Source organism: Homalodisca vitripennis, chromosome 4, assembly GCF_021130785.1.
Source record: "Homalodisca vitripennis isolate AUS2020 chromosome 4, UT_GWSS_2.1, whole genome shotgun sequence".
NCBI lineage: Eukaryota > Metazoa > Arthropoda > Insecta > Hemiptera > Cicadellidae > Homalodisca > Homalodisca vitripennis.
The window spans coordinates 108600449-108661396 of NC_060210.1; the positions used below are offsets into that span (position 1 = coordinate 108600449).

The 60948-nt window shown below is 33.0% G+C and overlaps 2 protein-coding genes across 14 annotated transcripts in view; one reads left to right on the top strand and one right to left on the bottom strand.

Annotated features, from left to right (window-relative positions):
* The window catches only part of LOC124359939 (pumilio homolog 2), a 395716-nt gene extending 374277 nt beyond the window's left edge, over positions 1-21439 (top strand). For 4 of the 6 annotated variants that reach the window (XM_046813107.1, XM_046813109.1, XM_046813112.1 and 1 more), the window contains 7 exons: positions 882-1292; positions 3960-4046; positions 7003-7673; positions 9097-9324; positions 10409-10571; positions 13855-14023; positions 17142-21439. In XM_046813107.1, the coding sequence (XP_046669063.1) occupies positions 882-1292; positions 3960-4046; positions 7003-7673; positions 9097-9324; positions 10409-10571; positions 13855-14023; positions 17142-17382 (1970 nt within the window). In that variant the 3' untranslated portion in view covers positions 17383-21439. The remainder of the gene's footprint in view (positions 1-881; positions 1293-3959; positions 4047-7002; positions 7674-9096; positions 9325-10408; positions 10572-13854; positions 14024-17141) is intronic. The other 2 variants (XM_046813108.1, XM_046813111.1) reach the window with 2 other exon arrangements.
* Positions 21440-27851: 6412 nt separating this feature from the next.
* On the bottom strand, positions 27852-60453 carry LOC124359940 (peptide deformylase, mitochondrial-like). Of its 8 annotated transcripts, none has more exons than XM_046813119.1 (5): positions 60329-60453; positions 53991-54164; positions 43386-43556; positions 36006-36126; positions 27852-28126 (listed from the first exon to the last, which is right to left on the bottom strand). In XM_046813119.1, exons 2-5 carry the CDS (start codon positions 54150-54152, stop codon positions 27918-27920), a joined length of 663 nt encoding a protein of 220 aa, XP_046669075.1. In that variant the 5' UTR covers positions 54153-54164; positions 60329-60453; the 3' UTR covers positions 27852-27917. The 8 variants fall into 8 exon arrangements, with proteins under 8 accessions (XP_046669075.1, XP_046669070.1, XP_046669077.1 ...); XM_046813114.1 differs by having other exon boundaries at positions 60312-60434; XM_046813121.1 differs by having other exon boundaries at positions 60234-60373.
* Positions 60454-60948: the final 495 nt, after the last annotated feature.

A 60948-nucleotide genomic window follows, 5' to 3' on the forward strand; every position in this document is an offset into this window, starting at 1 on the left:
TGTTATTTGTGAATTATTGAAGTGCCACTTCTGGACATATATAGATTTGCCTAGTGTAGATTCAACTGGAAGAATAAACCAGCTAGAAGTAAACCTTTCTTTGACGGCTAGTGAACCAGTTACAACATGCAGGCCTAGTTTATCTTAACAATGGAATTAGGTTGTTGTAAAAACACAGCTCTCTGATTAAAATCTAAGGTAACTCTACATTTTCAACCCTTGGTTTGTTTAGATTCTAATGGTCTAGGAGACGAGCTCAAATAGTATACTTCTTCATTAAATGTTGAAGGATCTCAATTACAAGTACAAACATTTTGCAAGTACAATGCAAGATAACTTTTATATTTGAATTTATTGAACATTTTTTCTCAAAAATTTAAATAATTAATTTGAATGGTTTTCAGTATGTTTGTAATACTGGTTTATTTATTTTTTAAATGAAAGTGTATGCTTCTGTTATTTTTTTTAAGATATGTACAATTATATCACTATATGACATTACATTTTTTTATCAAAATAATGCTAATGCTGTTAGAGTTATAATATAAAATTTGTGAATGGGAAGTGAAAAATATATAATGATGAATAAAAATAACAAAAATGGGTGGTGAAGGATTCTTAGAGAAATTTATATTGAAATCTGTGTGCTTATAGTTACATTAAAAATGTGTAGTGTCTGCCAGTATAAATCAACATAACAAAGTAGTTTATATCTGATAGTTTGAGCTCTAAGATTCACTTTAGGTTCCAAATTTAGTTTTCATTCATTATGAATTCAGAAACTAGAAATAATATTCAGTGCCACAAAAATAAAACTATCGTCATAAATATCAGTTTAAATGTTATTGTTTTATTGACTGAACAATATGTTTTGTTGACAGCAGGACCAACAGTTATGCCTCAGTATTATAGCATGCCATGGGGTGTGTATCCTGCCAACATAATCCAACAAGGGACGACGACACAGCAGAGGCGTCCTCTGACACCATCATCAGCGTCAGAGAACCCATCAAACCTGCCACAAGTACAGCCCAGCCAGTATCAGGTGATTCCAGCCTACTACGATCAGAACGGTAGCATGGTGATCCGCAGCATCTCTGCTGGTGCTCCTCAGACGATGCGGCTCGTATCCCCTGCTCCGGTACTGGTTAATGCAGGTACACCAGGCAGCTCCATGCGACTGTTGGGCTCTCAGACCCAACAGATCACCACTCCTCCCTCTTCAATCTACAGCGGTACACAGCCTGCTTCATTGTACAGCACTCCAACTGCCAATGGAACTACAATATCAGGTTAGTTAGCATAAAATAGATTGTTCTTAGATTGCTAATAAGAAATGGTTTCCAAAAATGGGCCTAATGGTGCTTGTGTTGGTTGTTGATAACAAATGTTGATGATAAAACTTGTGGAACTGTGTATGTATAAATGTACAAGATAAAGACATTGTTTTTTAACACTGAACTATACTTGAACTAACCACAAATTTATTTTGAATTGGAAACAAACCATCTTAATTATTAATTACTGCTACGTTTATCCTTCTTGTTTACATATTTGTAAAATGTAACAACTTGATGTGGTATTGTTATTATGTCTTTGTTTAAATTCATTTATGTTATCTCATCGAAAACATTCCAGTGTGCTTTTTTGTTCTGTATTGGAATTAACAGGTTCTATTGCCTTGTTAACTTATTGTGGCTGAAAGAAATGTAAACTTTATTAAGTAGATTGTAAATATTTGTTCTGCTTCTGAACATAGGCATGTCTATTAAAAACAATAATTATTACATTCAAGAATATGAAACAAAACGAAATGCAAATATACACACAAAATATTAGATTGAGAGCACTGTATATGTTTTAAAATTTAAAAAAATGTATTAAGATGTTACTTTCTGCTGAAAGAAAAATCTATAGTTTATAGTTTCAAAATGGTGGTCTTTTGAAAATTGCAAACCAGAATTTCACAATAACTGAGAGAAGAGAAAAAAAAGTCAGACACACAAAATAAAGGATTTAAAAATCCAACAATTTTACCACTTATTTTGTTATGAAACGGTGATAAATAATATGTGTACTACTCTCATACAATTCATTGCAGTCTATTTTTAAACTTAATTAGAACAAACCACAATATGATCATGTGGTTATTTTATTTTTACTATAGCATTTCTAGTGTTTTTGTCGAAATATATAAATACTTGACTGCAAGATATAACTAAATGGCCTGATAACCTACAAACCACATAATGAGGTTGTAGTAAACTCAAAAATACTACACTAAGAGGTAGTATCAGAAAGTTCCTGGATTAGTTCTGCTAATATTTGTTTTCTTACCTGGGCTATTATTGGGTCCACTTTGAAATAATCTCCATTTGAGTTGATACGATGAACCCAGCTTTGCTTCCATGACTGGAAAGTGTTAAAAACCAACTTCTCCAGAAAGAGAACTTCCTGGATTTTTTTTTTCTCAAGTGGTGGACAGTGATCTTTTATATGCATTTCATTTTTGGGAAAAGAGAATAGTAACAAGGGGCTAAATATGGTGAATAGCCAGGATCTGGAATGTTAGCCATGTTGTTTTTTGGACAAAAACTATTGTTTTCTTGTAAGCGTGAGCTGGAGCGTAGTCTCGTGATCCAACAACCAGTTTTTGTCTTTCCACAAGTGAGGCCTTCTTTGATGCACATATTCCCTCAAGCGCCTCAAAACGACACAATAAAAATGAGAGTTCATTGTAATAATCAGGTTGCAAGAACTCACGATGGACTATGCTTTTAATGTAAAAAAACCACGAGCATTGTTTTTGTTGTACTTCCCACTTATCTTGCTTTTTTTTGTTTTAGTGACTGTGGACTTTTCCACACTGATGACTGCTGTTTTGTTTCTAGATCATAACCATAAAACTAACATTTATCACCAGTTATGATCCTGGATGTGAATGTGGGGTCACTTTCAGTTGTTTCTTTGAGTTCACTGCTCATATTAACACATTGCTGTTCCTGATCAACAGTCAAAAGCCAAGGCCAAATTTTGCGGCAATCTGATACATGACTAGATTTTCAGTTAACATTTCTTGACAACTTCCATAGCTAATAAGGACTATACTACATAAGTTATTTATTGTCTGATGACGGTCTTCATGAATGAGGTGCTGAATTTGTTGAACAATTTCATCTGTTGTGCTCATGGAAGGCCATCCTGAACGATCATCATCTTTAATTGAAGTTCTGCTAGCCTTGAAACAAGTGTACCACTCAAAAATCTGTGTTCTGCTCAAAAGCTTCTTCAAGCATTGAACAAGTTTCCTTTGATGATTTGTTTAAAGCAAAACTTGGTGCGAACCCATTGCTCAAATTTATCAGCCATCACAAAAATCGCTACATAATGATAACACACAACAACAAAGCACAACTTTAAGACATAATCTAACAACTCACAAAAAATGATATATGGCACAATGACTCAGCGTCTATCATGGCAGAGGCTACTGTAGGGCTGGTGGCTTTTACAGTTACGTAAAAAAAACTGTAAAAGTACTGTACCGGGAACTTTCTGATTATTGGGGTTGACAGGGAATTTAAGTGAATTAGCTACATTTAAAAAACTGTCATATCCTATAGCTTTTTATTGTAGTAACTTGATGCTGAATAAACAATTATTTGTAAAAGTAAATTAACTAAATAAATTCAATTAGTGTTTTCTTTGATTTGCTGTAAATATTCAATAAAAATATGTTAAGGAATAAATTTAAATTACTTGTATTGTGAAACTAATATCATCTGTAATTTCAAAGCTTTTGGTTGTGAATATTGTTATTAGTTAGTAACAATTTCAACATAAATAAAAACTCCTGTGGGGGCTTGCTTTTGTAATAAATCTATCAAAAACTAAATAAATGATTTGGTTGGTACCAGAATGACTGAAAGTGTGAGAGACTAACTTGTGTGCATGTGTAGGACTTCCCCCACAATCTGGGTCTGCTGCTCCTGGCTACTCGACTAACCTCGCTTCTCTCACTTCTAGCCTCTCGTCTCTGGGCGCAGGTTAGCACAGCTTGCATGTCTCTGTGCCTGCCAAAGCCCCTCTAGATTAAGTTTTGAATACAATCCATCAATTTTTTTTTTTTTTTTTTAATGACAAACTTGAATCTGTTATTGTTGTTGAATAAATTTGTTTACTGTATTTGGCTTAATAAATAACGATAGAGAAACTCAAAAGAGTTTTTTCTTAGATGCTGAGTTAGAAAGTGTACTTATTTAAAAACAGAAATCATGGTATGTGTGTACTGTATTTTTAATTATATTTTTAGAGCAACAATATGGATTGTATGGTTTATAAAAGTGTGCATTATCTGCCTTAGTATGGAATGTTGAAGTAGTTTCAAACCTGAGTGCTAATCATACTTCACCTGCTCACCAATTAAACCTCTTTCTTTCCTTCACTAAGTTTCAGATTTGTTGTTTTTGTTTCTAGTTGCATGTGATTATTTATGCGTTTGGATTTTAGTTTGGTATTTTTTTGTATTTTATTTTATACTATATAAGGTGTAAAAAAAAAAAATATATGGCATGTTTATTTACTACATTGAAAAGATTGGGTCCTTATTTGACCCATGTGGATTACACTTTTAGCCATGAAATGCAATTTTGAATCATTTAAATTGACCCATAATATATACTAGTGCAGTAGGTTTATATGAACACAACCATCAGTAGCACAACTCTCCCAACACATGCATTTTTCTAAACTCTTTGAAATAGCCATAAAATCTAATTTTAAAAGTACCTTTATACTATATGGCTTATTTTTAAACCTCTTTAACACAAATTCTTTTCCAAATTGAGGTCAAACCTTATATAGTAAGTCTTTATGAAAAACCTAACCTTAATATAATATATCATTAGTATTGCATATTTTCCATAATCATTGACGTTTTTTGTGGCAAATGACATCTCGGGTACAGTTCTAGATATGAAACTCCTCTCCTCTCTGAAGGGGTAGCATCGTGGCTGCATGTCTATTGTAAAATCTTGCCGCAATTATTGACATTTTTTGTGGAAAATGACATCTCGGGCACAGTTCTAGATATGAAACTCCTCTCCTCTCTGAAGGTGTAGTATCGTGGCTGCATGTCTATTGTAAAATCTTGCCGTAATTATTGACATGTTTTGTGGAAAATGACATCTCGGGTACAGTTCTAGATATGAAACTCCTCTCCTCTCTGAAGGGGTAGCATCGTGGCTGCATGTCTATTGTAAAATCTTGCCGCAATTATTGACATTTTTTGTGGAAAATGACATCTCGGGCACAGTTCTAGATATGAAACTCCTCTCCTCTCTGAAGGTGTAGTATCGTGGCTGCATGTCTATTGTAAAATCTTGCCGTAATTATTGACATGTTTTGTGGAAAATGACATCTCGGGCACAGTTCTAGATATGAAACTCCTCTCCTCTCTGAAGGGGTAGCATCGTGGCTGCATGTCTATTGTAAAATCTTGCCGCAATTATTGACATTTTTTGTGGAAAATGACATCTCGGGCACAGTTCTAGATATGAAACTCCTCTCCTCTCTGAAGGTGTAGTATCGTGGCTGCATGTCTATTGTAAAATCTTGCCGCAATTATTGACATTTTTTGTGGAAAATGACATCTCGGGCACAGTTCTAGATATGAAACTCCTCTCCTCTCTGAAGGTGTAGTATCGTGGCTGCATGTCTATTGTAAAAGCTTGCCGTAATTATTGACATGTTTTGTGGAAAATGACATCTCGGGTACAGTTCTAGATATGAAACTCCTCTCCTCTCTGAAGGGGTAGCATCGTGGCTGCATGTCTATTGTAAAATCTTGCCGCAATTATTGACATTTTTTGTGGAAAATGACATCTCGGGCACAGTTCTAGATATGAAACTCCTCTCCTCTCTGAAGGTGTAGCATCGTGGCTGCATGTCTATTGTAAAATCTTGCCGCAATTATTGACATTTTTTGTGGAAAATGACATCTCGGGCACAGTTCTAGATATGAAACTCCTCTCCTCTCTGAAGGTGTAGTATCGTGGCTGCATGTCTATTGTAAAATCTTGCCGTAATTATTGACATGTTTTGTGGAAAATGACATCTCGGGTACAGTTCTAGATATGAAACTCCTCTCCTCTCTGAAGGTGTAGCATCGTGGCTCCATGTCTATTTTAAAATTTGGCAGTTTTTAAGTGCTGTATTTTTATGAGAAAATAGGTGGTGTGAGTTTAATGAATTTGATAGTACATTATATAATTGATATTATATCTGTGTAAAAGTACCTAATGCAAAGGAAAACAAATTATATATCAGTGCATTAACATTTTTTAATACAGTTAAATTGTTTGTAACTGTAGTACTGAACAATAACAAACAAACTGGTTTTTGTTAAAATACGAGTTTTAAGTTACTAAGTTCGTTACAATATTAAATGTACTGTACTCTACTGTATTATAAATGTACGTTTTAGAACTAAAGTTGTTAGCGAGAGTCTATTCAAAATAAACGTGATCTCGATAGCATAACTTTTAAGATCACAGAACCTTGATAGTATGTTTCCTCTCAACTGCAAGAGAAATAACAAGCATTTTTCAAAAATTCCGTTGCGAAAGTTGCTACCGAGGTTTTACTGTTACATTATGGAATTTAAATTGTGATTGTAAAAATATATGTATTTATAGTAAACAAATTTTAAGGTTATCAGATATATTTCTTTTTTTTTTCTGGCCACTAGCTAAACTGGTGCAATTTTGGGAAAATTATAGTGCATAGAAAAAAAACATGTATAAATATTTTACTTTTGTTGAATTAAAACAAAACTATAAGAATTTGCTGATTACAATTCTTTTAAATCTATTAAACTGACTAGAGGTCTCCCACTTATACAATAATTTTATTCGACTTCAGAATGTGTATTATTCACCGCATTAAACTACAGTATTGTAGGTTTATGTAATAATGGTGTATCTAACTAAGAAAACTTTGCAGGGCTAGGGTTGAGCACAGGGAGCACTGGCCGAAGAGACTCATTTGATCGAAACACATCAGCATTCTCACCGTCATTGGAATATGGACGACAAAAGTGGCCTCAGAACTATGGAGCCTTAGGCACAGTGACTGCATCTCCCAGTCCATTAGGTTTAGCATCGGGCTCAGTCTCCCCACCTCCCACTTTGGGCTCCTCTGCTGGCCTGCAGCTGGGGGCTCTCACGACATCGGCCAACCGCACACTCCTGTCTGCGGCACCCGGTGCTGAAGCTATGACCAAGTTCAGAGCTGCTGGCACCATGCTTGGTACCAACTCTCTGTTCGCCAAGCTCGGTACAGTTCCACGCACTCTGGGTGGGGGAGGCACATCTCCTCTGGAAACCAAACCCACGGGCCGTAGTCGATTACTTGAGGATTTCCGCAACAACCGCTACCCCAGTCTGCAGCTCAGGGACCTGGCCAACCACATTGTAGAATTTTCCCAAGACCAGCATGGCTCACGCTTCATCCAGCAAAAACTGGAACGTGCTACTGTTCCTGAGAAACAGCTTGTGTTTTCTGAGATCATCGCAGCTGCTTATAATCTCATGACCGATGTCTTTGGAAACTATGTTATCCAGAAATTTTTTGAATTTGGAACTGCTGATCAGAAAACTACTCTTGCTCAGAAAGTAAGTTAGGCTTGGTTTATGTAAAATAGAATAATAGAACTGATAAACTGTAACAACTAACACTAGTGACATTGAATAATATTTTACTAGTTCAGTTTTTCACATTGACTAGCATTGTTAATAAAGGAATACTGGTAAATAACTTAAGGTATGCTTATTATCACTTCTCAGATACTCTCACACTTTTACAGGTTTGTATTTTTTCTATGATTTTCTAATTTAAATATTAATATTCATACTATCATTTAAGTCAAAGTTCTAAGCAGTATTCTTCATGTCATTCATTATAAGTACAATAATGTCTGCTTTCTATAATGAGGATTAAATTATTCTTTACCAAGAGAGTTCTCATCACAGTGAAATTTCATTATAAAATACTGATGAATCCAAATATTTCTTATTACAGCTAAAAGTGTTGTTTTTCTCACAGTATAGGGCTACAACTTCAGAGATACATCAGAATAATAATAACTGGACAAACATAAACCTCTTATTCAACCAGGAAGAAATATGCTTCAAATACATTGTTGTGCATAAATTGTGTCCCCTATATAGTTACATTGGTGCTAAAATGTACCTAGTATACTTTTATAGTATTGCAAATTTTTCAAATGCTCTTGATGAGGTTAGCCATCATTTAGTACAGATTAGGTATATAGTATTGGTACTTAAGTTATAAGTCTCGTTTATAACTTTCACTTCATTGAAACTGTTAGCCCTCTTAATGTTCATTGATTTTGTATCGACATCAGTCATGCTAATGAAAAAATGTATTGCTGATATATCGGCAATTCTACATTTTTGTAAATAGCAATATGTAGCTGTGACCTTACTTCGTTGAATGTGTTATACTCTGTACTGCATATTTGTCTTCTTTCAGCAAACCAGTTATACTAAATATCATTTGTAGAAACGAATTAAAACTGTTCTGCATAAGATCATTTTTGTACAGTAACTGTTGTTCTAAAGTATATAGACGTTGGTTCAAAAACCATTTGAAAATATGGCTGTTTCGTAATATTTCTGGAGTATGAAATTTATATATAGTGACCTAGAGTGATTAAACATCATTTTCATTTATATATCAAACATGAAGTGAAATGAAATGTCACATTTAACATTTAGTATAGAAAAAAGAGGTTGTTTGTAATTTTTTAGATGTAATTTGAATTGTATAGGATTTTTGGACTGAAATAATGTATTTATTTTCTTTCCAATATAGTATTTTTAGCATAAAAAATAATCCTGCAAACTTAGCAGAATTCCTTCAAAATTAGCTTAACTATGTAAACAGTAATAGATAGCATTTGAGATTTATTATAGTTAGTCCTAACAGCATCAGGACACTTATGAACAGTTACTACATAGGCCTCGTATTGTGACATGAGAGAGTAGTTGTCAGTAACAACCATTTTCTTTGCAGGTAAGAGGACATGTACTGCCCCTGGCATTGCAAATGTATGGCTGCCGAGTGATCCAGAAAGCACTAGAGTCCATCTCTGGTGAGCAGCAAGTAGAAATTGTCAGAGAACTGGATGGTCATGTGTTGAAGTGTGTGAAAGATCAGAATGGCAACCACGTTGTACAGAAATGTATCGAATGTGTTGATCCTCATGCTCTTCAATTTATTATAAATGCCTTCCAAGGACAGGTAAGTTAACATGTCATGGTAATTATTTGTTATATTAGTATGTAAAATTAAATTATGAACATATTGTGAAGTTATTACCTTTATTTCAGCCAAAACTTTCCCCAAGGCTGACAACTTTAGTTGAAGTTACTAGCAAAGTAAAGACTAGTATGACAAGTTGTTTTATTTTTAAAACGTTTGTCAAGCCAGTCACTTTTTCCAAATATTTAAAATATCAATTCCTGTTGTTATAACATTGATGAAAGAATTAAGCTTCTGTCGAAGGTTGCAGAAGCTGGAATCATGGAGTTCTCAAATATAGACCAAAATAAAGAGATGTGCATATCTGGACATTTGCTTACAAAATAAAACCCAAAATTAGCCACAGTGAATAATCCCTTTAACGGCTTATTAAAAAATAAGGAAAATGAATTTTTTTATACTTATTTTAATTTATTGTTCTTTTTTCATTACAAACAATCCAAAATAATTATTTCAAAATTGATGAATTAAACTACTTATCAAATCCACACCATTTAGGGTACGCTTGTACATGGAGGCCATCTTAGACTGCTGACACATTGCCTCACAATTCACCATATTAATTCACACCCTAAGATAAGGACTTGAAAGAACTGTTACTCCTTCTTTTATTCCTTTAAAATCATACCCAAATTCTCTTTAATTTATTTTTATGAAACTATAGAAAAGAAATTATTTCCCCTTGGTTTCAATACTGTGCAGAAATTATAACTATCATTTCTGTTTTCAGGCTTCACTTTGCTCCCTTTAAGCAAATCTTAGAATCTATTAAAGTTATTATTAAAATATATTCCACAATATAATAAATAAATAGTTTCTGTTGTTAGTATTATCACTTGAACTTGAAAACAACATTAAGTTAAAATTTCATCCTGACAGCTGAAACATTATTTATTACCTTAAACAAAAGATACTTTTATCTTCCTCTCCTCTCTGTTGGATCTCATCATGCTGTTTTCCACAGAAGGTGTGAAACTTGATGAATACTTTATGAAATGTTTTACATTCTTATATAAAATGTTTTCAATGTTTAAATTAATTATATCATGTTATTTCATGACAGGTGTTTGCTCTGTCAACTCATCCGTACGGCTGCCGAGTGATCCAACGTATCTTGGAACATTGTACCCAAGAACAAACTGCTCCTATTCTGGAGGAGCTTCATCAGCACACAGATCAGCTGATTCAGGACCAATACGGAAATTACGTCATTCAACATGTTCTTGGTAATTACCTACCTTGCACATTCCGTAAATATAAATAATCCTCCTAAAAAAAAATTTTAAATGTCTTTTCATGAATATTATCACATAAGAGGTCACATCTGGGACAGTTTGACGTTTGTTTTGGAATTTGTTAACACTTTGGTGATATTAACAGCATGAGAGCTGGTCTTATCTCTTCTCATATATTTTTTCACAAGATCTGTATGTTTGTCAGTTTTTTCACTTTGCTTTTAAAGTAATTAACATTTTACTATTCTCTGCACCCAGCTCTGCAATATTTCCCGATAAAAATATTTGCACTTATGAATAACATCACTCAAGTTCCACTTTGGATTATGGTCATTTATGAGACAATTTGAGTTTTATATGACAATTATTTAAACAGTATATTCTGGAAAACTATTATTCAATCACAGGATTCTTTCGAGAAGATTTTACACTCAAGAAAAATCACAAACTGTGTGGAAAAATAAGCTTGAGCAAATTGCCTTTGTATGGTTTTTCACATGTTAAGTATATTTTATGTTAATAATTATGTACATGATATGACAAAGTAGATTGTGTGTATATAAGGACTGTTATTTTTTAATTAATTAATTTCTTTTACTGCTTGAGGGAAGCATACAAACTTGTTATGAAATTGAGTTGAAGAAATGTTTATCCCATGTTTGCTGTAACAAAATACATCATTTTCTGAAGTGCCTAATGTGAAATAATAAATAGCCTTTTACTTTAAATTGATATTACTTTTTTGAAATTTTTATCAAAACCTAAAAATGTGTTGAAGATTAAAAATTATACAATTAAAATAAGACCAATCAGGTATGTTACTGGACCAACGTACTCTTTCAACTTAATTTTAAATTTATCTCCATATTACAAATTACAACTGTTTAAATATAGATGGGAATTGTTAAGTTCTAAGGCATACATAGCAGGTTTCATGAATATCATTGAGTTTTTCGGTTAACACAATATATTTTGACCTCGCTATTGAGTGCCATCAAGATAAAATTTAGATTAACCACTTTTATTGACAGTTGATTATTCATAATTATTGTGTAACAACAAAGTATTTTTGAAAAGTTATTAAACTCTACTGCAAAATCAAAATGCTTTCTAACATTTTACAAAAATTCAATGTATTTATTCCAGTAAAACATAGAATACTGAAAATTATAGGGTCTGAACACATGTAGGATTTAACAAAAATTTCCAAAGGTTGTATTATTTTATAATGTACAGAACTTTTGCAATCAAGTCAGAATAAAGTTAGTTGTCCTTTAAAAAAAAATTAACCCTTCCCACGCCGTGCACAGATATATTAGAATGGCAGACTTAACCAAAACCCCACATACAGTTATATATTTACAGATATATGTCTCTTGGAGAGGTTTTTAGTTCTCAAAAGGCCTTTGAAATGCCCAGTGCATGCGATGTGCCTATCGCAGTTGCCGAACAAGTAATTATAAACGACCTTCACTCAGTGGCAGGGGGACAGGAGTGCCCTTTATCTAACCCCAAGCGCTTCTCGTCAGTTCTGCGTCTCCTACAGAGCCATAACCAAACATATCCGTGGCTTGTATTATTGCTTTATCGGTTGTCACAAGTGCACGCAAGCGTGCGCGTCTACTACATATCTCGTTAATATTCTTCATCGCATGGTAGTGTTGTAATTAGTTTTAAATATTTATCTTGTTAAATAGTAAAATGTAATTAAACTTTTAATTTTACAATGAAATTGAAATTTATTTGAAATAAACAGTTTTATAAATAGTTCTTTTTTATTTTTATCAATAAATATGCAAGCTTTAAGTAAAACTCCCTGTTCTATACTGTTTTTTGCTTTTACCTTTTATAATTTAGTTATAATAAAAATTAGATGAACTTAAAGAAACAAAGATTTTTTACTTGTCTTGCCATTATAGGAAAGTTAATGGATTTATTATTAGTGGTGTGCAAAGGGTTAAAAATGATCAATCCTCTGTACTTTTGTATGTCGCTTTTTGGTGGTAATATCATGTCATGATTTTTTAGCATGAGTAGGTGGTTGTTGCTTCTGGAAGTAGCTCAACAAATAGCAATGAAAAAGAAATGCTTTGCATCTTGTAAGAAGGATGTTAACTCTTATGCTGAAAGTAGAGGTATGTCTGAGCACATGGCTCATGAAAGCTGAGATGGTGGTGAGGATGAGGATTTTATTGCTTTTTTTCTGTGAACAACTTTTAGGTGTTGTTCTCCATTGATAGTCCTAGCAATAAGTATTTTGAGTGTTGTCACTATATATTGGGGTCTGTAGTTACTCGATTTGAGGCTACTTGAGCTGTTTTTACTACTATTCAAGTAACTTCCTGTAACCTAGGTTTCTGATAATTGTGGATTTAACGTGCTTACAGAAACATTCTAAATATGTCATTCTGCTCATAATTTTTTTTTTTACAAAATCTTTACAGTGGAACATGAACAGAACATTATTTGTAATTGTTGCTTGGTCTTACATAAATTTGTGTTTGCAGTAGTTCTAACTCACCAGTGTGCTCTTGCTAAGCTTGTTTTTTCATCTTGTGCATTTTGTTTATCATAATGGAACAATTGCTTGAACTAATATTTAAAAATTAATTATCAATATTTGTGTTATTCATTACTTTTCTTTACCCTCATCCCAGCCTAATCAATTTTTGGAGCATTTCTTTTGTTCATTGATAATTTAAAATGCCTGTAAACATCTCTTAACTTTGACCTTGTACCCTAAATTCTTGGGTAGCCAAAAAATATAAAATGTGAGTATTTAGTATATTTTCACGCTTAATCCAACAAAACGTGACTAGAGCAGCCCGCACCAAAATAGTTCAATAACATTTGAGGCTATAGTCACACACTGCCTGCTTGATTGCCATGCTGTATGTAACACAGATGAATGAGACAAATGAATGTACATTTGTTTATGGTAACACCTGAGATAAGTGGGAACTCAAACGCACCAACCATCATTGGATTATTATTGTGTAGGCTCTATTTTATTAACTTTTATTAGTTTATTGAGGTTTGCAGAGTGCAAAATCTATTGCTTTGGGTCAGTAATAAGAGCTAACACATCCCCAAAATACAAATAGTCATTAAATTAAATATATGTATATAGAAGTGGAAAAGAAACCCCCCATTTATCATTATAGTCTGTTGTTGTCACGACTTAGTCAGTGTTATACAAAATTTAGCTAGATCTTAATCAAAACCTAGTTATTATAGTATGAAACAGATAATTTATGAGATCCAATTGTTTCAGAACATGGGAAGCCTGAGGACAAATCTCTCCTAATTGGAGCAGTGAGAGGAAAGGTACTTGCCTTATCTCAGCATAAGTTCGCATCCAATGTGGTGGAAAAATGTGTCACCCATGCCACTCGAGCAGAGCGAGCTATCCTCATTGAGGAAGTCTGTGGCTTCAATGACAAGTAAGAAATACTTTGTGTGACCCTTAGTTGCTGTTTCTGTGTTGTTTCACATCTGTCTGTTCATTATTGGTCTACTGGAGACAATGATTTATACTAATCAAATTTCTTATCAAAACTTCAAAGAAAGTTCTATAACACTTAAAGATATTCGGCACCCACACAGTGATGTATTTATATATATATATATATATATATATATATATATATATATGTATTTTACTTTTCATATTATTTTTAAGTATAACATAAAAAGTCCTTTTTAGTTAGATCATAACGAAAAAGAATTTTTTGATGTGTCAGATTTAACAATAGACAGGGTGGTGTTTAACTGGAAGCCATACTAGCAAAGCCATGATTTACATAAAATGCTACTTCGTTAGAACACATTAGTGAGGATGTCAATGCACCCAGTTTCACTACCAGGGCCATAATTGAAACGTGATGTCGCCTTTGCTGGAACTGGCAGTTACTATTTCATCTCACTCTAAACATTGCCTTTTATAATTGTCTTGTATTTGAGGGCCATCCGGAATACTGGAAATGAGCTTATTGCTTGCAACCTAACTATTCTCCCTTTAAGTTCTTTGCATTGGACATGATGCACTTGTTCAAATGATCCTCCCACTTTGAAAAATAAGTTGCAAAGCCTTCCTTCAGCATTCCGCTGTTCATTTGTTTGAAATCTGGTTCTTTTGTGCAAAGATTAGTTTCAGGAACAGCCGAAAGCTGGGGTCATGGTTTTCTTACTACTCATGTGCAACTTTAAAATGCCACTCTTTTTGATTTTCGGTAAGAATTTTGGGACAATTTTAGTAGCCATTTGTTTCTAAACGAAGTCCTCAGCAACATTTTTAATGGTGGTTTTTGGTATATCAAAATCTTTCTGTAACTCAAGCACCGATAAGGGTTTGTCTCCTTTGATCACAAACCTCACTCATTCAGTTTTTTTTAGAACATACATCACTTCCACTAATTCACAACCTTATTTAAATCTGCTAGTTGAACCACAAATTTTCGAAAGTCGGAGATATGGCTTCCCCCCTAAAAGGCTAGCTGGATTATTTGAGTCATATCTGCACACGTGTTCCCAAGTTTAAAACATAACTTGATGCAAATTTGTTGATATTCATCCTCTATCATTATTGAGGGAACCAATCCGAAGAAGCCTTGAGAAATGCACCCACTGAACACTGAATGACAGCTTTCTTATTTGTGTGAATGAGAGCTATTTTTGGTTAACCAGTAGATGACAGAGACCATGCTCGCTAAATTTAATGACAACACCTTCAGTAGATAAGGAATAATTGTGAATATCAGATACTTTCCGACACCTCTAGTATTCTGCTGTTCTCCAGCAGCTCAGTATACTGATGGTTAGTACATTTTGTAAAATTTGCAAGCTTTTATCTTTGAGTATATTAGTTACTCAAGAGGTAAATCATCTAATGCAAAGTTGAGGCATGGAAAAGTGAGCACTCGGCCTGCCATCTGTAGAGCAAAAGGCTTAAGTAGTTCAGGTAACAAATATTTTAACAGTAAAAAATCAAATTTACCTGGCGAAGCCCTAGTGTCTAACCTCGGAACTAACTGAAATAATCCCCCGGACCTACAACACCTTGGCCATATGAATGATTTATCTCCTGTCTAAGTAATATAATCTAAACTTTTATTCAAAACTGCCTACAAAAATATATACTTTACATACAAAATGCATTGTTATAAATCAATTTAATCAGAAAATGTCAAAAAATAAATGTAAGGTTAAAAAAATTATTAACCAATTAGGTGAAATTTTTTTTTAATTTATAACGAATATTTTACTGCTCAATTCTCAAATTCAGCCTCAAAATAAAAACTTGACACTGTACAACACTGTAAAATAGCCACTTTGTTCAAAGAATTTGTTATAAAAAACACTTATAAAAACTCAGCACAATTTGAAGTACATAATTTTTTTAAATCTGTGTACAAAAAATTTGCCATATCTTAATGGACTATCTCTCGGATCCGAGTTCCTAACTCTAAACGTAGGTCCTACATTGGTTTCAGGTTCAAGAGTATTTACTTTAATCAACATAATTTGAACATTAACTTAAAGTATTTCTTTGAGCTACAATTAGTACTATTTGAACACTAGTCATATTGATTTCATCAGATGTTTCAGTTTCGTCAACATCAGAAACAGTCCTCATTATTACCTGATGAAAAATGTAACAATTCTTTTCTGACATGTCTTCTGCTCCAATGTCACTTACCTCACTCTCACTAATTATCGCCTCTTCATATATTTCTCTATCAATCTCATTATTTTTATAAAATATTCACAGCGACATTAGTAGCAACATCAACATGACGTAAAGTAAACAAACATGATGGGGGATCAGCTGCATTCAATGCTACAGTTGTTGTCTAATATAAATTGTTTGTAGAATGAAGCATGAAGCGCTGATTCTGTATTTTATAACAATACCGGAAATAACTTATTTAGTGAAGTATGAGTGCAGCTAAACCAATGGAAGACAACACTGTCCAATTGCCGACAACATCAATAAACCTTTTTGTTGTAGTAATGATGCCGACGTGTCATCAATAAACCGCTGGAGGGTTAAGGCTTGTACTTTTTATTGGGTGAGACCACCACCCATACAATATATGTAGTAATTATACGAAGTACCTGAAGTAATACATTATTTCTAACTTAAAAATATCTATGACAGTGGTTCAATTTAAAAATTATTTTGGCAAGTGCCGTTTTTTGGAACAATTAAAAATATAAACATAAGTTGAGTGATATATTATAAAGGTTTTATCAAACTAAACATTATAATATTATTTAACTATATTTGCAGGAAGTATTATGTTATTCTCACTATAATAAGGTAGGATATAGTTTCCAAGCTTATTACTTAGGTTTTTGTTGAGAAATGTGGAAAAGAGCAATTTTTGTTTACTAAATTTTAAAAATTTGCAAATAAAGGAATAGTAAAAATTAAAATTTAGGTAAATTAATCGTTTAAAAATGAAAGCCTATGAACAAAATTTATTTGATTTGGCATTAAGTTGTATTTGTTTGTTGTAATTGTTTATTGCAGTTTAATGCTGATTTCATTTGTTTCAGTGCGTTACATGTCATGATGAAGGACCAGTATGCAAACTACGTAGTCCAGAAGATGTTGGATGTATGTGAGGCTGCACAACGCAAGGTATTGATGCACAAGATTCGGCCCCACTTTGCGTCTCTTCGCAAATATACTTACGGCAAACACATCATTGCCAAACTAGAAAAGTTCTTCATGAAATCCAACAATGTAGTGTCCGACCTTGGGCCCATTGGACCCCCTACCAACGGCGTCCTTTAGACATCTGCCACTCTCATTTTGTTTAATAAATTTGTCTTAGGTTAGAAGGGGTGGAAACGTCAACACCTGTCTGCGGTTTGTGGCTAAAAGTTAGTTAGGTTTGTACATACTAGGTATATAGTTGTACAGCTATCAAAAACAGATCATTTTAGTTTGTAAAATATCCTTTATTATTTTATACATAATCGGACCAATTGTTTTATCTGTAAAAACTGCTTGTAAAAATATAAAGGTACAAACAAATTGTAAACGAATATCAGATTGTATATAATAAAATGGAGCATTCCTTGAATGATTGCAATGATTATATATATATAAAACATTATGTTTATCAGTAGTCACTGACTATACTGAGTCGTTTTCAAACATTTTTATTGGAATCACAGGGCGTTGCATGGACATAATCATATAAGAATTCTAATAATGGTGTTTATATTAAACTTAGCTCAACTTTTAGCAACAAATTTGCTAAATTTGATTTCTTTAACTTAAACAACTTTCTCAGTGGAAATTTTAGAAAACCATATTTTACAATATTCACCATCTTGAGCTTATCAATGTATTCACTATTCTGATTTTTCTTCAAGTAGAGTCATTTCCACAATAATTTTTAATTTACAAATTCATTGATTGGAACTTTTTATCTGGACCAAAGATTTGGTTTAGGCACTGCAGCCCTTGCACTTTGCTCAAGTTGTATAGTTATAAATAGTCTGGCCCCTTTTATACTAGGCTAAGATAGTCTCATCATTCCGACTCCTGTATAAAGCTCTGGCTCTGTAGATAAGGGAACGCACGGATCTCTGTTCCTCACTTAGCCCACCTCTACACTTGAACAAATTGTATTTTTTTGTAATTTACATATAATTAAAATATCCCGTTCCTATAAAATTTGTAAATAAATATTGTAAATTGGAAATAAAGACCGATTACGAACTAAGTTGTAGAATATAAAGCTGATATGGGTTTTTGTACAATGTATTATATATAGATTGTGTTACTTATAAATATATATATATATGTTGTGTTTAAGGAGATGGGTTGAGTTAGGATTTGTGCGTTCCAATGTTTTTAACAATTTGGAATTTACAATTTCAAACCGTTGTGCGCATCTAAATTGTCTTCTGAATTTCTTTTCTTAAGCACATTGGTTTGAATGTTTGGGTTCGGCTCGCAAGGTTCAGTCTTGTGTTCGGTTCGGCAAACAACGATGGCTGGTCTTAACCGAACCGGTCGGAAACCTAACGTTACTAAGACTGATGTAAAGGTTTTCTGCACTTCGTGTTGAACTTGTCTATAATTTGCTTTTATCATTGAATGTTTTATTCATGTTTAGGCTATCAAAGGTTAAGTGGTATATATATATATATATAAATATAATTATCGATATTATCTAAGATATTGTGTGTAAAAAATAGTGGTTAAAATTTGCACATTTTTGTCTTATAATAATTATGTAAAGTGTTGTGCACCTTATGTCTACTGGTTGTACATTTCAACATTTCTACGTTTTATAGGTAGTAGTTCTGTTTTTACATAATGTAAAGCTTGATGTTTGTTTTTATTACAATACTTTTTGAGATCAGCAAGTAAATTTGTTTATTTTAAGGGAATTACTTATTCCATAAGTATAAATCAAGAACTTTAGTGAGGTTTATTTTCTCTGCTTTAGGCTTATAGATGGGATAATTATTTTGTGTTAACTTGTCACATCAGGTTTACAGACAATGGAGAGTTACTGAGTTTATTACACCAAACTAACTATGAACATATTTTTAAAATTGTTTCTTGTAGAAAATAGTTTACTTGTCATAAAAATCCAGTATTTCAATATCTAACATCTCTTAATATTGTAACTAGAAAAACTTTTACTTTATTTAATTTTATAAACATTTTATTAAATATTAATTTTTTATTATATTTGACTGTAGCAATTTATGAGATTATTGGAATAAAGCAGTCTGGTACAAATAAACTTGTAGATTTTGGCATGGAATGTCACTAGTATTTTAAATTTAAATATTTTATAAAATTGATTGCCCTTTAGATAATTTAACTATTATCATCAAAAATGAAAGATATTGTAATTACATTGGAATAAATTAAGAAACTTGAGTGAAGGGAGCACATTGATTCACTTGAAGCTAATAATGATAAAAGTGTCAACCTTGATTTATTCTCTATTTAGATTACATTCAATATATATGCACTTGAATATTGTCGAATTTTATGATGAAGCCTGCAGAGCAAAGAAGCCTAGAGAGAGAGGAGGGGGGGTCTCCAGTCCTGGGATATCATTGTACATATTGTATCATACTAGATTTTAAATACTGGCTCTAGAAACAATTGCTAAATATTCCATTTTGAGGAATCATATTTTAAAAGAAATACTTTTGTTAAATTAATAATACCTTTTTACTGATTATTGAATTATTATAAAGAGAAGCATGATTTCAAAGGAGCTGTGAGCCCAACAAATGAGTGTTAATTTTATTTGCATTTCATGTTAGTGATTTTCCTAACAACTTTTTGTAATTTAAGTGATATAGCCTGTAATAATAAATCTTTTGGTTATTTCTGCTGTTAGTAACCATTCCCTCTGCTGTTAGTAACCATTGCCTCTGCTAATTTGGTCTTTTAATAATTCCTGTTGACAGTCTTTAAACAAGATGTTGAATTATGTTATTTTATAGCAAAATGGATTGTATAAATTTATGTTAGAAAACTGCTGTCTAACAGTTTTGAGATCGTTTACTGATGTTAAAGTGAAATATTGGGTAATCAATATTGGATGACATAATCATACAGTACATATATATATTTTAACATAAAATTCATGAATATTACATAAGAATAATGTTTTTAAGTAATCATGTTTGATTTTGTGCTTAAATAACTGATAAAAGAGCATAAGTTTTGTAAAGATGTAGTTGTATAATTTTTATATACTGTACAATTTGTATATTCTGTTAATAAAATATAATTATTTTCATAGACATTTCTATATGAATTATCTGCACACCAAACTGGTAGTATGAACAGCTAATTATTATGAGATTGAATCATTCATAAGTTTGGTGGCAATAATGTTTCCAGAGGATGGAGACCTCTCCTAGTATTATTTTATTGTTTGCTCTCTATCGCTTCCTTAGATTAGTTCAATAATCATTATTAATGTTAATCCAGTTAATAGAATGTGTAATTATTGTATTGATCCACTGTATGTAGGAATATACTTTTAAATGTTATGTACCATATTGTAAGTAGTTTGTTATATGTGCCTTGTTTTAAACAAAAATGAATTCCCACATTATGTCTGAAATTAAGAAACTTTATTTACCTTCCAGAAGTAGTTTAAGTGCTTTACTGAACTCCAACAGTAAACAGTTATTTTATTTATTACATTGTACAGAACACGAGTGCACTGCCAACTGGTTAAAATTTTAAACATTAATTTATTCGGTGCTGTGGGATTTCTACAATTTCACTCTTGTGTTTTAAACCAGAGAAAATAAAAAGAAACACTGCAGATAGAAATGTAACTGTTTTAGTTCTAATTTTGATCATTTATTTTGATTTTGTCATATTTATAATTTTGTAGTTTGTAGATGTTTTTATACACTATTGTGGAACAGTTAGACGCATGGATTAGAACAAAAAATATAATTATCTATTTTTTAATTTAGTTGAGTTAGGAAGTAGAATTGTTTTGTTAACCAAAATTGTCACCTAAACCTATTTTACAATTAGGTTATCTCTTTAGTTGAATTTTTTTACTGTGAAGCAAATTTGTGGACCTATAATCTCATCTTGCTGTAAGTGTATTATCATAATATTAATTCATATTGTATGCCTAGATTTATTGTAGAAAGATAAACACTTATTAACTTAGATTTAACAGAAAATTGTAAAATTTGGTGCAAGAGTAGTCTTTTGCCACACAAAAACATATTACAAAATTGTATATGGTTGTACAAATGTAACAATTTTCATTGTGAAAAATATTTTGAAGTATTTCAAATAAAATGGAAAATACTTCCTTGTAATGAATTTAAAACTGATTAATCATTTCATAGCTCCTTTTCCTAATCATATGCTGCAGCAATATCAGAATTGTTCTTGATTTTACCACCAAGTGTTTGGTTGTATTCATAACTACTAAGGATGTTACTTTGTCACATGATGCTTTTGCAAAAGAGTTCAGTCCCTGCCATGACATTTGCTTTACCTGTTTTAAGATCCATGAATGTAGCTATGTGAGCATTGTTTCGAAGTCTTGCAGTTGCCAGGATCAGTAGCCATCACTATCACACATAGAATCTGCATAATAGTTCTCATTTTTGTATTGCCTAAGACTATATTTTTTTAATTGTTTGTTACGGTGTAACTATTTATCATATTAATAGAGTGCCTTAAATATGAAGTATAAAGTAAATAAGTTTCTAATACTAATGTCTGTTATATAGTTATGTCATTGTGTTAAAATGATTTTGTCAGTCTCTTTTTAAAATGTTTGTGTAATTCAGATTTTTTTACTGGCCCCTTAAGGTTTGAAGTATCCTAGTTCCATTTTATTTATTCTATATAGTTACAGTGATGTTTTTATTGTTAACACTTTGAATCCTACGACAAAGTATATAGGGTAAGTCAAAATCTATAGGTCTGCAGGTCGATTCTCCAATTAGCCTCGTCCCAAGTCATGTTCACTAGCAAACCTAAGCCCTTCTAACCGGTGTTGTACCTGGAGACAGTCAGTGTATGTTCTAAAGTAAATTATATTAATCTACAATATTAAAATAAAATTTCATTCACCGGTAGTGCTTGCAGGACGGGGCCGACCCGCCTACTGGGTAGCTGCTGCTTGTCTTATTGACCAAATATTTCACTGAAAACCGAATAGAAATCGATCTTAATATGTACTTCAATACATAATACAATTGAAATAATTGTCTTTGAGACAACTGGTAGCTTCCAAACACAAAAGAAATCATAATTTCCAGATCAGCTGTTGTGGTTTATTGCCGCGATCCTAATGTGGAATGTAGTCAGATAAGGGCCGGTTGTTTGTTTACTTAGTTCAACACTTCTGTACCTGTGATGTATTTATATGCATTCACACATCAATATCTGTGGTATCCTTAGAGAAATGTAAAACATAAATTTTAGGCATTTCCTGAACTTTTTCAATTAAAAACAGATTAACAACTTCAAATTTTGTATTTATTTTTTGAAGTGAAAACTTCTTTAGGCGCATTGAGCGTTTTGGTAGAGGGTAAAATCCTCGGTTCGCGTCACCGACATGCTAATGATACTAACCTGCATGAAAAAGTCAGTCTCGCTGTGTTAAAACTGTCCCGGCGGAGTATGAAAACAGACTGCGAAAATCAGTGACCTTTACGGCTTCCTCTCGCGATTTAAAAGTGAAGCCAATGTCGTACAATTCTGTAAGATGCGTCAAATTAAAGCTCTTAATATTGGCAATCTATTGGTTACATTTTTAAATATTAAAAAAATTTCGAAATAATTTTGATTATTGTTTACATTTTACATAGCGTTTACAATGACAAGAAAAAAGTAGTAAGCGAGGATTTTTTTTATTTTTTGGTCAGACAAAATTTGTCAGCGAGAAAGTTGTGTGAAAATAGATGAATATTTTTTTTGTAATTTATCATTTTTTTTATTGGAAGTTTAGTTTAGCCTGTAGTAGCGTGTGAAGTGATGAGTGAACGTTTCTGCCGGAACTGTAGTTGGCGCATTGGCTCACTGATACCGTATTAACTCAATAAATTAGTTTATTGTGCAATAAAAATACCTTTACGAAAGAACCAAGTTAATTTAACTAATTTATTAGTTTTAAAAATATTGTGGGTTTAATTGTTATTGCAATTATATACTTTATCCGTAGCAATAACTGTATTATTTACAACGGTGTTCAACTCACTGTTGTTCACTCGGTGTTTACTCACTTGTATTCTATGTTTAACTAACTATTAATATTGAGCAATTACAACATATTTTTATACAGATAAATGAATAATGAAAACAGCGAATATATTTTTAAACATTTTTAATATTTGTACGAATATTTGTATTTAAAATTTAGCATTATTCATTTTAATTTTGTTTTTAATATTTAACCTCTTCATCATGAAATGAGTATTATTACGGTATAAGATTTATCTTACTAGCGTGGTAAAATAGATTTCTAGTTATTTGATAATATTTTTTCGTGGATTTTAAAATTGGAAAATTATAAACGCGTCACATTTACAATTACAGATGTACTGCTACTATAACGTATTGTTAATTACTCTCAACTTAATAGTTCCGTTTTCACTTCTATCGGCAGTCCCACGACTGCTACTGTTTTTTTTTATTTTTAAACATTGTATTAATGCATCTAAGTGACTCAGTTCAGGGTTTTTATAACTTTCAAGAATGAAACTATCAAACCCTGATAAGAGAACAAAATAACACCAAATCACTCTTAAACCCATAAATAATGAATTAGGCTACCAGTTCTTGAAAGTAATTCGGGATCTGGTTAAAACATTCAGAAACCGTAATAAGCCTGGGCAGTGAGATGAAGTTTAGGCCATTCCTGATTTTGATCATAGATTATTCCAACTTTAAATTAACAGTGAGTATATTATATAATCTGATTTAAAATGTTCCCTACTCATAGAATGCTTGATGGTGGAATTGGATAATGTAGATTGACATGTGACTTGATTATTATGAATGGTGTATGTAACATGTAAAATAACAGGAGTTTATATATTGTAAATACAAGGCAGTGTTAAAATTTCATATTTTTTAAGATTACTTTGCATGGTTCATTGTAATGTAACTGATACATAATTCTAATGATTCTCTTTTTTGAGTTAAAAATATGTGTGTCCCAAATATAACCTCATATCTAAGATGGGAGAATACATATGCTTATTAGATATCTTTTAGTATATTAAACTTAACAACTGGACCTAAAACACAAAAGAGAAAACAAGCGAATCTTAGTTGACTTATCTTAGTAGATTGATCTTAATAGACTGCCTACTTTGACACTACTTCTATATTCTATATCTTTACATTTAAAGTTTTCATCACAGTTTGATCTCGTAGAAAAATTACTGACGGCTTTGCCTTAATTTTGATTTAATTTCAGCCTACTAAAAGAAAACTTAAGTTTGCTTAATCTGAAGTTAAAACTTATACATTTTTGAAGTCTAATTTTGAGTTTTTGAAGTGTGATATTATCAGCAAAGAGAATAGATGACTTTTTTGACAAGGCATGTGCAAGTCGTTAGTGTACAATAAAAATAAAACAACCCAATGCCTGTGGAAATTCTTGAGTTGCTAATTCCCATGAATATCATATTAGGTTGACAAAGTCTAATGCCTTTGAGAGATCACATAGCAAGGATACAAAGTGATCCCTATCTAGCGAAATTTTAAAGTCTTGTAAGAATAGTACAACTGGCAAGATTGCTTACAGATAATAATAATGGGGGCATATTTAAATTTTTTTATGTCTGGGAATAATCCAGACAAATGAATTATTGTCAGATGTTAAAAATCAAATCTGGAAAGGCATTTAAAACAGATGGGGGCACAGTGTACCACTCTATTAACATGGTGCTTTTTTAAGCATTTATAGTTTTACGTACTTCATCTGAATTAGAAACAAATAAGTGGGAGCTTGTTTATCTTATTTTTATTGTTTTAACAATTCGATAGCTTGAGATACAGTAAGTTGTAGAGATTTAGTAACATAAATTAAAAAAATTGCAGAAAAACTCAACACAATTTACTTTTTGATTATTTTACAATTTTAAGATTAATTAAAAACAAAGCAATATTTAGAAACTAAATCTTATCAACACAGCAGGTATCACTATTTTGTGACAAGCACACAAATTAGGAGTAGTTGAAAATGTTGTCAATACATGTCATTGAGCTTTCAGCAGTTCTTTTAGATTCTTAAAGTGGGCTTGTAGTCCCACATAAGATGTAACAGGTTTAGAAACCTGATCAACAAGTATATCAACATTAAAGTCGCCAAGCAATGACAAAACAATACAAGTAATGTGCTCTTTTGGCACTTAATTAGCGGACCATTCAAAAACAACACAGAGTTGTGCAGGAGGTAGTTTACAGATTATAAGAGAAGATTACTTTTTACAAGAAAAGCAAAGTCATATTGATAGCCAGGTCCTAGGTTAACTAAAATGTGTCATAAATGAAAAATACAGAACATGAAATTATGAACAAAATTACATTATCAAAATAAAATATGCTCCATATGGAAAAATCCCTTCAGTGAGTAAATGGGTTTTCCAACTTTTTTATTGGATGGTTGTTATTGGTATTGTTGGTTATTAAATGGTTGAATAATATTTATTAAGAAACCTTTTCCTGTCAAACACGTGCATTAGAGGTAAATTGTATAATCTCACTGCAGTTACAGAATGGCTGTTAAGGGTCTTACTTAACCTACTCTGAGGAATAACTGCAGAGTCTCTATTTCTAGTGTTATAGGAATGATATACGCTAATAGGATATATTACATATGAATATCGAAAAATATACTTAATCAGGTCAGAGATAGAGATTTATTATAGTTTTAATTTTTAAATCAATAAAAAAAGGTTTGCAGTGTTCCAGGGATAAAGAGTGAGAAATGATTAATATACTTTTTTTGAGGATATCATTAATCCTATTTGCATTGCCCCACACAAGTCTATTTCTTATTATTGATTAGAAAAAGGTATAACAGGCAATTTTAACGTAATTTTTGTTGACATGTAAGGCGCCTCCGAAGATAAATCGCTCTTGAAAATTTTGTAGAGACGTAGTTGATATGAATATCCCAATTTAAATTCTTGTCAATAACTATTCCCAAGGAATTTGCACTGTTGGAGATGTTGGCCTGAAGGCTAGAATTACCGGATAGTCTAGAGTAAATAAAATATGTAGAGTTTTGGACTCATTTAAATGGAAACCATAGTTCTTAAACCAATTTGAGGCTTCTAATAAACCATTTTGTGTAATAAGATTAATTCCTCCAGGTTATTGCTTGTATTTAATAAAAGAGAATCATCTGCATAGAGAAATTTTGTAGCTGGGACATATAGTGGCAGGTCATTAATGCAGATTAAGAATAATAATGGCCCTAGTATGAATCCCTGTGGGACACCATACTATACATCTGCTCCCTGAGACTACCTACCATTGTTGTTTTATTTCCTATTGCTCAAGAGTGGCTTGCCACTAAAACCATAGAATGGAAACTTAAGTGTAAGATTATGATGTCTACACTCATTTGCTATGATGATCTATTCACAAAAAACCTGTAGTGCCCACGAATGAAATAAACACAACTTTACCATTAAAACGTAAGTAGTTTATGTTTAAATTAAAATTTGTTAAACACAAAAATACAGGTTCCACCTCCCAATTTATTACTTCTTGAGAAACGTGTGCTGATGGTATATCCAGGAAAAGTATCAAGTAGTGCTTCACTTCGTGCTTCGTCTGTTCTCGTTTCTTGTATGCATATGACATTTGGAGTGTTTGCAAATGAATTTTTAAAATAGCTAACTTAGAATTTTGTTTTGAGAAATAATCCTAATGTCAAGAAAGAATACTCTTTACATTGTATGATACAACTGGCAATGATATGTTTTCTGTTCTCTCTGTGCAACGCTCCTTAGGTTTGACACAGAGTTTTGGACATCCTGCGAGCCACAGACAACCAGCTCCTGACTCAGTCATATATTGTTTCTAAAATATAACTTTTGATTTTTCAGCTGTCAATTGAGTAATGTTGATAATAAGTATATCATCAATGCACTCAGATTCACTACGGCTTCCTTCTGTTTCTGTCATTAATTCAGGATCAAGCTGCCCCAACACAGTGGTTTGCGTGATGATGTCACAAACAGAATTAGTGAAGATGTTTTGGTGGACAATATATAAAAAATGACAAAAATAAGACACTAAATATAAGTTATTGCATACAAAAATATATATCTAAGCTCTGTAAGAAACAGCAAAAGAACCTGTTTTTCACACACAAATATTCAACTAGAAATAATGCAGATCTATTTGCCCAAGTATAGGCTTGATAAAAGCATAGTGTTTTCTTGTTACATTGTGTTGTGCCCTTTGTTTATGATTGTCTGTTTTTCTGTCTGTCCACAGGGCCTCAAGAAATTTTGCATGCAACCTCAGTGAAGTCTGTTATTTGATACATGCGAACTTCTACATTGTATCAGTAAAACATTACTATTATATTACTTTCTGGAAAAACAGAGTTACTTTGTCTCTATAGAGAGTACATGGTAATCTTTATGCGTGGATTAGAAGAAATTAATAGCTTTTTTGGATAACAGTTGGGAGAAAATAGGTTTTGCCCCAAATTAACAGAATTGAGACTTTGAAGGAAACTAAAATTAAATAAAACTGAGTACATTAAAATCATTTATTACAAGAGAACTCTATCTTCTTACAAGGAACCATTCTATAGTTAAACACTACTTTGACAAAATCTTATTGGGATAATATGATATATGAACCTTCCCACCAGTCCGATTAACTCTGTCCCAAAAGGAGCAAGTAAGACTGGGCAGATGAGCAATATCAAGGTACATTCGGCCATCAAGATGATCGAGTTCGTGCTGGGCGATGCGAGCTAGCCAGCCTGACAATTCCTCAGATTTCTCCACTCCTCTCTCATCCCAACCTGCACAAAAACATCATCCAGGTACCATGAATGTGATCAAAGTTAGTGTTGAGATGATGTGGCCAGCCAGCCTGACAATTCCTACGATTCTCCACTCCTTTGTTATCCAAACATGCAGAAAAACACTATCAAGGTATCATCAATGTGATAAAAGTTTGTATTTGGTGATGTGGGCCAGCCAGCCTGACAATTCCTGATATGTTAAACTCCTCCGTTATCCAAACCTGCAGAAAAACAATATCAAGGTATCATCAAAGTGATCCAAGTTTGTGTTTGGTGATGTGGGCCAGCCAGCCTGACAATTCCTGAGATTCTCCACTCCTCTGTTATGAAACTTGCAGAAAAACAATATCAAGGTATCATCAAAGTGATCCAAGTTTGTGTTTGGTGATGTGGGCCAGCCAGCCTAACAACTCCTGATATTCTCCACTCCTCTGTTATCCAAACCTGCAGAAAAACAATATCAAGGTATCATCAAAGTGATCCAAGTTTGTGTTTGGTGATGTGGGCCAGCCAGCCTGACAACTCCTGATATTCTCCACTCCTCTGTTATCCAAACCTGCAGAAAAACACTATCATGGTATATCAATGTGATCCAAGTTTGTGTTTATTGACTTCTTTTGTACATTATCATAGAGATAAGAACAAGGGTCATAGAAATACATGTTAAAATTCAGTGGTTAGGCATTGTCAGTCCATTGATAGATAAAATTCATCAAGTTGGTAGGAAGGATGTTCTTGTAGCCAGCACTTCAGGAGTTGTCCAAACTGCAGCCTGCTGGGCTTCTTCAGGTCCTCTGGAAGGGCATTCCATAACTTGGCTCCGGCGTAGGTCGGTTTTCTTTCTGTGGCTGTCAGTCTGTGTACAGGGAGTTGGTAGCTAGAGGCATGTCTGGTATTGTAGCTGCGAATTTGGGCACCGGTTCTTGCTGCTTCGGGTGACTTAAGGTGGAGAAAAGAGACTGCTTCCAGGATGTAAAGATTCACTACAGTGAGTATTTTCAACTCTGTAAAGGCTTGACGACAGGATTCTTTAGGCTGGAGACTCTTTAGAACCCTGACTGCTCTTTTTTGGTGGACAAGGAGCCGCTGTAAGTTGTTGTAGTGCCCACCCCCCATGTCGCAATCCCGTACCGGAGGTTAGATTCATAGAGGGTGTAAGTAAGCTATCTTTGCTGTTGCTGTGTAACTAATATTTTTTTATTCTGCGGATTACATACAGTGCAGTGCTGAGTTTCTTGCAATGGGAATCTACATGGTCAGTCCAAGCAAGACGGTCATCAATTATTATACCTAGGTACTTTGAAGTAGTAGTTTCCTCCAGATTTGGTAGTCTTCCTGTTGTTTCTTTGTGTCTTCCTAAGACCAGCTGCTTCTTCGTTTTATTCTCATTTATAACAAGATCATTTCCTTGGCTGTATTGTATTGCCATGTTTAGTGTGATGTATGCTGCTATTTCAAGTTCTTTTTGACCAAGGAGGAGGACCGTATCGTCAGCATACATCAGTGTATGGCTATAGTCTTGCATGTAGCTAGGGAAGTCATTTGTGTATAAAATAAACAAAATAGGCCCTAGTACAGATCCTTGTGTTACATCGCGATTAATGATCTGTGGAAGTGATTTTATCTGTTGTGTTAATCCGTTGCTGGTGTGGTTTATTTTGACAATTTGTCTTCGTTCTGTTAGGTAGCTTTTTATCCAGTTGTATGATTGTCCCTTCACTCCAAGATTTGTCAGTTTGTCTAAAAGATGTGTATGGCTAAGGCAGTCGAAGGCCTTAGAGTAGTCGAGCAGGATAGTAGTAACTGTGTTGTCTTCTTCCAGTTGATCTGTTAGGAATTCAACAAGGCTAATAAGTGCTGTTTTTGTTGATCTTCCACTCTGAAAACCGTGTTGTTGTGATGTAAGCAGTTGGTTGATTGACAAGTGTTGTAGGAATCTGCTCAAAAATAATTTTTCCATAACTTTAGAAAAAGTTGGTATCAGTGATATCGGCCGATAGTTAGCAAGTTGTTTGGTGTTTCCTTGTTTGAGCTTCGGATACTTTAGATATTTTTAAAGCAGATGGAAATGTTCCGGAAGTGAAAGATTTGTTAATGACATTCACTAGAGGACCAACTATTTCTTCTTTACATATTTTCAACAATTTTGTAGACACTGTCATATCCAGCCGAGGTTTTGGTTTTCAATGATCGGATTAGTTTGTCTACCTCTTCTAGGGATGTCGGTTGTAATATTAAATTTGGAATATCTGGATTTGTGTCTGATAGTATTCTTTGAACACTGTCTTGGTTTTGATGTATTGTGTCTTCGCCTGTGTTTATGAAATAATTGTTGAAATGTTCTGCAATTTTGACTGGGTCACTCATCAGTTCTCCCTGTATGTCTAATGCTAAGGGCAGGGGCTTATCCTCTTTTGACTTCCTCTCTGAATATATGATTTACCATATTGCCTTTGATTTGTTATCTACCACTGTTATCACATCAATGTTTTCTTGTCGTCTCAGATGTTTCAGCCTAAGGTCATATTCTTTTTTTAAGTGAGCTGCATTATTTTTTTCAATCTCACTTCCAGTTATATTGTGTAAGTCTTGCATGTAATGTCTCCTCAACTGCGTTGCTATGGGGTCAGTCAGAATTTGCTTATTTCGTTTTGTTTTTATTCTCATTTTTGTTATAGGGTATGTCATATCTATTAAGTTAGAAAGAATACCGCTAAAACTGTTGTAAGACTCCTCTGCATTCGTTGAACTGTAGACTGCTGTCCAGTTTTGCTGGTGAAGGAGAGCTTTGAACTTAAGCAAATTTCTTGTACTCATGTTTCTGTGTTCAGCCGATGGTGGTGGGGGTAAGTAGTTATCCAAGTTGATGGTACAGAGCTGTCCTGTATGGTCTGAGACTGCTGTGTTTAAAACCTTAACATGAAGCTTTTCACAGTCTATGGATGTTCTGGAGGTTGGTGTGATTCTAGTTTATCATAGTGTTCGGTGACGTGGGCTAGCCGGCCTGATGAAAACTGATGTGCATGGTACATTTACATCAGTTAACCTTCTGCAGATTGGCGACCAAATTTAGCTGTGCTTACAATGCCAGAGAATTTGTAAAGTTGAGAGAGAATTTGCGCTACTGCTGTCGCATAATGTAAACAATATACTCAATTTTACTCGTGAGAACAAGTACTTGTTACAGCTGTTGCGAAGTTACATATAGCAGTGATGTACCAGCAATGATTATTATTAAAATTTTAATAACCGACACTGTTCTCCAGTTCATACAAACAACTGTCCGGCACTGAATGTAGCAGCGCTCATGAGAAATCTTGCACACGTATAGACTAGCAATTTGTACTCTCAGGACAAACCTTCTGCAACTTTTACTGTCAGGCACAAACCTTCAGTAACGTTTTGCTAGTGTAAGCGAAGCTAGTCAAGGAATTGATGTGGCCATGATAACAAAATATAACATAACTTTCTTTGTTTTAACCTATGTAATCTAACGACCAATCGGAACAACAACATCGATCTATAGAACAAGCCGATACCTCGGCCGCAGTACGAGCGGTAAGCAGTGGGCCTGAGAATTGGAGTTGCGACTTAAAGAGCTACAAGTTAATTGTTTGTATTGTACATAAGGAGAACGCTCGAAACTGCCCACGACAGACGTGAGCGGCAGGGCGGTACCACATGATGCCGCTGATCTGCCACCAACTCCAGACATATTATTTTTCTCCTGTCACTCAGCCTTCAGCTCATTATTTATTTCTGTCCTGGTTCCAAACGCTTCCTTCTTGGCTCTACTTGTTATTGCAAATCCACTATTTTCTTATCCAAAAGGTGTCTTATCAGGTCTAGTAAAAATCCAACTGACATTCTGATGTATTCAAAAAACCAAGTTGCATCTCTTATCAAACCACCAAATAATTAATAACCGAACCAGACTCAAAGCCTGTATATAGGATGAACACTGTAAATTTAAGGCCTGTATAATCTAACTCACTTCTTTTTAATACGAGGGGTATTAGAAAAATAAGGTTCCCATGATTTTTTTTAAATAGACAGCTCTATACTTATACTTAGTGTTATACATAAATTTAAAACCTAAAAGTTAAGCTATTTTTCCACATAATCACCCTTTCTGTCCAAACACTTTTGTAGACGATGCTCCAACTTTTCTATCCCCATGTTGTAGAATTCTGCCGCCAATCCTTTGAGGAATCGAGTAACCTCTTCCTGGACTTCATTATCAGTAATAATAAATAATAATAATAATAAATTACTACAGTACTGAAGCGTTGGCCACCCAAGTGTTCCTTTAATTTTGGGAATAAGTGATAATCATTTGGGGCTATGTGTGGGCTGTAGAGGGGATGGGGCACAATAGTCCAGCCAAAATTTGTCAGCAGTTCTTGAGTTTGACGTGAGACATGAGGTCGAGCGTTGTTATGGAGAAGCCATCACTGGACAATCTTCCTCTCCTGCGGTTCAAGATCACGTGTGTTGAACAGATATGCAGTTTTCCCCATAAACTTCGATTAACTGACAATGAATAACAATAGGTGAAATCAGTTTTGTATTTAAAAACCTTATCACAGCACGAAATTCGCATCTGACGGTAACAACGATAGGGAACTCCATCTTCAAAGGCAGCTAGGCCGGCACTGTTGGACTTAGCGAGGAGCGAGTGGTATGGATAGAGAGAGGGACAGCTGATGAGTAAGACAGTGTTGCCAGATTTCTCCCAACATATCGCATTCTGTCTCAGCGTCATAGGGAACCTTATTTTTCTAATACCCCTCGTATATTTTCATTGAAGAATAAGAATTTAACAATTTTGTCTGGAGACCCCATTTTGGTGACTGAATAAAACAAAACACCACTTGTATTGCGGCCCCTATGCCTCTTTCCTGCTTACAGTGTACCACTTGTATAGTGGCCGAGGCCTGAGACGATCAGTCGACTGACTTTAATTGTCCAATGGATTGCTACGTATTTGGGGGGCCTGTTGTGAAACAGGGGTAGAATTAATCAAGATATGCTCCATCCATTACACTAGTACAGGCAACCTTGGATCAACTGACGTCATATGTGGCTCACGGACATATTTCAATTTTCATTCTCTTTTTCACGGACCATGTCGGTTGCTTACAATAAGATGTTTCGAAATTAATCAGATCCTGGTCCAAGTGCTGTCTAATTATTTCTTGATTTCATGACTTCTTAGACAGAAAAATGGTTTTTGAGATTTTTCTGGTTCTACAGGAAGATTTCCGGATTATTCCTGGTTTTCACAGTCGGGTGGCCACCCTATGGAAGTATCAGAGCGATTCGGGAAGTAAGGTTTGAATTGGGTCAGCTAATTCAATATCACATTACATCGACTCACAGCATGCCATGTGTGTTATTTGCATTGGTATTATTGTAGAGTGCTGTTTTCAGGTGAGTTCAAAACAACTGATCAGCCTGCCAAATTGAACTGAAATATGTTGTGATTCATTTTTTATAGTAAGGAACGATTCAGCAATGGAAATTCATCAACAGATAAGTGAAGCATTTGACCAAAAATAATAGTGATATTAACAGTCAGAAAACTAATATGATATTAATACTGCCACTAATACGATTGTTATTTACAGAGCACAAACACCAATGGGGTCAGCAACCCTGATGTGGTTTTTTTACCTGCTAGCTGTAACAAGAAGAAATAAACCCAACAAGGAAGGAGAATAAATTGCCAATAGTTCAGATTTTTGAATAATGACACCGAAAAAGAATTTTGGATCTGTGAGATTTGCAGCAAGGAATTAATACAAGAGAAAGTTATGATACAACCGTCACATGTCAGCGATGCACTTAGTGAATGGGTGTGGGAACAGCCTCGGCTGTGTCAGACTTCACCCAGTGCAGAGCACAGGAACTACACCACATACCTCCATGTGCACCTCTTCTTCTCTATGGTATTTATGGAAGAGAATCCTGTGAAAACTTCCTTTGAAGGTACTGCAGGACTTTCCTGACAGTCAGCTAGAAATCCTTACTTATGAGGACAGTACAAGGTGTCGAGATAACATCTATACAAAGTTGTTACAAGTATACAATAACATTGAATTATTAATAGTAAATATGTTTACAAACATAATTCACTTCGGAATATTTGTAACCAAACCAAGCTTTTACAAATAAATTTATATGTTCATAATATTTTTATCTTATAATGTTTCAAGATGATGTAATTTTAAATATTTAAAAAAATACCTAAATATTTGAATAGATTAAAAAATTTAACCCTTTGTACACTCTACAGGTCTATATAATGTACTCTCATCACACAACTCCAAACAAAAGCCATCTAAGGGTTTACACGCCAATCTTAATTAAAGATAAAGACTGCCAACTCAGCAGTGTACAATGATCACAACAATCCTGGTCGTGAGGAACAATGAATGATATAGAGACTTATTATTATTTAAACTAATATGGCTCGAAGTAAACAAAAATGTAATTAAAAGATTTATTATTTAATAATCCAGAGATTTAAATCAGTCTCTGAGAACAAGATGAATATTACATAATGGAATTAAAACACTTTGTAGGTAAGAAAGGGGTGGATATACGTATGGGGAGCGAGTTCAAATTGATGGATTGAGTTACTTGACAATAAGGGGAAGGAGAGCAAAACCCTCAAACTACTACACTCAAAGATGTTATGAAGTGGTACTACACCTCGATGCTAAACTAACCATGAATAAATTATTTCCAAGAGAAAGATGGCAAAGACGCCATGCGCTCGGCCCAAATGAACGATTCCACACGAGATTAACACTGGAGTGACTCATAACAAAGTGGGGAGAAGAGATGCCATGCCAAGATTACACTATTTTAAATTGTATCCATGGAGATATCATGTATTACTCCGACCAATCAGGGAAGAGTGATCACAGGTTATACCACCTATCCTTCTAACCGTATGCCACCAGCTCATGTAGCTCAATATATAAAACTGTACATGTAAAAGAAATTAATACCTAAGTGAATTTTATATTAGCTGTAACTTGCGTCTTCTCGCAATATACAATATCAAAGTCCTTATAGGCCTACAAATAAGTAAAATCACATATGGATGGAACCCTTTGAAATTGTGAACATGAGTAAGCGTATGTCAGTTATATATTACTTCAGTATTCATGGTGAAGATGATCAGAGTTTAACATGACTATTGTATATTGTTTTACACATGTAGAAGATTTCTGGTTCGAATTAATTATACTTCTGACGCCACAGCTGAATTTGCCTTGTTGCCCTGATCAAGAAAATACAAATAAATACACAGGTTTCTAAAACCTACTTCGGTCAAAAAGTGTCTACTGAGTTTTCTTTCTGGTATCTTTGGTTTAAATAGTATTTACAATGCATTAGATGTTTTTAATTCGTCAATAGTACAATCTGGAGTAGTCAGATATCACTTTGTCTTTGCTATCTGCATCACTACTGATCAAGCACTGTTCTAAAATTTAAATGTAAACAAATATTTTAACCTCTTTGACAAACTGAAAGTATCACAGTGGTTTAGTGTCAGTTTAATTTGGGTTATGAAACACAAATATTCCAAATTTATATATTTGAATATCGATTGAACATCTCCATAATTATAAATTGAGCCCACATCAAGGTACGGATGGACTTCAAAAAGCTTGTCACCTTTCATTGCATGTACTTGTCAAAAAATTATCATCTGAATAAGTCTTTTGAAATTAGAAAATTTACTTTTGGACATCCCAAGTATTTTGAAATAATCCTTTAGACCTAAAAAAATAATGACACAGTAAGTAAAATGTTAAAATAAATAATAATTTCTAATGAATATATTTTTCTATCTACTGACCTATCAGTTGGATTCTCGAATATCGAGCAACATCAGCTGAAAACCCTCTCATACTCTCACAACCTTCTGACAAAATTTCTTTCTTGTAGTCCAAAACCTTCATTGACGGATTTACCCATACCTGGAATTGATAAATTTGATTTATTTGTGTAATAGAAACAAGTAATATAACTCTTAATGACCGATATAAAACCAGTACAACTACAATCTAAAGCAGATGACCTTGAAAAAAAAAGGTTTAGTAAAAGTTTAACTTGAATTTAGAGGCTGAGAAATCCCCTCTCTTTGTTACACATCATAACTGATTACTTCAAGAAAAATTAAGACTAAAAAGAGGATGGGCTCCAATCATATAATCTAATTTTATATTGATAGGTTATATAATATTATTACATAGTGTAACATCGAAGATTTAAATATCTTGTAGTAAAAGTTTTTCATAAAACAAAGAATTGTTTGCTTATACAAATGAGAACCTTATATATAAGTTTAAGATGTAAAAAGTTTGAGAAATTTTATAAGAATTCCAAAACACATATTTTTTCCTAAAACTTTATAAATAACTAAGTTATGAATTGTTGAAAAGTATGAATAGCCCCCATGTTAGGACAAAGTAATGTACCAAGCTGGCCAATTTACTTAGCCAAGAAATTTATAAGATCAATTTTTGTACTAAGTTTCAACTCTTTTGGGTCAGTTAATGTTGCTACAAGCCACGTAATATAGCATAGATGTGTATCATATTTATATATAGAGTGATTGGTATAAGTATGCCAGCCATTTTACTTGAAAACTACAAGAGGTATTATAAAAAGTTAAATAGACTCTTCCCTAGACATTTTATTGTAAACAATTTAGTGGTTTTAAAATTTTTGTTACATCTGCCATTTTTTTTTAATAGCAGCCAATTCAAAACTGTTTCTACAAATACCCTGTATTTGTGTTGATTTCAGATATAAAATACTATTTTAAGACATTTTTATTCTTGTGTTATTTTTCATGAACCTAACCGTTTCAAAGCTATTAAGGGTTTGAGTGTGAATCTCTCTATGCCGCTAAATAGATTACTTGAGAATACCTATAAATTTTAAATTGTTATTTTCAAGCATCTTCATGTTACCAGGTAGGGCTCCATATAACACGTATAACATAACCATTTTACAAGGAAAAAATACAAAAGAGTATGAAAAGTGAACAATTAAGTGGGATAAAGACCTAATGGAGCACTCACAAAACTAACAAAGGCACATAAACGCTAACCTAGAACTAGAGTTTGAAAAACTGGCACTGCAGTCACACTTATGTGACCTCCGTTTATTTGACACTTGGATTTTGCTGTTTGCTACTTATCAGACCTAGTATGGTTTAAACACAGATATAACTTAATAGATAAAGGTGTCCAAAGTTAAGCTACAGAAATAATTTTAGTACTTGTTGAGAAGACACACCTACTTAAAACTTTATTTCATCAAGAACAGTTTGTAACTGCGTATAAATCATAACATACAGTTTATTTACTTTTTATCCTTGCAATCAACATTTTTTATACAGATGAGGAATAATTCTGTATAAGCATAACATCTATCAAGTTTAACTGATCACACAATAGGGGAGTATATACCTGAGTATTTAAGAATCAGGGTGAATACCCATTGCAAGTACCTGGGGATTTACGAATCAGAGTAAATGCCCAGTGTAAAATCCAGGTATTTATGAATCAGGTTGAATACCTAGTGCAAGTACCCGGGTATTTATGAATCAGAGTGAATGCCCAGTGCAAATATCCGGGTATTTATGGATTTTAATTAAAAATCCTGTCTCAGAGTAAGGTAAACATTGGGAAGTGAATGCAAATTCATTTTTAGAAATATTATAACCCTATAAAGTTATTAATATTAACAAAAAATAGAATTAGATTAAAATGTGAGAAATAGAACTAAATAGGTCTAACCCGCCTGACCTTACAGTTCAGAAAAAATGTTTTAGAAGTAAACAATGCATTTTCATTATTTAGAGGAAGATTCATTAACTTCATCTAATCTGTTATTTAAAAGAAAAAACTGAACACTCTTCCATATGAAAAGTGTTCAGTTAGTTGGAAGAGTGTAATTATTTAAATACATATGTATTTAAATAATTATTGTTATTTTATTAGGTCTATTCTTGCTATGAAACTAGCAAGTACCCACTCTTCCTAAATCTTAATTGTAATTTTCTAGTAATTAAACTGAAGCTTTTGTTAAAATATTTAAAAGCTTTTATTATGAATAAAAGCCAACTATCTTACCTAGTTGACTAAGTATTAGAAAAATCCTACCACTCAAGGGGCTGGAAAAATTTCATTTCTGCCTGTGTAACTGTCTCTACATACAATATCTTGTTAACAACTTCACCTATAGTGTTGAAATTTTCCATAAAGCTTCATTCCTCTATATGCATCATCAAGTTCGATGAGAGTGCATGTGTCTCCGTAAGATTTTACCGAATGTAAAGTGAACATTTTTAGATTGGTTGATGGATAACCATGATAGCAGAGAAAAATGTATAGAACAAACAAACTGAGTACAGTCATTTGACATTTTAACCCTATGCACTCAGCAAATTAAAATCATAACCAGTCCTTTGATTGAAATCCCTTCTCAAAAAGACCGTATACATCATTTAACAGTCCTTCATCAGAATGTAGATAGAATTAGTAATAAAATTGACCGTTTAAACCATTTTCTCCAAATAGTGAAGCCACACTTAATTGTACTAACAGAACATGGACTGACTCAAGATCACATCAGTAACACTCGACTTGAAGATTTCTGTTTGATAGCAGAATATAGTCGACAAAATCATTTGAAGGGAGGTGTTGCAATTTATTGTAAAGCATCTCTAAGCGATCAGGTGGAAATGGTACAAGTGCAGAATTTCAGTATTGAACTTGTGTGCGAGATAGCCATGGTGCGAGTGAAAACTTTAAACCAATATGTCTATATAATGGGCATCTACCGTCCTCCTCAGAGCTCACTAACTGAGAGCATGGGTGTGATTGCTTCAGTGTTAGACACGGTGCCAACCTGGAAGAGCCCAATTGTTTTAATAGGTGACATTAACATCGACTGCCTTAAACTCGAACATGACCAAGTGCTATTTGATGAGACACTTTTTAGCTACAACATGACAAGAATCCCTCTTCCTCCAACTAGAATAACACCACAGTCACAAACATCAATTGACTGTGTATGTACTAATCAAAAAGGGGATGACGTGTCAATTAAGATCTTAAATTCTGGGATTTCTGACCACACAGCCCAAATTTGCACGCTCAATGTTTTTACAGAAGATACTGGTAATGTTAAAGGACAAAAGAGAAATTTTAATGATGACAATATCCACAATTTAAAACTGGCATTGTCTAATGAAACCTGGGAAAGAGTCATCAACTGTAATGACACTGAAATCGCTTATAAAAATTTCTCTAACATCGTTACATCAGCACTGAACCAAACATGTCCTTATAAAAAATATAAGCAATGCAAAGGCAAAGAAAAACTATGGGACCCTGAACTGCACACTTTGAGGCAAGAATTCTTAGGTGCCAATGATCGTTATCTTCTTATGGGCTCATTAGAACACAAGCAGGAAGTTGCTACTAAGAAAAAGAATTATGACTTGAAGATAAAAGAACTCAGACGTCAGTCAACGGTCGACCGAATAGCACGTTCAGAAAATAAAACTAAAGCCCTTTGGAATATTATAAATAATGAAAGAAGAACCAAGAAATCGTCTGTAGGACTGAAAGAACTTAAAATTGACAATAAAACTATCAACGATCCTCAGCAAATTGTGGAACATTTCAACACTGTTTTTACGACCATGGCTGACTCTGCTATTTTAAACAACAACCCTCTAAAGAACAGAACTCCTAGTCCTATTCAGCAGCTTGACACTTGCTCTTTTTATCTCTATGACACAACAATTGAAGAAGTCATCAAAACGATCAACTCACTGCCAGCTAAAGTCTCTGCAGGTATTGACGAAATCTCACCAAAGTTGTTGAAGGCTTGTAAACATGAAATAGCCTACCCTTTAACCACTCTAATAAACATGTCCTTCCAATCTGGTAGATTTCCACATCAACTAAAACTATCTAAAGTAATCCCCATTTTTAAACAAGGTGATCAGTCTGAAGCATCAAACTATCGCCCAATCTCGCAAATTTCAACATTCTCTAAAGTTATTGAAAAGATTGTGCTTAATCGTCTCCTAAACTACATGACATACAATAATCTGCTTACTGATCAACAGCACGGTTTCACCAAAAATAAATCTACATCGACAGCTTTAATTAGTTTTATTGAATACGTAATAGATCAAATAGAAGCTAAAAATACAACAACAGCAATATTCTTAGATTTAAGCAAAGCCTTTGACACCCTTGACCATGAACAACTGCTGACCAAACTAAATACCATGGGAGTACGGGGCACTGAAGCTGAGTGGTTCAGGAGTTACCTAACCAATAGAGAACAGGTAGTTGAAATCCGGCATACTCAAAACAATAAAATTGCACACATCAGATCCAGTCCACTTCCAGTTCTAAGGGGCGTCCCCCAAGGATCAGTTCTGGGTCCTGTACTCTTTACTCTATTTACGAACGATTTACCTAAGTACTTAGATGAATTTGCTACAACTCTGATGTATGCAGATGATACCGTTCTACTTTTAGCCGATAGAACCCCAGAAAACCTGGAGATAGAGTCATTCACTGCAATGAACGTGGCGGTACAGTACTGCCATATTAATAACCTGGTAGTTAATGAAGCTAAAACCCAGCAACTCATATTGGGCCCAAAAAAGGAACAAACTGTGCACCTGCCTAACGTCCAAGCAGCATCAGAGGCAAAGTACTTGGGAGTGACAATAGATGAAGATCTCAAATGGACAACGCACATTGACAACCTGTGCAGGAAATTAGGTACTGGACTGTATGTTGTTAAAAGAATAAAATCAATAAGTGATGTACCCTCTGCAAAAACAGCCTACTTTGCTTTATTTGAATCGAACCTTCGCTATGGTCTCCTGGTCTGGGGTAATTCATCTGCAGGAAATCTCCAACGTGTGCTGGTAACACAGAAAAAAGCAGTGAGAACACTTGCTGACTTACAGCCAAGAGAGAGTTGTCGACCAGCTTTTATCAACCTCTCAATTCTGACGGTTGTATCCTTGTATGTGCTGGAGGCAGTAACCTGTGTGCACGAGAGAGGTTTTCCCAGAGGATGTAACACACATCATTACAACACAAGACGAGCGACAGATTTTCATCTTCCTGGGCATTGACTTTCTCTATTTGAGGAGAAGCCCTCTTACATGGGTTTAAAACTGTGGAACCACCTGCCAGAAGACCTGAAGGGACATGGTGCGGCAAAATTCAAGAAGGAGGTGAAGCTGTGGCTGCTGCAAAATCCATTCTACTCGTTAGAAGAATACCTGAACAGAGAGCAAAACTAACAACCAAACTGGACATTTACCTGTAAATTCATTGTTTGTAAACTACGCAATTGTATTTATATGATCTGTAACAAATTTTGACGAGTTACAATTCTCAAAGAATTTGTAAATAAAGAATTTGTCTATTGTCTATTGTCTATTGTCTCAAAGGCAGTATTTATAATTTGGCCTTGGACCTCGTGGCCGCCATCACTTTGTCGGAAGCGCAGATTAATTTTTTCCGTAATGTTATCTCAGCTCGTATGTCTAGCTGGCAAAAATATACTACGTCCATAGCTCATAAGGCCAGCACCACTGGCCACTAAACATAGCAGTTATTTTTTAATATTCTCTTTGTTTCATAATGAATTGTGAGTTCTGAAACCTACCGAGCAGCTTTATTTTAATGTAATTTTCAAGTAAAGGAGTACATTTTAAATTAGCCTATAATCCTTCTCTAAACATATACTGTGCAAATAAGACGAATGACAAGTAGTGACAAGGCCTATACACTGATAGAAGGAATAAAAACCTAGAAAATGTTACTAGAAGACTTGTGCTACCTATTCTTGACTAAACATAGGTACATGTATTTTTAAAAGTTTTATTTCGTAAAAATATGTAAAGACTGAGAAAAATATAAAATAGTTCATGTTTCAGTATAAAGATAACTGTAAAAGACTACTTTATAACATTTTAATTCATAATTTTGTTAACAATATATGTATAAGAGTTAAATTTGCCATATGTATGTGTTATCTTTGTACTAGAAAGATTCATTAAAAAATAATTTTTAATTTTTTTAAATTTCTTCTTTAAACATTTAAATTACTATGCAAATAACACAGAGAAAATTGAAAAATAATTCCAACCTGGGGAGGCAAACAACAAATATGGCCGCCGAGCTGCCAATGAAAATAGCGCAGCCATCTGTACTGGCCATACGAGTTGCGAGGACAAACTACGGCAAAACTAACGTAACCTGTCTGCAACTTAATGTGGCCAGTGCTGCTGGCCTTTAGAGTGCAAAGGGTTAACATGAGGTATAATAACAGATGTATGAGAATACTTTGACGGATTGGTCACTAAGACTTTCATTACATTCTGTTGGGTCCTTTTGATACTTATTTGCTTTGGTTTATTAGTTATTATTTTGTGTCAAAAGTGTCTTTACATCATTATAGTAGACATAAAAATACAAATCATAGGTTAAGACACGTACATGGCAAACACAAGACACATAGGAGGCTTTAATTATCAAAAGCATTCAGAAAATCAACAAATATTAAATTTTACCTGACCAAAATTGAAATGGGTTATTTTTATAAACTAGGTAGTGTTTTGATGATGATACTTCACCCTCCATAGGATTTGGTTTCAAGCATTAGTAAAATCTATAACTCACAGTGATATGTTGAAAATGAAGTAGAGCTATAAACTTGAATTTTATATATTTTGGTTAGCTATCACACAGGATCCTAGCAAAATCCTTCTTCTGTCTGCCTGTGTGTCTGTACTGCAATGGATATTTGAAGAACAAATTGAACTATAGCTGGTGTACTCCTACCTTCAACAAAATTAAGTTTTAGTTTAATCTTTCTGGTATCCTATGTGCACAGGTACAATATTACTATAATGAAATGTTACCATCTCATAAAATACTTCAGTATATATTTAAGCAATAAAGATATGTTTTCTCTGACATTTTATCTTAGTTTAAGGAAAAAAACATTACAAAGCACATAAAGATATAGCAGTGCAAAACGTTATTGATCATTGGGTGAATTCCTAGCTAATATTTACCTTCACACTGGATATTTGCCTGGTACACATCACTAGATAGTACTATGAACATTTTACGACAAGGCACATTCTAAAATAATTAATGAAATATGATCTTACAGAGTAAGAGTATGGCTGCATTCCTTTGAGTTGGTATTCTTGAGGTGAACCTGCGAATTGATCCAAGTCAGGACAGGTCATGGCCATGACTCTCAGATCTACTCCTAGTTGTGGGGCAGAGATTCCTACACATTTATATCTTTTAACTACCTTCCTCATGTTATTTATGAGCTGCAACACAGGCAAAGATAACTGATAATATATTGCACATTTACTTAAGACAGAGGAATTATATTTTTTATGTGATCAATTAGTAGCATTTTAATATATTTATTTAGATATATGAAATAACACAGGCATTCTAACATCGTCTTAATGACTGTCACTGTCTGACTCCGGGTGGTTAGGCACCATTATCTAGCTGTAGATGTTGGAATTATTTGATGAAGAGTAGTATCTGTCTATATTATTGCTTCTTGATTTTTGTACGGCGATTTAAGGTATCTAAAATTATTATTTTATATACACATTTGGTATCAATCGAAAGCTCTTACACTCTGGATGTGCAATTGTGGATTTGAAATACACCCGACTTAAGTAACTTTGTTTAATTTTAAACAGATGTGTGTGTGTATGTACTAAGAGTACATACACACTGGAGCCGGGATGGTCACAAACTCGCATACAAGCTGATTATCATTCAAATTCACTGGTAGCCTACCCTGGCATGGTACAGACATATTGGCACTGTCTCAGTTACTTTATTCAAGAGGGGCAGTCCCATAAACCTAAGCACATAAGCCAAAACTAGGGTATTTTGCACTCTCCATTGAGGAATGAAAGAAGTTCAATATATACCAGCCCTTTCAAGAAACTTGAAGAAATGCTGTAACTTACCATTGAGCTCCCTGTGAGGTATCACCTTTCCTTTCTCTGTTCTCTCTCCACCACTGGCTCATCACAACTAAAACTATGTGCTCAACAATCTCCTTGTGTTACCCACACATCCTACACACAGTGTCTCTGTTGAAAACACTGATACTGTGAAGGAGGTTTATCAGATGAATGAATGAATGAATGAATGTTTATTGTCATACTACATCTTACAAGATCCAGCTAAGCTGGTAAGACAGATGACATAGTCAGAAATTTCCTTTTTTTCGGTCTCCCATCGTTGTAATAAATTTAACAAGAACAAGATTCTAGCTAAAATGATTTTCTAACAAATAAATAAGCTCTAATCAATAAAAACAAAAAACAATAAAACAGTATTTCTTATAACAGTATTAATATTTTCAGCTATGAATAAATTAACTATAAACTAATTAACAGTATTAAAACCTATGTCAAACATTTATTTTGTAAAGCATTCCTGAGTCAGATAACATTAAAATATTGTAGTACACCATAACGTAATAACAATCATTCATTAAACTAATTAACAAATAGAACAATAAAATTAATAAAACCATTAACAAATCAAACAATAAAATTGGTAACAATATAACATATTTAAATAACAAAATGGAGATCAATTATTGAATTTTTATTATATTAAATTACGTTTCATAAGAGAAAACACTTAATCTTCATAACTAGATTATTATGTTTTTGTCATTTAGAAATTCGGAAATCTTGTAGTAAGCCTTTTCGACAAACATACTTTTTATTCTATCTAAGAATTGAACTTGTGGCATTTGTTTGAAATTGTTAGGCAATTTATTGTAAAGTTTAATACCCATATAATAAAAACTTTTTTTCAAATATGGCTGTGGTGTGTACAGGATATGTTAACAAATTGGTATTTCTAGTATTGTGTTGATGAACAGTTTTTTCTTTAGAAAACCAGTTCAAATTTTGATGAACTTGACTCAGTAGTTCATACATGTACACACAAGGGACAGTAAGAATCTTCAGTTTCTTAAATTTTTCTTTGCATTATTGGATGAGAATGTCATTATTCTTATAATCATTTTTTGGATTTTTAACACTTTTTCTGCTATTTCTACTGAGCCCCACAATGTAATTCCAAACTTCATAATTGAGTAAAAATAGCCATAGTATAGGGTCATCTTTGTTTTTAAACTTGTGATGTGTGTAACACAGCTCATATTGAAACAAATAGAATTGAGTTTTTTACATAAGTTTTGTATTTGTCCTGTCCATGTCATATGCTCGTCAAAACAAACTCCCAATAGTTTTACATTTTTGCAGCTATTTATTTGTTCTTTATCTATTGTGACTGTAAACATGTTTTCTCTTTGTTGTTGTAGTAATTCAGAATCATTCCATTAACTTTAAACCACTCTTCTAATTTAACTATAGTTTGTTCTAGTAATAATTTCATTACATGTAAGTTTTTCTCCTTGATTATAGCTGTGGTGTCATCAGCATATAAGACTAATTTCGTGTCTATGTCTTGTGGTAGATCATTTGTATACAATGTAAATAGTAATGGTCCTAAGATTGATCCTTGCGGAACTCCTGACACTACATTTTCATACTCTGAATGATACTTTTTATAGTTTGATACTAAAGTTGTTTTTTGTTTTCTCCCTGTAATATATGACTTAACCCTAGAACTGTTAATCAACAAAATTTTGTCGGTCAATGCCGCTTCTGTGGTGTTAACCGTCAAAATTTTGTCGGTCAAACATTCCCTCGTATAATTACTTTTTACAATATACTCCGGTAACGTATCGATATAATTCATGCACCATTGGATTCGGGAAGAAAAATGCTAGGGAACAGATGAGTTTTATTCCTCTTTGTATTATGGTTATAACGTAGCAAGCTTGTCATTTTGAACGTAAAAGAAAACGATGCAGTTTGTTGTGACCGCCATATTGCCGATGCCGTTCTGTATCACTTTCGTGCCGAGCTGTGGATATTTGTAAGTTTTAATAGTTTTATGCGTGTTTTAGTGTTGTATTTAATGTGTAGTGTGTTGTTTAATGTCGTAGTAGTGTAAACATATATATTTTAGAATAAATCAATTTCTATTTAGTGAAATATGTTTGAGAAATTACCGGCTTTGTGTAGGCTATGGCAAAATGACTTGGCTAAAATTCATTTTACGTAGTTTGTTATTGTTTTCACTTACTAAACGTTATTTATAGCACTCTTTTAGCTCTGAAGTAACTATTTCTTTTTGGTAAATAGATAGTTTTCACATAAAATATATATTTCCTGTAATTTCTTTTGTTATGTATAATAACTGTTTGGGTTATTCTATAATTTTTCCATATATTTAGTTATATTTATAGTTTTCTAACTACATAATATTTCCTATTACTTATAAACCATAAATTTATAAATTTCGATATAGTACAAGCTTTAGAAACGATTTTATATTTTGCTGAATGAAAATTTTTTACAAAATTTTTGAATAATGGCAAAATGCAACATTTTTTACTTTTCAAAAAACAATTTATGGTAATTATTTCATTAGTACTGTATATTCTATTTTATTCTAAGTAAGAAAATATGCAATATAACATGTATTCATAGATAAATGTATTAGCAAAACTTGTTTTACCAAAGTCTTACGTGTACACCTGATTTTCAGAATTTATGCGCATCGCTGCGTTTTGTTCTATAGCTTTATGATGCTTTCATAAATGTGTATAATGTTTATGTTTTTCTGAAACTAGATAAAATTTGACACAGAATGGCTATCTCACTTTTAAATATATCTCACTATAACTTCATTTGCTAGGTGTGGTCCCCCCAAATTTAAGAAATATTTTTCGTAAATTTTATATTTGATTAAAAAAAGTGTTGATTAAAAAATTTTTTATGGTTAATTTTACAATATAGTATAATTCTACGTTTAATCCTGAACACAAAAATATATACTTTTATTTATATTGCTTTTATTTTATATTTTTAATAATTTTTTTTTAAACCTTGCGCGAAGCTCCAAAACAGTCCGAGACTACAGGATGAAATGACCGCCAGTTCTAGGGTTAAACCAATTTAAAGATGTGCCCTCCACTCCGTATAATTCTAATTTCTTCATTAAGATATCATGATCTACACAATCAAATGCCTTTGATAAATCACAGCACACTGCCACTGTAGACTGCGATCCATCCAAAGCATTGTAAACTTCCTCTGCAAGGTTGGTAAGTGCCGTGTCAGTTGAGTAATTTTTTCTAAAGCCATGTTGACATCCAGTAATCAGACTATTGATGGTTTACTACTTTCTCATATAGCTTGGAAAACAATGGTAACAATGAAACCGGACAATAGTTTTTGACTTGAGTTTTCTCACCTTTTTTGTAAATGGGTTTCACTACTGAATATTTAAGCTTGTCTGGAAAAACACCTGTTCCTAATGATTGATTAACAAAATTTGTTATTGGCTTCACAAGATATTCCTTACAGTCTTTAACAACTATTGAGGGAATTTCGTTCCAGCCAGTAGACCACTTGTTAGGCAACGTTGATATTAATTTATGAATTTCTTTCGCTTGAATAGGTTTAAAACGAAAAGACGTACTGTTAACTTTTTGTTATTTTCCCACTGCTTTAACCGGAGAGCTTTTTATATTAAATTGTTCTACAGTCTTTAAATAAGATTCATTAAAATGATTAACCATCTCACTATGTTCTCAAATTACTTTCCCATTAACCACTATTTCTCTTACTCCATCGTGATTTTTTGTGTTTATACCAATTTCCTGTTTTATAACTTGCCAGGCTGCTTTACCCTTGCACTTAGATTGTTCTATGTATAAATCATTAGCTCTACGCTTAGCTTCTCTAACAACCTTTTTAAAAATGTTATTATATATTTTATAATGGGTTTTAATTTCTTCATCATTTGAAACTTGTGCTTGTTTGTGGAGTTTTCTCTTATTTCTACTTGAAATTTGTAACCCTTTTGTTGTCCACTTTGCTCTAATCTTACCTCTAATTTTGACGAATTTAAGTGGAAAAGAATAATTAAACATGAATAGGAATTCTCTTAAGAAACTATCAAAGTTTTCATTCACTTTTTTGGCATTGCTGAATTCCCATTCAGTATTTTTAACATTGATCATAAAGTCATGTCTAGCTTCTTTACTGTAATAAATATTTTCTTCTCTGAATAACATATTTATCCCTACTTCTATTTTCAAATATGGGCAAAGTTGTTATAATAGCATTGTGGTCAGAGAGGCCAACATTTGTAACTAAAAAATTATCAATCTTAAACCTATTGTTTGTTATTATGTTATCTAGACATGTTCCACTTGCTTATATATTCTTGTTACCTCAACAATATTTATTTTAAAGCCATTATAATTAAGTATTTCATATAATGTTTGTGGTTCCTTTTTATTTAATACATTGATGTTGCAGTCTGTAGCTATTAAAATATTGACATTTTTTTATTTCTGAATTTATTCAATAAACCACCAAGTTTTTTAAGAAAAATATTAAGGGTGCAATTATCCGGAGTTCTGTATAAAGATATTATAATTATTGGGGTTTTTAAATCCAAAAGTTCTATTATGGAGCATTCAAAGTAATAGTTGTCATTGTACATTTTTAAATCATTTCGGACCTTAAAGTTTATTCCAGAGTTTTCTCTGACCAAGATTGCCAAACCTCCTCTAGTACAGTTTTCTCTAACATAAAAATCAGCTAATTTGAAAAATTCAATATTATTCAATAAATTTACATTTTCTTTTGAAAGCCAGTGTTCATTCAAGCATGTTATACAGATTTTTTCTCCCAAATCTGCAAGCAATAAGTTAAATTCATCCAGTTTGCTTTTAATTCCCTGAATATTTAAGTGTATTAACAAACAACTAGAGTTACCTATTAAATTGCTATCACTAAAACTAAAATCTTTCCTGGCAGTGCAGGTGTCGTCCTCTATGGGCTGGTTCCTGGTGGGGGTGGTTGACCGTTTCCCTCCTGGGTCGTCAGGTCTCTCAATCTCGGACTGAGTTGTCTGCCTTCCGCTGATGCTATGGGTTGCTCCAGGTTGAACTCTTGTATCGCTGTAATGATCTGCTCAGCCAAACATTGTTTTCCTTTGGCGTTGAAATGCATGCCCTGCCGGGTATGCATCTCCCTCTCAGCTCTGCTCGCTTCAACAATTTTGAGATTTTTATGTGTTGACATGAGATCCTTTAAGGCACTGTTGGTCCTTCTTGTTTCTTCACTGACACATGACCAGATTGCAATCTATCTATTAGGTAAATCTACCAGAACTACATTTTTCTCCTTGCACTGCTGTAGAGTGTCTGAAACGCAGTTTAAGGCTTCTTGTGATTCATTTCGCGCTACATCGTTTGTCCCACATATCATTACTAAAATGTCTTTAGGTCCCTGAATCTCGGACTCAATATTTTCCATATTTAGTACTTACTTGGAACGACCAAAAGGGCATACAAAACCAATAGCGCTAGAAGAATGATGCAATTTGTTTAAATGCCAGGCTACATCCTTACCATGACTATCAGCGCACAAAAGTATTTTGTTTATTTTTTTATTACAAACCTGTTTTGAATTTTGACTATTTGTGTCATTTTCTTCATTACTTGTTGCAAGAGGTTGAAATCTGTTAGCTGACACCAAGCTAAAGTCCATTTCAGTGGTGGAAGCTGTAAGTTTAATTTCCCTTTTATTTTTTTTTTTTAGGTAGAATAAAATCTTCCATTGTTAATGGTAAACTTGCTCTTCGCTCTACATAATTTGTTTTTTTACAATTTTTCTTGGTAATTGATTCTTTCAGTTTTATAAAATCTTCTTCTTTTAGTAAAACTAGATTTTGGAGTATTGTCTTTTCTTCTCTCAGCTGGATAATCTTCTTTTGGGCTTCATCAAGATCTGCACTCAATGATTTTATCATTAAATTCATATTTTTTAGTTCTTCCATTAGAGCCAGATTACAATCAACCTCATCGACATCCTCACATTCACTGTCAATAGCATTTAATGCTGCAATACATTTTGAGCAACTCCATCTGATATTAGAGTTTTTTATTTCTTTGAAATCATTTTCAGTTAAATCAGTGCATTCAAGATGATGTCATTGTAAGCATGATGACAGTTGTCGCAAAAACCTCTCTTTAACTGTAATGGCGGCGAGCGTGTTTGGTGAATATTTAAATCAATTACAAGAACTTTCTAACTCTATCTTATATATTTTTTTTCCACAGAAAAAGTAAAAGTTGACTAATTTCATTACGTAACATAACAAGCAGCATTACCATACATAAATATATAAAGTTTTTGATTTCTAAAATTAAAGGTTTTAAAAATTACCTCCTGGGGCTTCCCTGGAAAATACGATGTATCAAAATTGTGTTTTTATGCATTTCTAAGGTACAGAAAAACTTTCCTGTATGCAAACGAACAGTACTAATTTTTTCATAGAGAGAAGTAGTGGAATGCTGTTCTGGGGTGTTTAGCCTCTAATTGAGCACTATATATATATATATATATATACACACACGAGCATATATTCCTCAAATGTGTGTAAACGGAAATAGCTTGATTTAATTTCAATCAAGATTGAATCACAAAAAGAACTTGCTCTGTTGGGATTCAAACCCGGATGTCTCACTTGCCGGCGATTATGCTACCACTACTCACAGAGCCCTTACTTTATACATATCAATTATTTTGTATCTGGTCATTTCTATCACATATCTATTAAAAAAAACAAACCAATATATGATTGGAAGACCAAATACTTGTCAAACGAATTTTAACGTTCATTCAATTTGTATAAATGGCAATAGGCTGATTTAATTTCAATAAAGATTGCTTCTATAAAAAAAATATTACATGCTTTTCATCTCCTGAAATGATTATAATTGTATCACAGTGCCAATGTTTTTACTATAAAATCTGTCTGTTGCAACTTTTTCTCTATTTCTGAAATCAGTCTAGAAATTCTTATGTGTATGTTTGGGTAAATTTCATAATAGATTACAGTACACTTAAATCAAATATTTCTGTAAGTGATGCCATTATCTGGATTATGTACATAAAATCTCTTTTGTTTAAGTTTGGTTAAAGGAGTTCTACAGGGTCTGTTCAATAAGTATCGAGACTGGTTTGCTGTATCCTCAACGGAGTGGTGGAGGGGGTCCGACAAGTCGTCATCGGTAGAGGGGTCTCTCACCACTCAGGCACACTTTAATTCAGTCACCTGCGGGCATGCATTGAGACATGAGGGGGATTTTAATGACATGTGATTTTTATGGTGTTATCGCACCAGCATCGAAAGGCCGTCGAAAAACTCTACGCTGTAAAGTTTTGCTTTAAACTCGGAAAATCTGCGTCCAAGCCCTTTGAACTCATTAAAAAGGCTTATGGAGATGATGCTTTAAAAATTAAAAATGTTGATAGTTTTTTTTTTCGATCAATTTATCATTGTTTGTTCGCAAGGATTTCGTGCCAACTGGATGCTGCATTTTACGTAAGTACTGAAATTCCTGTGAAATCATGTGTGCAATTCCAGCCATTGTGAAGAATTGGAAATTTCACCATGATAATGTGCCATGGTGTGATAGTACCTATCCAGACCTGGCTGTGAAAAGGAAGCTCAAAGGACATCGGTTTTACTCCTTTGAGGTGGTTTAATAGGCGACGACAAAGGTTCTCAATAGTATTCCAGTAACCGACGTCCAACAGGCTTTTGAAGAGTGGCAGACGTTCTGAACTATGTGTATCGATGTAGGAGGAATGTATTTTGAAGATTATTAACCCTCCATCAGGCGCTTAAAATTAGAAACACCGTCAGGTGCTCACGGAGGTTTCCTCCAGGTTAGCGAATAATGGATATCATAGTCGTTTAAACTGTTTTTTTTTTGTTTAAATATTCATACTGATTTAATTACAATGTAATATATTCATTTTTAGAAATTAAATAAAAATTATTCTCTTATGTAATGAATTTTCCAAATAAGAAATTCAAAATTTTAAAAAATTTTATTGTATAATAACAACATGATTTATTTTAAGGAATAATGCAATTAATTGTAAAAATGTTTAACCTACTGTAATAATATATGGAATTTAACTTCTTACAAAAACAATTTACTTAACTTCTTGAGATATTATACAATTGTAATTTCAATTATTACTCTAAAATCTAAATTTATTCTTTACTAAAATTTTTTTAAACACTACACAAAGTTTCAAAACATTTCCCTTCTGGTTCTTATAACGACAATGTTCACTCTATAAACAGTACTGAAATGTTCCCTAGCACACGGGTACTGTACTGACAAGTCTCTCGTCTTCATTCTCCATTTCACAAAATTCAAATAAAATATATTGTAAAACTTAAAAATAAACCATCACAGGTCACACATTTAGGCGGACACGGATTATTACTCCATAAAAACTAAACACTATGGAGTAATAAAACAGTGCTCACGGAGATTTCGTCCAAGCACTACAGACACAACATCGGGCGCTCACGGAGGAATCATCCAGTCTCGCACGGAAGTAGACCTCATACTGACAGATTTTGACAAAGATAAGCGGGAGGCTATTGTTTCGCTTCCCCAAAAGATGCTCGTGAAGTACACTGCGGGAAACGACTGCCAACATCAGAAAAGTAGTACTATTTTTAATAATAAAAAATACACGGAGGAAAACTCTGTTTAGCGCCCGATGTAGGGTTAAGTAATTGTAATAATACATGCAATAAATTTTGATTTTAGGTACTAGTCCTGATACTTATTGAACAGACCCTGTGTAAGTCTAGGGTTTTACCTTTGAAGTAACATGTACTTTTACAACAAAATAATCATATATCCTCAGTGCCTCTTCCCAAGCTTGAGACAGAGTGAAGAAGTTTAGAGAAAAAAATTAAAGACGATAATGGAAAAAGAAAGACCAACCTGAAGAAGAAAAAATAAAAGGAAAAAGGAAAATACAACCATTTATTTGTATACAGGCTGCACAAAGAAAGATTTAAAAGATTACATTCAAAAGAAAACAAGAGATTATGTTTGAATAGGGAGAGAAAAGAAAAACCTACTTCCTAACCGGTTTGTAAGTCAAATATCAACTAAACTTACAACTGTAGCTAGACATTAAAATCAGTGAGCAGGGTTAAAAATTTGCTTCCAAAAAGCCAGAGTAACAAGCGTTACTATGGATGTACTGAGGTGTTTAACAGAAAACAAAACACTAACATCAGGATCTAGCCCCTTATAAAATCAATATAGATATAAAAACACAATTTGGTCATTTTAATGCAGGGGCAATGATGAATTTGATTCAAAATAAAAACTCAAGAAATAAATCAACAATGTGTAACAAGACTTATTATAAAATTTATATAAATATTAACGTTCATAAAAAAAAGAAAAATTTTTTGAATAGTTTAATTTTTTTATTCACATTTAAGGGTTTGTGGATGGTAATGATGCTTTCAAGTGGTTAATTACAAAAATCGGCCTAACGAATGGTGAGCAGTTATTTATAAACTCAACAGGATTGTTAAAGCTTCCAGGGTTAAATAAAATATTTTATTCTGGAAGAACACGTAACCATTTGATATTCCATTTTAACTTATTCGTGACAATATATAGAATTGTGATTTTATATGTATTGTTTGCGTTTACAGTTTTTAGAGCAGCTTCTTCATCAAATTGTGCACATTGTGTAATTAAACTGAACATATCAGTTAAGTTTACATACCTTTTTAAATTCTGGAGTGTCCAACTGGGTCTTTTCAACAATTTTAGCTTTACATCTTAACACTGGATCTCCTAGTTGTACAACATGACTGTATGGAGGTTTTGGAGGCCTTCTGAATCTCAATTTTTCTAGTAATTTAAGAACGTTGGCCTGTATCACCATGTTGTGTATATCCTGTTTAATACAAATCAGGTCAGTATATAGTTCTTGTGTATTCTTTATAATAATTTTAGAAACATTACAAGTTTTTAATAATTACTTGCAGGCTTATTTCACATATGCTCAAGGTTTTCCAATAGTCTATATTATACAATGAGTTAAAGTTTTAATAAAAAATAGATATTGTTATTAACTAATATAACTAAAACATTGCCAGACCATGAGTAAACTATGGATATCTTAGCTTTTAAGGGGAGTCGGTTGACTATATAGCGCACATGTTAAATTAGATAAGTTTAGGAACATGTTTCTCAATAACCAATAAACATATCAAGATAAGGTTTGTTTTAATTGAATCTGCTATTTCTTACCTACATTTACAGCACAGCAAATTTCCATAGCATAAATTTAAATATTAAAATTTTTTTTTTTTATAAACGTCAATTTTTTATCAATTTTTTTTTGCAAATAACTTTTTTTTTAATTATTATTAGACTACATACAACAATTTGCTGTGCTATAAACATTGCCCTAATTACGGGGAACAAAATTAAAAAATAATTATCAAAATATAATGAGTGGTTCTAGAGAAACGTGTTCCTAAATAAAGAAAAAACAAGAATTTTCAGAAAACTCTTTTAAAGATTGCATATACATTAATCAGAAACATAACAACATTTAATGCATTCCAGGACCATAACTAGGGTTGTCAGGACCCTCCTCTTGTTCATGTAAGTCTTCTAAATGCCTTTTAGCTGCAGTTACTTTCTGGCGACACTTTTTCTCGATCTATTCCACAGCTTTCTGCGCTTTGTTGATTCGAGTGACATCAAATTTTTTCATTGTTTCACAACAATAGCATGCAGGTGTGATCCCTAGTTTGCTCAACACTTCACATTTTATTATGTTCCCTTTGTTGAAACTTGCCACAGCATCAAATACACCTAGTTCTAATGTTCCCTTCATCACGAAGGTTGATTTTGAAACTCACGAACAAATTATATTGTTCAGTGATTCACTGGGGTTTTGAGTACCACCGTGCAAACATATTGTTAACAATGATGGATCTGATAAATCTCTAAATATTTGTTTCGCCTCTTTCATGACAGCAGGAGCAATGTGATTGTGATTGTTGTGATCATAAGTTTCATAATTTATTTTAGCTAGTTGGTACTTACACCATGTATCTTGGCTAGTACTTATATCAGGCTAGTACTTGGTTCTGGTTCTTGATATTCACTAGGCACAATTACTTTTTTACCACCTGGATTTCTTGTCCCTGTAAAGCACTTTGCTTTGTTTTTGAAGGTTTTATGTGCTCTAGACATTTTCACAAACAATAAACTACACAGTATAACTAAATATTATAACTTAGACTGAATGAAAGCAAGAAACACAATGTATGTGACAATAATAAACAACAACAATTAGGGTTATGTCAAATCTCAACTGACTGTAAACAGATGGGTTGACAACCTTGTATGTTCAAAGCAGCATAAAGCAGGTTGGCCAACATAAGCCTAATAATAAATAGGATTATGTATGACAATGATGCAGAGTACATGAATTTTACGAGCCAAAATATGCTGCAGCCATTTACATAATATTATATATGGGTGTGATATTGTTGGCCGATTTGAATAAAAATTACACCAAATTAAACAGGAGAGTCTAAAGATTAATAAAAGCAAATAAAACTTTTTTTAATTTTTTTTAGATTTTTTGTCAACCGACTCCCCTTAAATTAAACCCATTACCACATATGTTGTGCAAATAAAATACAGTGCCATACACATCTTAGAATAAACCTTAACGTCATCTCATTGGCCGACATCGCATATATTTCTCAATTTATATCCTAGTATAAATTTGTAAAATATTGTTTTCTTCTTGAATTAGGTTACAATATTGTTCTAGAGTTGGTTCTGACTAGTTAAAGATAACATTTTAAAACAAAGAAAAACAGGTGAATGCAGATAGGCCAAAAACTAACCCTTGAATTACCTAATTTTGAATAATTTTGTTAATTTTAATTTCATAAAAGTTTACAAAACTACTTTTTGTTAATACAAGATACACACATTATTGGTCAAAAGGAACTAATTCAAAATAACAATGGATAAATTTGTACAAATTTATTCATTAGGCTTGGTTGACATATACAGACCATTTACTTCCGAGTCTGATGTAGACAAGCATAATAGATTGCAGACATGTTGGTTCCTCTCAACAAATATCACTAACTTCTTCAGGGACGTTTATGGAAATTTCACATTACATCTAGGTGTCTCATAGTGGTCCCTTACAGTTTTATGTTAATTCTAAGAAATTGCTGGGTCAACTTCTATTTCTTTTATATTTTGGTATGACAACTAGGCAGTTCTTAAAAGTTGAAACATCAAACAAGCCAGAAAGCCATTTTTGACCTTGCCGAGCGATAAGGAGGTTCAGTGTCCACATACTGTACCACTTCTTATCAAATCCAACCTGACTGGGGTTGAGGCACCCACTTGATCTGAGCCTAAGTTTTAGATACTATCCTGAAGGATGTTTTATTCTGCATCAGTGCGGGATGAATCTGATTATGTTGAATGATTTGTCATGAGAAAGCACTGATTAAAATATGCCCATGGCTATCAATGCGGGCTTCAGTAGTGCATTCGGCACCACCCCGCGCTGCTGGCACAAGAAAAAAAAAATCCCTTGTGATAGTAACTAAATTCAATTTTCAGACTTCCAATCTCAATGTTTATGATTGTTTATTAATTAATAAGGTACGAATAAATTAACACTTTTATCCATCTATAATATGTACGGTAACATATTACTCGCCACCATACCAAGTACTAACTTGACAGCTTCCCGCATGACACTCATTACACATGGACTTGACCTTCTTATCCTCAGCAACGTTAACAGTAGCTCTTTGACACTTAATTCTCATGTTTTTTTATTTTCTAAGAACTAACTGATCGTCATACTAAAATTTGAAAGAAAATTAAGTTGACCCATATTTGCTCAGAATTACCAAATCAATGTTATTTTGTGTTTTGGTTTCAAAGGTAGTTATATTTGGATTCAATATTCCATTTGATTGTTTTGGTGGTTCAACATGGAACTGCAACTGTATTTGTATTGTTTTGATAAATGTTTAAAACAACTACTTCACATGATTTGTCAATTTTTTTGAGGAAAGTAATTAAATAGTATATTAAAGGAAAAAGGAGTAAGGAAAACATAATAAGAAAAGAATTTCCTCATTAGTAAATCCATCATTTTAGGGAATTTAGAGTTATAATACATTCAGAATTTACAGAACATATTTTAAAATGTTTGTAGCCTACATTGTTGTAACCTGCTAGGGCTAACTTTAACAATATTCTAAAACGGATATTACAAAAGTACAGGTTACTTCACTAATAATAAATACCAATTTTAATAATGTAAGGCCTCTGTGGTATCACTGGTTTAGAGGTACCATACTCACTTAAAATATCCTATTACAGCTAAAATCATTTAAAATGTAATGAAATAACAAGTTAGTGTTATTTACTTTCTAAATCATAATTATTATTTGGTATAAATGGTGAAAATGCAAATATTAAAAAAAACGCCACATAAATATATTGATGTACCTATCTTAAATTTTTACCCCATAACTTATTAAGAAGGGTCCGAAAACCCATCAAACAAGACAAAAGAAATGGTTGTGAGGGTGCAACTTGTACTAGTTTCACAAAAACAAAACTGTACAAATATCAACGAATGGAAGTGGTTATTAAGTTCATGTCCAAAAGGTTCCCATTTGTTGTCTGATTTTGACCAATATATTTTTTTGACATGTTTACAATGTCTATTTTCTCATAAACACACCAAAGATTGTTCATCCTTCCAACTTAATTTGATGAGTGTGAGGGTCAGAAAATCCCACCAAACAATAAGGCTATATTATACATTCTTAATAAAGGTAATATTTTAACGAGGTGTCTAGTGTTTTTCCAAAATATTTAATGTCAGTCAAAAATTAATCTTACGATAATCTTTACTCCTTTACTTGAAATAAATGCACAGTTTACAACAAAATAAGTAATAGAATAGAGCTGTTTTTATTCTTAATCAGGAAATTAAAATTGGGCTACATAACAAGTTGGAATTAAATCTTATAAGTTAATAAGTTATTTTTTATAAATTAGATGAAAACTTCCACTATTTAAAAGTGGGGGTCATGGTATCTCACGAAGGGAAGCTTTTTGAACATACTCGACTCGTACTTTTAGTGACCCCTTCCATTCTTACTTTTACACATCTTTATTTTAATGGCACTGTCCACACACCCTGATGTGTTGTTTGGTGGGGTTTTTTGACCCTCTAAAGTAAATTAGGGAGATGAAGAATTTTTATGGGTTTTCTATAAAGTAGACATTAAAACAAAGGGTAGGGTACGGTAAGCGGACCTGGTTTTTATATCGAAGAATATAATCATCGATGGGTACCTGATATTCGCATCACGAATCCTAGACTATCAATTGATATAAAAGTATCTATAAGTATCCTAAATAACAATCATATGTTTTAAATTAAAATATGAGTATATAGGAATATAGGAAAACCCATAAATAATTCAGAAATTACATAAATAATAAACGAACCAGAGCGAGATCAGTCAAACAGGATAACTCATAAATAATTATGAGCCACAATTCATATGGTTATGTCATATTATTGAATTGTTTATAATTATACACACATAATTATATATTATTAAATGTATGTATAATAATTATTATTATTGTTATATATATAATGTAATCGTATATATAATAATAATACAATTATGTGTATTATTTGAAAGTGTTTACAGCTGTTGATATAGATTAAGTTAATTGTTTAAAATAATTAATCAGTATCCATTGGTTATGATTAAGTAATATCACTTGCCAATTTAGATATAAAAAACCGGGTCCACTTATTGTACGCTACCCAAAACAAATTTTAGAAAACAATTGGTTAAAACCAGACGGCTTTAATAAAAGGGGAGGAGTCTGGGGGTAAAATGTACATCACATTTGGCCAATTTACTATTGGCCGTGGAAAACACCAGCAAAAATCTTTTATCATGTGAAATGGGCAAGCCCAGGCATCACCTGGGTTTATTGGCCTTCCCCCACTTTTATTTTTAGAAAATTGGATCATGTGAAATGGGTTAACCCTAGGCGTCACCTATGTTTTTAGTTCACTTATTAAGTACTATCCTATAGGAAAATCAACAAACAATGTAAAGTAAGTCTTGTAAATTAGTAAGCCTACCAACATTTTAGTAGTTTATAGTAAGCAATATATGTACATTTGATTATTTTTAAATACTCAAACAAAACTGACAATACATTTAAAAAAATGGACTACCACTTGCACAATTTGCGACTGCTAGGTGAACGGAAATAATTGGCACTTGAAGGGTTAATGAATAAAACATCAACCTATTAATATTAGCCTAAGCTAACTAGGTTTAATTGTCTATCAACAAAATTAATGACTTACGTATCAACAACCATAAATGAAAAATCATTGATTGGGTTTCTAGCAACACTTAAACTACTAACCAATTAAAATAACTTGGAATTTCTTTTCCACAAGCAGCGTAACCAATGTCAATCTACTATATAACCTCAAACCTCTAATAAAATGCAAAAATAACCGAAATTAACTGATGATGGAACTTGGAACTCTGTGAAATGAAAGCATTTTCTTCAATTTTCTCTTTTGATCAGGATGTTAGTAATGGTTTTAGTAATATTCAATGAATAGCTAACACCACGAAGCTTTGAAATTTACTACTCTAATCTTGTTGTTGAATTGAATGTTGAGAACACTTGAGATAGTTTCAAGTTACAATTAATTCAAACTAGAGCCCTTTTCCATAATAATTAATACCTTAAAATACAATAATATTGTATTATTTTATAACTTGTCCCGTACTGATTAGGTTATATATGATTTAATGTATAAAAGTATGTTATTGTAAATAAAAAGAACAATTTGTACTATAGTACTGTATGTACTATTGTCAAAAATCTACGACAAAACCTTATGTAACCTATGTGTGTGTTTTGTAGACAAAAATCAAGCCACGCCTGCTTAACATAGTGAGTGACCGAAGCATACGATTTTGAATTGAATACCAGGCCGATTCATAAGTTCTGCTTCAATTATGTGGGCGCACTCGGTAACCACGTCAAAATGAGCGCTACATATAAGAAAGACAGCAGCAATTGGGTCCACCGTAAACTCCGGCAGGCAGGCAGGCTCCGTTGTGACGTCACGAAATAGGTGGCTGAGAAACTGTGCCTATTTGTAAAGCATTACCGGGAGGTAAAAAACACATTAAAATATTGTATAAAGCTGAAAAAGGGCCCTTTGACATCATAATTAAAAGCAAACAAAATAAATCCTTTTCAAGTAGGAACAATTTTAAAACCACACCATGAAAATATATTATGTATGTAATGGTATGTAATATTAACCGTGCTGGGAAAAATCTATCAGTGATTTGCAATGGTTATTTCGGCAAATGACCTTATAAAGTCATCTCATCTTATCAGTTTCAATGTTTCTTTCCCTTCAACCAGGGTTCACTCAGTAGGCGTAGTGTATGTAGAAAGGGAAGTAACAAAATATGAAATTTTTAATGACTCATTTTTTTAAATAAAGCACCCAATTAGTAATGCTCAAAGAATCAAAACACGTGTAAATGGTGTTTTGAGTGATACCCAATTTGTCAAACTAACATTTGATTCTGGCA

Coding starts and splice junctions, on each gene's coding strand:
- LOC124359940 (XM_046813114.1), bottom strand. CDS start 60,341: ATGAATCGGCCTGGTATTCAATTCAAAATC. Junction 36,127..43,385: donor TGCAGCCATACTCTTACTCT/GTAAGATCATAT, acceptor TATCAATTCCAG/GTATGGGTAAATCCGTCAAT. Junction 28,127..36,005: donor TTCGAGAATCCAACTGATAG/GTCAGTAGATAG, acceptor GTTTTTGTGCAG/GTTGGGATGAGAGAGGAGTG.